The sequence below is a fragment of the Ursus americanus genome, chromosome 36 (genome assembly GCF_024610735.1).
Source record: "Ursus americanus isolate L20-20 chromosome 36, mUrsAme1.1.p, whole genome shotgun sequence".
Classification (NCBI taxonomy): Eukaryota; Metazoa; Chordata; class Mammalia; order Carnivora; family Ursidae; genus Ursus; species Ursus americanus.
The window spans coordinates 14,158,719-14,230,807 of NC_142162.1; the positions used below are offsets into that span (position 1 = coordinate 14,158,719).

Genomic DNA, 72,089 nt, shown 5'->3' on the forward strand with positions numbered 1-72,089 from the left:
TATTTATTTGACAGAGACAGTGAGAGAGGGAACACAGGTAGGGGGAGTGGGAGAGGGAGAAGCAGGCTCCCCGCTGAGCAGGGAGCCAGGTGCAGGGTCAATCCCAAGACCCCGGGATCATGACCTGAGCTGAAGGCAGATGCTTAACGACTGAGCCACCCAGGTGCCCCGATAATTGCTATTATTGCAGTGGTCTGGCACCCAACTCACAGTATCTCTGAGGAATGCCTGTGTGACTATCTGGCTTTGTCATTTCAGCCATTCTGGTGAGCGGTGGTGGTATCAGATTGTGGTTTTAATTTGCATTTGATGACTAACGATGTTAAGTAGCGTTTCCTATGTTTATTAGCCGTTTGGATGTCCTGGAATTTCTCTTTTGATTATTACCTTTATTTTGTTCAGTGAAATAAGGAGCAAGATGATTTTGTCCGATGAGGATGGAAGGGATATTGGAAATGTTTGGGAAGAGGAGAAGGTATGAGTGTATCACATTGGAAACTGGACCAGAAGCGAGACCAAGGGGTGGGGGGATGACGCCAGGCAGCGTTAAGGATCCAATGACATTACGGAGAGTGAGTCTAAGAAGAAATCGGCCATATAGAGCAGGATTTACCCAGGTTTGTGGTTTACCCAAGCAAGTACGAGAGGGGGGCAAAGGAGTTGATGTTACATGCAAGGGAGTGGTCATAACGCTGGGCCGTGAAATTTAATCTGAGTCAGGTGGGAGGGGAGGGGATGGTGCTGGAATGATATAAAGGGTGTAGTGGAGTGCCGTGTTCTTTATGCGTTGGGACTGCTTTGGAGTGAGGGAGTAGTTCTATTTCAAGGAGTGTCTTAAAGGTTTACAGAAACAGTGACATTTGAACTCTCTTAAATCTTTAATTATAGATTTCTCCTTCCACTTTTTTGGGGTAATTTTGGCAATTTATTGAACAAGCTCTAGGTCTTTTCCCTCCACAGTTCCGTATCTTTGGGATTCTGCTGATAGGATCCCATCAGTTTTTTATCAGTGAACATATTCCTGTCCCAAATATTTCTCGCAAACTGGTACTTAGATCTAGGCTTCAGCAGATCCAGTTATGAGATTTTTGTCAAGAACATGTCATAGATGGTATTTTGTATTTCTTGTTGCACTCCGTCTGGAGGCACATACTTTTTTTTTTTTTTTTTTGAAGGATTGATTGAACTGTGGGGTTTGGACGTTATCAGTCTGATTATGAACTCCCCATAACCTTCTCCCACCTGATTGTTTTAGCAGCCGCTGACGATCATTGCTGCTATTTCATAATGGATTGCAAAACAGAGACATCTTAACTCTACAGATCTTTCTTCAAATCTTTCTAGGAAGCAAAACTTCTCTAACGGTATTGTTCCAGTGAAGTACAGTTATTTCCCATTGTCAGCTTTTCGAACACTGAGTAATTTACCTAGTGACAAATTTGTGTACACAAAAAAGACATTGGTATCGTTTTTAAAAAAAGATTTATTTACTTATTTTGGGGGGGAGGAGAATCCTAAGCAGACTCCCCGCTGAACACGGAGCCCGATGCCGAGCTCGCGCTCACGACCCTGAGGTCATGACCTGAGCTGAAATCGAGAGTTGGCTGTTTAACTGACGGAGCCACCCAGGCGCCCCAGTGGGTATTGGTATCATTTTGAACTTGCGGTTTAAAAACGTAATCTCTGTGCTGTGACTCACTACAATTATTCTGATGCGCAAAATGCTCCACCGTTGGCTGGTGTATCATTTTCCTCTGGGTACTGTACCAAACGGTCACAAATCTGGTGGCTTAAAACAACAGAAATTTTATTGTTTCGCTGTCTTGGAGGCCGGGAATCCAAAATCAGTTTCACTGGGCTAAAATCAAGGCCTCTGCAAGGCTATGCTCCCTTTGAAGGCTGTAGGGGACAACCTGTTCCTTGCCTCTTCTGGCTTCTGGTAGCTGCCGGCTGTCCTCGGCTCGTAGCCACATCATACCAATCTCGACCTCCGTGGTCATATGGCTCTCTCTTCCGTGTGGCAAATCTTCTTTTGCATCCCCCTTATAAAGACCTATAGCATTGCATTTAGGACATACCCTGACGATCCCATATTCTCCCCATCTCAAAATCCTTAATCACATTTGCAAAATCTTTGCTATATAAGGAAACACATATTCCAAGGATTAGGACCTGGTATCACTGGGGGCCATAAACAGCCTCCTAACACTAGTGAGAGCCCTTTAAAATTGGGCTTTTAAATCCCCAAAGCTCTGTGTCTTTTTGATAGGACTCCAGTGATTTTTGATAACTGCCTTACTTCCTGATAAAGCCTTCCCAGGTTCTTTATATATTTCTCATTGCTTACCTTTAATCAGCCATTCTCCAAGGAGGTGTGCTTTGTTTGTTTGTTGTTTTTTTTTAAGTGTGAATGCTATTTATAAACCACAATTTGGGCATTAGGAATGCTCTTTGCTAGTGAGTTGTCCACTGAATCAAAGGGTCCAGGAATCAGGGGATGGGGGAAAGTGAGAATGACTTTTCTTGATACTACATCTAATAACCCGCTCACAGAATTTTGGCTTCTGTACCTACAACTTCAGGATCTGCTGGCTGGGTTCCCAAGGAAATATGTCCACTGGGAAATGAACAGTACTCTCAATGAACTGGAAATTGAGATTCCCATTTGGGCATTTAAGGTTCTTGTGCCACTGAACCAACGGGGAAAGGGGCTTGTTGTATTGACTGCGGCGCTTGATCTCAATTACCAAGGGAAATACGGCTGTTGCTAAACAACGGAGGGGGCTTTCCAGAGAGCCTCCGAAGTGCTTCCACGTTCGGTTGTTAAAAGTTAATGGAAGGCTACAGACTCACCAAAGACAGAATCCATAAGGACTTAAGATACTTCAGGAATCAAGCGTAGGGCCTTCCCACCAGGTAAAGAACCCCAGCCAGCGACGATTCTGACTGAGGGCAACAGGAAAATGATACAGGGTGTGAAAAAAAGATCAGAGATAAACATTTGATTTATAAAAATGAGGACTAAGCCAGCTGTTTCTTACGTATTTTTACGTGTTACCCACCTTCCCCCTCTCGTCTATCAAACGTAAATGTTTTGATGGTAACTGGCCTACAGTTGAGTCTTAAGATTTCAGCATATTGGGGCGGGGTGGTTGGACTTACCTAGAATTATCGTCACCCGGATGTTCATAGTGACTGGTGGGACTTTTCATCTTTTGGGGGAGAGATTAAGTCTATTTTGTACAAGAAAGTCTGTGTGTGTGTAGATCTCAAAAGAGGCATAAGGAAGGGCATCGCGGATGCTGAGTAGCTGAAGGAGGCTGCTGGATACTGTCTGTTCCTTCAGCTCCATATCAACTCTTCTGTCTTTTCCTCTTCAGTGGACTTCCCCGGACTCCCCGCAGCTGGATTTCTTCTGTTTAGTCTAACTGTTGAGAGGCAGTACTGGGATGTTGGTGAGAAACCATTTTTCTTATACCTTCCAGTAGTGTCTCCAGCAATGGCGGTGACAGCTGTGGGAGCCGGGGTACAGTGCCAGCAAGGCGGCAGCTGTGGCACATGAGGGGAGGCCTCCGGCTGCTGGTCAGGCTCCCCAGCAGGAGCCGTGGTGGTGGTGACTGTGGGTCTTACTCTTTCCCTCTTTGCTCCTTCCAGCAGTAGGAGTGGTGTGCTGCTTCCTTCGTACTCTTTACACACACTTACCTTTCCTCTTTTGCTCCTCCAGCCCTCTGAAGACCTTTGTAACAAACTCCCTGTGTTATGTTCCTTCTGATTGAAATACTGAATGTGGTTTCTATTCCATGGATTGGACACGGACTGATACAGTTCCTCCAAGACAGGTACTATTGGGGCCCCCAGACGAGCTGGAGACAGTTCTTCAGGGGTCCTACAGATTGTCAAGGCAAGTAGATAATTCAATGCTAAATAGGGTGGTACAGGAATTAAGGGAAAGTTGAAAAGCCTGGGAAAAGAAAGGTGAGGAAAGGCTGCTGCTGCTGCTTTTTTTTTTTTTTTAAAGATTTTATTTGACAGAGAGACAGCGAGAGAGGGAACACAAGCAGGGGGAGTGGGAGAGGAAGCAGGCTCCCAGCGGAGCAGGGAGCCCGATGTGGGGCTCGATCCCAGGACCCCAGGATCATGACCTGAGTGGAAGGCAGACGCTTAACAACTGAGCCACCCAGGCGCCCCTGAGGGAAGGCTTCTTAGAAGTGGTGGGGCTCCGGGAGAACAGACAGAGCTGGGAGAGGCAGAGAGAAGACACATAGCAGGTTTTCCCCTAAGCGTTATTTTTTTAAAGGCTAAAAAAAAAAAAATGTGGCAAAATATACATAACATGAATTTTTTTAAAGACTCATTTATTTGAGAGACAGTGCGTGTCCAAGTACAAGCGGGAGTAGGGCCAGAGGGAGAGGGATAAGCAGACTCCCCGCCAAGCAGGGAGCCCAATGTGGGGCTTGATCCCAGCACCCTGGGATCATGACCTGAGCTGAAGACAGATGCCTAACCGAATGAGCCACCCCGGCGCCCCGACTTATTTTAGAGGAAGAAAGAGAGAAAGAGCACACGCACATATGCATGTGCAGTGGGGAGAGGGAAAGACAGTCTTAAGCAGACTCCACACTGAGCACAGAGCCTGACGCAGGGCTCGATCTCACAACCCTGAGTTCATGACCTGAGCCCAAACCAACCGTCAGATGCTTGATGGACTGTGCCTCCCAGGCACCCCTACATCACATGAAATTTACCATCTTAACCATTTTAAAGTGTACAGTTCATTGTGGTTCGCACTGTTTTGCAACCAATCTCCCAGAACATGTTTCATTTTGCAAAACAAAACTCTGCACCCATCAAACAACTCATCCTTCCAGCCTCAACCCCTGGTAACCACCATTCTGTCTAAATTTGGCTGTTCTAGGTACCTCATGTAGGTGGGACCACACAATATTCGTGCTTCTATTTCACTTAGCATAACGTCCTCAAGGTTCATCCATGCTGTGGCGTGTGTGAGAATTGGTTTTGAAGGCTGGGTGATAGTGCACCGCGTGGATACAGAACAGGTTTATCCCTTCACTGGTAGGCGCTGGGGTTGCTTCCACCCTTTGACTCTTACAAATAACGCTGTCATGAACGTTGGTCTACAAATATTTCTTCAGTCTCTGCTTTTAATTCACTTGGGTATATATCCAGGAGTAGAAATGCTGGATCATATGGTAATTCTTTTTGAAAATTTTTGAGGAACTGCTATACTGTTTTCCATCGTAGCTGTACCATTTTTACAGTCACAAGTGCACAAGGGCTGCAATTTCTCTACATCCTTCCCAACACTTGTATTTTTTGTTTTGTTTTGTTTTGATAGTAGCTGTCCTAATGGGTGTAAAGTGGTCTTCAACACTTATAAGATTTTGTTTCTCGCTACATGGTGTTTAATAAGTCTGTGGAATTTGTTATCCCTGTTTCTGGGGTACTGTGTCTTTTATTCCTATTCAAAAAAAATGTCACTGGTTTTCAGCAATTAGATTAACATGTGCATGGTTATCTCATTTGGAGTTTATCAAGCTTCTTCAGTTTATGGTTTTCACCAAATTTGAAAAAATTTGTTATTTCTTCATTTTTCTCCCTTTATGACAAAAAGAAAATTCTGGATAGATTTTACTGCTAGGTCTTCAATTTCACTGACCTTTTATCCTGTAGTGTCTAATCTATTAATTCATCTAATATTTTATTGCATATTTATTTCTATTCCATTTAATTAAAACATTTTTCATTTTTTCTTATGTTTTTAATACTTGTACAAAATCAGCTGTTTTAATATTCTTGTTTGCTGGCTCTATCATCCCTGCTGTTTCCGGGTCTTTTCCTAGACTACTGTTTCTTCTAGTTATCAGTCACGTTTTTCTGCTTCTTGACATGTCTAGTAATTCTTTAGTTAGATGCAGGACATGATGACTGATACAGTATTGAGGATCTAGGTTTTGTTTACTTAAGTGCCGGGCTCTGCTTTAGCAGTTGCTTGTAGATAACTTTGATGCCTTTGAATCTTGTATTTAAAGCATCTTTGCTAGGGTGGGTCTAAGCTAAAGTAGCCTTCACTCCAGGGATATTTTATGGCGACTACTAAGGCATGACCCCTCTGGGGTCTCTAATACCCCGGGTGATTACTGAGGATTCTGCACTCTGGCTCCTGGTCCTACGTGAGCTCTGGGAATTGCTGTATACAACTACCCCCACCCCCAGTCACTTCTTGTTTGATCTGGTAGGGTGCCATTCTATTTACAGAGTGTACCCAGTGAAAACTCTAGGGGACCACTGTATCGATTCCTTTCTGGAACCATGCTAACTTCCAACTACCTGTGTCCCTAAACCCCAATCTCTACTATCCATCACCACACAGCTACACATTTATGTTCTTGTGATGAGAACTTTTATGAATTTTCTTTTAGCAACTTTCAAATATGCAAATACCGTGGTGTTAACTATGGTCACCATCTTGTACATTACATCCCTAGGATTTACTTGTAATTGGACATTTGTACCTTTTGACCATCTTTGAACATTTTGACCACCCACCCCTACTTCCTGCCTCTGGCAACCACTGATCTAGTCTCCGTATCTATGAATTTGTTTTTTAGATTCCAATTACAAAAGTGAAATCATACAGAATTTTTTTTTCATTTAGTAGAACTCTCAAGATCCACCTACCCATCTTGCCACAAGCGGCAGGATTTCCTTCTTTATGACTGAATATTCCATTGTGTATATACGTATATGTACGTAGATTTATCACATTTTCTTTATTCATCTGTTGACAGACACTTAGGTTATTCTATGTCTTGAATATTTAAATAATGCTGCAGTGAACACGGGGCAAATGCCCAGAAGTGGAATTACAGGGTAATACGGGAGTTCTATTTTTAATGTTTTGAGGAATTTCCATATGGTGTTCAATAATGGTTGTGCCAATTTACCTTATGAGTTCTTCACGTCCTCACTAACACTTACTTTTTGATAAAAGCCACTCCAGCAGGTACGGGTGTGAGAGCTCATTGTGGTTGTGATTTGCATCTCCCTGGTGTCAGTGATACTGAACACGTTCTGATGCACCTGTTAACCATCTGTAGGTCTTCCTTAATGTCTATTCTAAATCCCCATTTTAAAAATTGGACTGCTTTTTATTAAGTTGTATGAGTTCTTACATATTTTGAGTATTAACACCTTATCGGATATATGATTTGCAAATACTTTCTCCCAGTCAGTAGGTTGCCTTGTCATTTAGTTGGTTTCCTTTGCCGTTTTTCGGTTTGTGCAAGGCTACTTGTTTGTTTTTGCTTTTTGTTGCCTTTGCTTTTGTTTTTTAATTTTTAAAAAAGATCTTATTTATGTATTTACCAGAGAGAAAAAGAGCAGGGGAGGAGCAGAGAGATAGAGAGAATCTTAAGCAAACTCTGCGCTGAGCACAGACCACGACATGGGACTTGATCTCATGACCTGAGCCAAAACCAAAAGATGGATGCTTAACCACCTGAGCCACCCAGGTACGTGCTCCTGTTGCCTTTGCTTTTCGAGTTAGATCCTAGATAACCACAGCCAAAACTGATGTCCAGGAGTTTACCACCTGTTTTCTTCTATGAGTTTCATGGTTTCAGGTCTTAAATTCAAGTCTTTAATTCATTTTTTAAAAAAAAGATTTTTAGTAATCTCTACCCCCAACGTGGGGCTTGAACTCAGTCCTGAGATCAAGAGTTGCATGCTCTACTAAGCCAGCTGGGCGCCCCGGGCTCATTTCTGTGTGCGGTAGAAGACAGTGGTGAGGCTGAGTTTCATTCTTTTGCATGTGGCTCTTCAGTTTTCTCAACATCATGTTTTAAAGAGACTATCCTTTCTCCATGCATATATTCTTGGTTCTTTGGTTATAAATTAAGTATATTTGCATGGGTTTATCTCTGGGCTCTCTGTTCTACTGATCCATGTGTGTGTTTTTATTTCAATACCATACTGTTTTGATTACTACAGCCTTGTTAATATAGTTTGAAATTAGGGAACATAATGCCTCTAGCTTTGTTCTTAAGATTGCTTTGGCTATTTGGGATGTTTTGTGGTACTTCATCTTGGAAAACAGAATGAATAAAATGACAGGGAAAAAAGCATAGAGCATGTGTGTCCACTCCCTTAACTTAGGCAAAAGCTTGGTACTTGTCCTTGTATTTCCAGAAGTGGAAAGAAAATAATCTGCAATCTCTGCCCAGTGGCAAAAGAACCAATTTTGAAGCCAGTTTCTCCTGGAATAGAACTTCAAGAGGTTCAAAGAATCAGAAAATAAGAGTTGGGACACTCAAGACAATACTGTTGAGTCTTTCTGCATAATGCTCTTGAGCTAATTGCATTAAATCCTTTGCTGCGTGTTGCCACATTCCTGTACCTATTGTAAAGTGAAATGCCTCATCCCAAACCCCATGCAAATCCTATTACTACTGCAGCATGTAAAAAAAAAAAAAAAAATAGCTGGGCGAATTTTCACCGAATTAGAGACGGCATTTTTAGAATGGACTGACAAAGGCTTTGAAATCTACCGGAAGGTCCTGGAAGGCTCCATAAAGAGACGGCAATTGTTGTCTAGAGCAGCTGGAAGTTGAGTTATGAGATTGCTATGTGGGTTCCATATGCCATGGTAGTAAGATAATGTGGAGAAAACAAGGGTAAAAAACAAGCCCTAAATATAATGTTTTAGGCCAAATGCTACACATTACAAGCATTCAGTTTAGGGGAAAAAATCCTTTTATTTAAGAAATTTTCTAACATATAGTCAAATAGATGAGTATAACGAACCCCATTTACCTATTACTGAATTTTAACAACTATCGATGCATGGTTAATTTTATTAATATCGCCCCCCCCCGCCATACCCATCACTTCCCTCATTTGTTTTTGAAGTAAGTGCCAGGTATCATATAATTTCATTCAAAAATATTTAGCAGCAAGCATGGATTTTGATTGACTAGGTTCTCACTTGGACAATTCCGTGTAATATGCTCCTACATGAGTAGCAGCAAGGACTTTAAAAAATATTTTTAAAATTTAAATTCAATTAATTAACATAGTGCATTATTAGTTTCAGAGGTAGAGTTCGGTGACTCATCAATCTTAAATAATACCCAGTGCTCATTACATCCTGTGCCCTCCTTAATGTCCATCACCCAGTTAACCCCCCATAGCCCCTCCAGCAACCCTCAGTTTGTTTCCTATGATTAAGAGTCTCTTACGGTTTGTCTCCTCCTCTGACTGCATTTTTTAAATTTATTTGAGACAGAGCCCACGAGAGGGGGTAGGGTCAGAGGGAGAAGCAGACTCCCCGCTGAGCAGGGAGCCCAACATGGGGCTCAATTCCAGGGCCCCGGGATCATGACCTGAGCTGAAGGCAGATGCTTAACTGACTGAGCCACCCAGGCACCCCTGATTTCATCTTTATTTTTTCTTCCCTTCACCTATGATCCTCTGTTTTGTTTCTTAAATTCCATATGAGTGAGATCATATAATTGTCTTTCTCTGATTGACTTATTTTGCTTGGCATAATACTCTCTAGTTCCATCCATGTCATTGCAAATGGCAAGACTGCAAATGGCTGCATGGTATTCCACCATATATACATACCATACCTTCTTCATCAGCAAGGACGATGCTGTGAAGGACAGCTTGTATTTTCATGTACCCCGTTTTACCGCTTGGGGTTTTACACTCAGCTCTCATGACTGGCTGTTTGGGCTTGGAGAAGCGGACCCCTTCTGACTCTTCCTAGTGCACTGAATGAGGTTGGATCCATTGGTTGAACTTTGAGGTTCCATCAGCTTTGAAGTCTCTGATCTGTGAACCTCATCATGGCCAGCAGGTCCAGACAGATGTCCGTATATATGTTAACACCCTGAACTCCCAGCTCCGTTGCCTTTTTTTAGTGCAATTTCCCTGATCTGGAGGTCTCACATTCCCACAATCATTTCTCTAGGCCAAATTTTAACTCCTGTGTGGATACTCTCCTATCTTTCCTGCATTATTTCAGCTTTGTTTCATGTGTCTCCCCTACCCAAAGGCCATTAAAGGCTAAGAATTTCCCTGCCCAGCTTTCAAGACCTCTGGTAATCTCTCATTCTCACGTCAACTCTTTCACTTTCCCTTACCCTGTGCGCTATTTTATTGAGTCCGCATTTCATAACTAGGCTACAAATAATGGCTTCTCCAGTTGAGAAATTATATATATATATTTATATATTCATTCATAATACATGTAAATAAACTTCCAAAACTTTAGTACTAGTAGGAATCTAATTGTGACCCACTCAAAACTGAAGGCAACCTACCTTCACATTGTAATCGATGTCTACCAAGAGAGAAACTATTCACTTTTCTTTTTCAAACTTAGCTGAAGACAGATCAGAATAAATAAGCCAAACGATGACCAATCCACTGAACTCCAAGAGGGTACTCTGCCTACTGTTTAGCTGTTAAAGGAGCATTTTCTGCAGTGGACGGACTCTACATCATCACAAAGCCCAGCTTTTACTCTTTGTCAACAGTAGAAAAACTAATGGGTTTTTTCTTCCCCAACGTTAACAGGCAAGTAAACTTATCATTGGAGCCTGTGGCCAGTTGGGAAAGCACCAAGTGGAGTGAGTTCTTGCTGTGACCCTTTTGTAATTCCAGTCCAGTGTGAGTACCGCTATGGGACCATCAGAACACCTACCGCGATCAAAGTGCCAGCTGTTGAGGTGTGTGCGAGTAATGAGGACTGACGGGAGCACACGTGAGCAAACGTGAGCGAGGACCACCGCACCCCCGCCCGGGCAAAAGCTGGTATGTGTGGTGACTAACCTAAGCAGAAGAACAGACTTCAACTGATGGAACGAAGTTCCAATGAAGCTAACTGGATCGAGCACCGAGTGAGTAGTGCAACAGACCGTGTTCCTCCAATCTCCTGTCGTGTCTCTTCACGTATTTAAAGGACTCCTTTGTAAGAGTAGATCAGTATTAGTTACACGCAGAGACAAAACTGGGTTTAAGTTTTGAGGGCTGGGTAGGATGTTGACTTTTAGAAGGAAAGCCATGAGAAAGGGGGGAATCAACATAACCAAACTTGACTGGAGCAGATTACGTGCTGGGTGGTAGGGAAGGCTAGGAAGAGAACCTGGAACTGATTACTAGGATGGGCTGCAAAGATAAAAGTTAAGTGTCAATGTGAGAGTCAAGGATTACACTAACATGCTGAGGAAATACTACAGAAACAGAGCACCGAGTTAGTAGGTCAGGCCAGCCAACAGTACCTTACAACAAACTCCTCACCCAGGGAGTTGTAACAAAATCTACTGATACCCTTTATATGATTTTAAATTCCCAAACAAATCAACTCCAGCCCTATTCTTCCTTCTGTAAGATCTCAGTGACTATTACTAGCAAAAAAAAAAAAAAAAAAGTTTAAATCATGACTTAACCAAAAATTTCTACAACTACTATTTACTATCAACATACTTGTCCCCTAACCATTACGTTGAACCTCCAAAGTAAAAAGGCTTTGCTTTTGATTAATTGCAATTAAGAAAAACCCTAATTATATATCCTTCGATAATAGAGGTTGAGTTTGTTTCTTAATCTGCAAAAAGGGAACAAAGGTCTTCTGAGGTTGTGAGAGATTCCAGGAGAATCTCTGTAACACATATAGCACTTGGTCTCCCTCATAATAACGTCAGTTACGCTTGCTATTATCTTGCAAACAGTCTGTGCTGCTAAACAGATCAGACTTGACTGAGCACTGATTGCTTAAAAATGACACTTGTTATGTGACGTGCTTCTACAAATGAAAAAAGAGGGACTGTGTAATACAAAGACCTATTTAACATTATAATAGGTTTATTTATAAAAAGCTATTTTGCTGAAAATTATTGCCAACTCTATTACCTCTTGGCAGTATTATCTTTCAGAGAGAGAGGTAATTTTTCATCCGAGGGTAGCTTTGGCAAACTAACCGAGGTGACCACAGGCGGGGCTGTGAGGAGCCTACCCTCACCAAATGATCAACAGTGTCAGATCCTCATTAAAAATAGCTGGTCTTGCTTCCTGTATCGCCAGCTGCTGAATTTCGGTTACCTACTACCCGGGGCCGATACTCTCCCTCTGATATTTTAGAAAACCCACATTTTTCATTATATATACCTAGAGTGACAAACAAGGAAAACTTTTTTCCTTCAAGTACACAAAGATATGGCATATATTCGATAGGACTTTTTATTGGAAGTCTAGTAATTAAGATGTGGATCTGTTAAAATATATGAAAAATGACCAATATAGCCAGCTGAAGAAATTACTTACATGTCATGGAGAGACTGTTGCTAGGTTTTTTAGTTTTGTTGTGGTTATGGAAGCTGTGTAAAGATTGTCTAACTTTTCCTAATTGTACTTAGGCTTTTCACACCAATGATTGGTTTTACATTTTTAAAAAAGGCATATTCCAATCCAGAATTTGGTTTTGCCCTACTGATGAAACTAACTTCCCTTTACAGAAAAGAATGCATTTCCTAATTTCCTTTGTAAGGAAGATGGTGCTCACTCAAAATGCTTATCTAATATCTTCATATTGCTAGCTTAATAGCTCTACTACTTATTACTCACATTGAATTTTAAAATGAGTTTATTCAAGAATGTTCTTAGGAAGGCAACAATATTTGTTATTAAAAAAAACTTCTGTTTCTTCATGCTGAAAAGGTAATGTAAGAGGCTATAGTTATAAGCTTCTTTCTATTGGAATTCTGATAGTATATATAGCACAGTGTAGTCATTTCTGCGATGCTAGAATAAATAAAAAAAAAAGTCTCTTCTATGCTTCTCTTCAAAAAAGCGATGAATAGTAACAGAAGATGACATAAAAAAGCCATTTTTTTCCATTCATTCTGTAGTATTGGAGCCAGTATCTAGGAAACAGAGGAGAGAAAGAGTAAATTCAAGAAGCAACTTAAAATTTAAATATTTTGAGAATATCTTTGAAAAATAGAACAGGAACTAATGGTGGTGTTGGTGTGAGGGGTGGGGAAGAAGAGAAGGTAAGGCTGAGGGAAGCTGATCAAGGAACTGCCCTGAGAACTTAAATAACTTTCCTTTTAAGGCATAGGTAAGAAGACAATTCTTAGCTCTCCATATTTATGCTACTGAAAAACCAAATTATATTATTTGGTTCATTACATAAGTTATACTGATTGGGTTCCTAGAGCTGCTACATGACCATTTTTTCCCCTCAGGTCCTCTACTGTCCCCCAAATTTTAAACCACAAAGGACCATAACATATATAATCAGAAGAAAATTGTATTTTAATTCCTGGTGAGAAACAGACCAAAATTCCAGCCACTATCACACTCTTCCTATCTCAGAAAGCTGACTTTTAGAAAAAATGGGCTTATTTCATAGTAGCGCTCCCTTTATCTGATCACTAAGGAATGGTAGTTTCTATATTTTAATTTTGGAAAGAAAACATTCTAAGATTGTATTCTTTTCTGCTGACAGACTACACGGAACACAACTGAAGTTTTTCTTGAATACTCAACAGTTTTTTCTTCGAGATCAGTGAATACCTTGTGCTGGAAGCAGGGCAAACTCAGAAACTGTGGCAATAGGTAAGGCTGATAAGCTACTTTTCATCTACTGAATTTTGGAAAAAACAGCTAACCTTGCATCTGTAGGCAAGAGTAGCTGTGCTGTCCAACATGGCGGCCACTGAGCCACTGGCCAGCTACATGTGGTTATTTTATAACTGATAAAATTAAATCAAAAATAAAACAGTTGCCTTACCACATTTCGAATGCTTAAGAGCCATATGTGGCTATTGGAAAGTACAGATAGAGAACATTTCCATACGTACAAGGTTTATTTCACTGAATAGTACTGGTCTACGTCATTAACTTATTTGGACAGAGATATGGAAGTTATAAATTAATGCCCAAATTCCAGTGTCTAGTAAAAACTTTATCTCAGGGTTATGAGGATGCTATTAGTCTAAACTAGAAGAAAAATATGAAACAAGTATACATTATCTGATATAAAGAAATGTTATCTTGTAATCCAGAACTACAAAATTACATAGGTCTTTTCCGTCATGACAGCAAGGAAACAAAGTATTTGATAAGTATCTTAAAAAGTCATCCTTGCTTAAAGTTCTTAGAGTGATGACTCCTAGCTAACCTTCTGAAAAGTAAAGTCATTGAAGTGTTGCTAGTTTCAGAGACTTTCTGATATCTGGAAGAGACGATTTCTTTAAGAAAAAAGGGGGGGGGCCCAAAGTATAATAAGACTAGAAAGTTATACAATAAAATCCTAAGTAATGTAATCTCCAGACGGTGTTACAAATTACGCTTTTCTTCTGTGTGCTCTTCTGTCTTCTCTACATTTTTTCATTGATCAGCTTATTTCTTTTGAAACCCAAAATACATAAGATAACCTAAGAAATTTAGGGTATTTTTCTACATTTTCTTTTGCTTTTCAAAACACCCTCCTTCTTAGAGAGTTTCAGGAACAGCTGTTTAGACACAAATGGTTCAGATCATAAAGTAAAAATATACTTAAAATATAATTAGCAAAAAGGAAATAATCATGGAAGAGAAAGATGTATAGTTTTTGAAACATTTGACTTAAACAAGGTCCTAGATTGGGAATGGATATTTACCATTGTACCTGACAAGGTTCTTAAAATCTTTTAAATGATTAAAAATATAAAATATATAGGCATCCAGCAACACAGAAACTAGGATAAATTTCAAAATTAAACACTCCAAATTGCAACTGACATGGGGGAGAAATCCCGCAGCTTGCTTATTTTTAACCCACACAAATTCAATCTGTGGAAGCAGTCTGTGTCTTATGAAATGTTCACACCTAAAGTCATTAAGACGACTGTCTGAGAATTGAGATCTAGAATTCAGAATTCAGCTGAGATGGAAGCCAGATCTCCAGGCATTTCCCCCCATAATTTCAGACAAAGATTTTTTAAAGACTCACAAAAACAAGATTTCAAGTAGCTTTGCTTTCACAGTAATTAGGTAAACACTTACTTTTACCATCACAGGCTACAATTTTCACTTTATCCACTTTGATAAGTTCTGTCACCTCTCTGAATTCAACGTCATTCAATACAAAAGTCCACACGTTATCGCAGAATCTGTATGTATTTAGAGAGCCCTTTAAAACAAAACAATTAGACATACCATGAAGTCATTTTTTTCCCAAAAGCAATCTGAGAACTCAGCTACCAACTACCTAATTCTCAAGGTAAACATTAAATAGTCCTACTGTTTTAAGATTTTCCTTAATTTTCATCCTATCACTTAAAAAAACCCCATCCTAGATGAATTTATTAAGAGTTAAATACTATAGTTAGCAGCCTATTATCAGCACTGTTTGAGTCTGCAAATTACTTACCTGAAAGGTGAAGAAAAGTTGAAAGGAAATTTGAATTTGTATTTCTACTGCCCTCTTGTGGCAATATGATAAAAGTTCACCTTTCTCGCAGTAGAAAATCCACACAACTTTTGATTCCACCCAAATTTAACTATTAATAGACTGTTGACCAGAAGCCTTACTGAAAACAAAGGCAATTAATACATTCAGGGTACATTCTATGCATTATATTGTGTATTTTTACAACAAAGCTACAGAAAAGAAAATGTTAAGAAAATCCTAAGGAGAAAATACCTTTACAGTACTGTATTTATTGAGAAAATCTGTGTGTAAATGGATCCATGTGGTTAAAACCCATGTTGTTCAAAGGTCAAATGCATTTGATTGTATGTGCTAACCCTCCGGACGTGTACAGAAGCAGGGAGCACCCAGAAACGTTCAATTTTAACCCTGCGCTTCACTCAGATGAATTACTGTATTAGCCACAGAAACGACAACGTCCTGTGCAACTGATAAAAAGTTATTTTCTCTTTTTAGGAGCAGGAATATGTGCTTGAACATTAAAAGGAAATTTTGGAAGAATGGAGTGAAAGTGCAAGGATAGACACCAACTGAATACAATCAAAACTTGAGACACAGATACACATGGAATCTTCACAAATGAAATTTAGTAAGAGATTTATACGCCCCAAACCTTCAATTCAGAAAAACACTCCGCAGTGTTACCCGAATAGTAAAAACTAGCCGAACTAAATGTTCTATCAAGTGAGAATGATTCGGGAAACTATGACGGTTATGAATGACTTAACAAAATTTTAAAAATGAGTAATTATTATTGGACTATGCTAGGCTCTGAGGATACAAATATGATTCCTTGTCATCAAGAAGCTTCGGGTAGCAGGCGAGAGCATTAAAACAAAATACACAGTATAGCAGTATTATGAACGAGTAATAAGCTAGGGGCACCCAAGGGTATGGAACACATTGGCCACAGAAGGCTTCTCTCACAAAGTGAAGTTTGAGTTTTGAAAAATGAGTAAAAGTCAAGGGAGATAAATGGGACAATAAGTTCCAGAAAACTAAATGTGTCAAGAGGTCCCAAAGGGAAGGAGGTCCTGGAGAACCTTTCGCTGTATCCTAAATGTATTAGGTCAATGAAGGATTTTTGAGCAAAGCAGTAACATCAGATTTGCATTTCTGATAACATGAATTGATTTGGGGGGGGGGCGGCGCTGACTGGAGGCAGAAGAGCTGATGCCTGAGAGAGGTGAGAGTGGCTTTACTATAGGAGCACAGAGGTCAACAGAAGTGGAGAGAAGGGCGCCTGGGTGACGCAGCTGGTTGAGACTGACGCTGATCTCAGGGTCATGAGAGTCCCTTGTCGGGCTCTGTGCTTGTCCCTCTCACTCTGCTCCTCTCCTACCCTCTCATAAAATCCTAAAAAAAAAAAAAGATTCCCTGATAGGACTTGACAACCCGCTGGCTATGGTGGGGGGACAAAATTTGTTACCTCTCAAGAGTCTGGCTCCAATAACAGTGACAAATCCAAAACTTTTCAGTTTAAGATCTAAATCACCATGTGCAATAAGCAGCTGGGGTGTGGAAGAAAGCCTAGGAGCACGAGCCGACTGACTTTAGAGCCAGAGGGTTGGAGTCATTCATTCAAGGAGAACAGGTGGAGCCCTAGCTAAACCTAAGGAATACCAACAACTGAACTACAAAGGGTCTGAGAAAGAGAGGGGTGAAGAATGGCAGCCAGGATAGCATGGTTTCAAGGGAAGTATGGGCTTCAACAAAGACGGTTGATCAACGGTATCACAAATGATGCGTCAGGTTTAGCAATAACACAGGAAGAGAAGTCCCAGTGGAGTGGTAAGATTAATGCATGGAAAACCACATAAGACCTACTGCTAGGTTAACAAAGAATTATATATATAAAAAAATTAGATCTCCTTAGCTACAGTCTGAGCCTGTAGAAGGCTACACAGCCAAATGCCAATTTTCATGTTTAATTTCTAGCATCCCTGATCTTGTGTGTAATGTTACCGTCACACCCAATGAGTGATAGCTATGCCACTAATCTGAAGTGTGAACATTCACTTGCAAATATATAAGTGAAATTGTTAGTTATATAAATACAGCAATTTCACAATAAGTGAAGCATATATATTAAATGCTTTCTAATATTTAGATTAAAATAGACAACAATTAAGAGAGCTCATTGGCTAGATAACTTCTGAGCCAACAAAAGCTTAATAAAATGTGAACACAAGAAGAAATTAGATGATAAAAAAAAATTCTAAAAAGATTATATTAAGATTTTGAGAGTGAGCACATGAGAACGAGCAAGGGGAGGGGGAGAGGCAGAGAAAGACAAGCAGGAAGCCCGACACGGGGCTCAATCTCAGGACCCTGGGATCATGACCTGAGCTGAAGGCAGACGCTTAACCAACTGAGTCACCCCCTCTCTTTAGAATCCCGAATAAATGTAAAATCTTTCTTATGTTTATTTAAATATCTACTTCCCTGTCTTTATGAGAACGTCATAATCTAGTATCTCAAGTATAGGGATTCAAGAATCAAAAATTTTATTTAAAAAATGTATTGGAAGGAACTTCTTAAATATTAAAAAATAATTATATTTGGCTTTGGTCAAGTAACTGATCTGAACAGTAACTGACCTGGCAAACTGTATCTTGAATGCACCTCTAATAAATACATGTGTTTTTTTTTCCCCATTAATCTACAACTGGGCAACAGTCTTTCATTAAAATATCTTAATACATGTTTATTAAAGAAATGGAACAGGTAGGGAATTCAGAAGGGTGATTTTTCTTGACCATTAAATCTTTTAATGCTTACCTAATTACTATCTGAAGTTTAGTATTTCAACATTGTTACTCTCGCCTGCCAGCGTACATTCTCTCAAAAGCATACGTTGACTCTTTAAAGGACTAGTTCAGTATGAATGTTCTCCCTAAAAATTAGTTCAAGGTTCTTGGCAAATATATATTTTGACTTCTTTTGCTAATAAATTTTAACGTAAATTGTTAAAATCTTAATTCTCATACTCAAGTAGATTTTTTCCCCCTGTAACATTCTACTTAAATGATCTAGTTATATGAAATTCATATGAGGATTAAAACAAAAAAAAGCATGTTACCTAAACAATATAGATTTAAACGTGATCTAGCAAAATGCCTTTGAAAATTAGAAATTACCAATGTGTGATCTCTTCTGCCTTTATGTCTCACCAAGCAAAATAGGTTATTTGTAAACATTCTGGACTTAAAATTGATCAAGTGAAGTCTGCTGTAATGGGAGGGGTAGGTAATGAAAGCCTGAGCTTAGAACAGTAAGAAAAGAAAAAACAAGAACAGTAAAGTCAGATGGGCTCAAAAACTAATTATTTCTAGCTATTGGAAAATAGACAAACTTACAAAACACTATGCAAGAGAAATGCAAATGTCCAATTATGTTTAACTTTAGCTACAGAGATCCAAACTGGAAACCAACAATACAACCAGAAAACTATTAGGTATCAACATGGATCAATTTCAAATTAAAGCATCTTGGCAGATTTGTACACATGGTTATACAAAACAGCAACTAATTTTGCAGAATCGTTATTGTTAAAAATTCGAGAACATACTGATAAAATTTTATAAAGATACATTTTACTCCAGATCACTTTTAGGCATGTGAAACTGGTAAGAGACTTATTATATAACATACATGGAGACTTTATCCCTTCACTAAATTTGTTGTCTGCCAACCCAGTATCCACAACCTTGCATGGCATGTAATAGGCACTGAAGTGTTTGTTTGTTGAATAAATTTTAAAGAGCAAATTAACCTCTGTGTTTTTCATATACTGTAACCTTTTAATTTCTACTTTATGGTATCCCTTAAAAAACATAGGCGTAAGTATTATATAACAGTGTACAATGATATTTGATTATATTTATCTATCAATATCGATGTGGTAAAATTACTTCTATTCACCGTGATACTTTCAATGGGCCTTTAGTTTGAATTTACCCTCAAGTTGAGAAAGACAATTTTGTTCAGTTCAGGATTATTGTTCAAATGAGATGAAGCTATCAGACCATTATCTATTACCAGTTCAGGTCTTCATAAGAGTAGGTGGGAGGCAACATGAATGTACTTCCATGGAATGGGTGAAGATCAGAGTTCGAAAAACATAAGTGAGCTTTACGGACTAGTCTGTCACTTACCTTCAATCCTGCAGGTAATGGTTCGGGCGTTTGAAATCTCAGTAACTCTTCAGGGAAGGCAGCCAAACGTACATAGGCTGATTTGTGAAACAATGGGATAAAAATCTAAAAACAACTCTATCTCACATTAAGTGGATAAATTTAGTAAAGTATAATTATTTAACAAATTCCAAACTTTGATTAAACCATCGGGTCCTTTTATGATTCATAAATATGTAGGGGTCCTAAAAAGCACTGTTGTAACAACCACTGGTGCAAGCTTCTAGATTTAGGAAAATATCCTTACCCTGAAATTGACTCTGTTCCTGACCCTCTGCGCCAATGCTGAATTTATAGCTTTATCAAACTGAAGTAGAACTTGAAGGGCAAGTTGGGGGGTGATCTGTTGAGACTGAGAAAAAGTAAAGGGTTTAGATTAAACCTAATTTAGAATTCAAACTCATTCCCCTCTTAGGGAAGGACACTAAAGACAAAATACGTATGAATTATCATCTAAAATTTAAAACTGAGGTTAACCAGAGCCTCTTAAACTAGACTCCCTTGTTCTTCTTTGCCATACTGACAAGGAGTAAAGCCTGACAATGTTTTCTTGCACTGTCCTCACACAAACATAATTTTGAAAAGAAAACATGCCGTGATGTTACACTGCCAGGACAAAACTCCATCACTCCTTTAGTGTCCGGCAAGAGGCATATGATAGATTGAAAGAATGAAGTTTCTTTCAAAACCTAATTTCATCAAAGCTCATAAAATACATGAAAACAAATGGTGTGCTTAGATGAGTTTATTTTAAAAGGTTATTTCTCCTCAAACTGAAACACAAATTCAAATTTAAATCTCAAAAGACTTTATCATCAAATTGTGCAAAATTATCTTAAAGCTACACAGACTATGCCTTATAAATAAGAGAAAACCAATAATCTCAATTTTTATACTTAACAAAAATCTTGAAAATTTAGGCATGTTAGACTACGTCATAATCTTCATCATATTTTATGCCCTGTACTCAGGATGGGATAAATACTGACTCGCTGGGTCAAAGAGTCGAGCAAAACTTACTGCAGACTAATCTAAATAGAAGTTGGTTTGTAGTCTCCCACCTGTATGAGCTCATCAAGGCTCTCCTGGAGACTGTTTCCCAAAGTGGTATTTCTGTATAACTGATATGCCATGGCTTAGGAGGAAGAAATTGTTTTTCTTATTCAGGCTTGCATTGATGTCCTAAAAATTTAATATGAAAGTATTAAGCATTATAAACCACATATGTAATACAGTCTACTTCATACATTCTAATATATGCTATCACAACTCTTAATAATTGCAAACTGCTATATAATTAAGACAAAGGTTAAAAATGACTTTTCTAATTTTTTGACATAGGCATTTATACTCCTTTCTACAAATATACTTATTAAAACATACATCTTTACCATTTCTTTTAAAAGTCTGCCTTTTGACCTAATCTAGAATGAATTTACCGTGTTAATCTCTCTTTACTGTCAGTCAGTGATCCAGACAATCTTTGGCTCACACTTGCAGGCCCTCCATTTTTTTCCCTTAACGTTTGGTATTTAGAGAGTGCCTACCAACAAGATAGCACTGTGATAGGCAGGAGGGAGAAGGAGATGAATAAGGATATGCTCCCAGACTCTCAAAAACTTTTACTCTACAGATGGTAACAGATACACCAAACAGTATTTAACTCAGCAGGGAATAAGCACCGTGACAGACACACACGGTGTGTGATGGAGGCTACCTGTGGACTGAGTGAACTCGTTCACAAAAGCTTCCTGATTCTTCAAGCTAGACTTGAGCCAAGCAAAGGCAGAAGATGATCTTAGGCTGAAAGAACAGAATGAGTAAAGCCACAGGAGTATGAAATCATACAGTGTGTAGAGAGAACTATAAATTGTTCCACAGTATTAAGGTGGAAGTATGAAGAGGAAGTAGTAGGAGATGGAGCTGAAAAAGATGGCATGGATGTATTTGTTCCAACAGGAGGGATGCCAGGGTGAATGTACTGGAAGATGAGAAGGAGATGAGGGCTTGAATAGGGTGACAGTAGTTTCGACAAATACTGAGCTACAAGTCATATACAAGATCCCTGACCTCATGGCACTTTCAGCTTAGAGATGGACAGGAGACATACTCAGGAGTTAGCAGGCAAAACTCAGCAAAAATAACGACTAGTTATCAGTCTTTACATTATATACCTGCGAACACTTGATACAAGAGATCATTTCTGCTTTCTTGAAACCTTTTCTTTGGCTTTTGGGGCCCCACACTCTGTTCTCTCTTCCCAACTCACTGGATACAAGTACTGTATGCGTTTTCTTTGGCTGATCCCTCCGCAGGTACCTGACTTCTATTTGAGTGCCCTAAGGCTTCTTAGGTCTTCTCTAGATGCTTTACTCCCTTAGTTGGTATTAGGCTATCTGCTGATGACTCCCCAATGTACATCCCCAGTCCTTTGCCCCTTGTTGCCCTATATAAAATTGCCTCCTTGCCACTGAATGGAAATATCAAGTAGGTAGCTCAAATGAAACGTCAAAAACCGACTTCCTGATACTGTCCCTCCAAACCTTTTCTGCCCTCACCTTGCCCGCCTTAGTAAACAGTCAATCTAGTCTAGGCTAAGATAGCCCCCAAATTCTGCATTCGGCATTAGCTGCTTTCTCACCCTGCATCTAATCAGTCTTTTGAGCTCTAAGCATAGCCACAAGCTGACAAATTTTACCACCTCCAGCACTCCCACCCAGTCCCCATCTACCAGCAGGATTACTGCGAGAGCCCTGTAGGAGGTCTCCCTGCTTCCACAACTGCCCGTAACACCCCTGCCCCTAGCGCAGCCGCACTGAGCCTTTTACAACATAAATCAAACCACATGACTCATGTATTCAAAACCTCCAATAGAAGCATCCCGTTTCAGAATAAAAAAGTCCTCCGAATGGTTTGCAAGGCCAAGATAATCAGGGTCCTCCACTATCTCGATGAACTTACCTTCTGCCACTTATTCCTTCATTCTCTCTGCTGCGGTCATACTGGTCCCTTGCTGGTTTTCAATATGGCAAGATAGTCTTGCTTTAGTGTCTTCGCACTGTCTGTCCTTTTTGCTTCAAATGTTCTTCCCAGATCCCTTCATGGTTCACTCCCTGATTTAATTCAGATCTCTGCTCAAATGTCACCTCATCAGAAAGAACTTCTGTGACCAACCTATAAAAAGGAACTACCCCCCTTTCCCCTTATACTACTTTAATTCATACCGTTAACTGAAGCTGACATACACACGCTGATTGTTTCCGTCCGCTAAAATAGATGTCCCATAGGATGGGGACTTCCGTTACAGTGACAAATTTACCATCTGTAACAATGCCTGGCCCACAGTACGCATTCAGTACGTATTTGTTAGTGACTAAGTAACTGGGCGGTATATCTAAATGCCATCATCAAATATTAGAAACTTGTCTAAGTGTGATACAAAGACTTCTACTTTACTGAGGAAAATGAAGCAATGCAAACTTCCAGACTCTCAAAACGGCATCAAACCACCTAACAAAATCCACAACCACATACTCTGCCTCCCCGCCGGTCACTATAGCCAAACTATCCATGCAGTTATCCACACAAATACAGTCTTTCTATCTCTGCATCAAGCCTATTCTCTAGTACACTCAAGAATATTGTTCCAACAACTGAATTAGTCCTTCTCTCCCTCACCATCAAATTTCCCATCTCTATGGATTATTACCATCAGCAAACAAATAGGTGGCTACTTCTCCCACCCCCCCCCAAAAAAAGTCTCAACTCCCTTTCCTCACTAGCTACACTGTATTTCTCTGTTCCGCTGTGCAGCAAGGCTCCTAAAAGTCATCCATACTCACTGTCTTCTCATTCCTTTTCTCCCATTTTCTCTTATACTCACTCTTCACTCCTCATAGGCTCACTTCTTATACTCACTCCTCATAGGCTTTTGCCTCCAACACTCAAACAGATGGCGAAGGTCACCAACGGCACTGGCAAAGCTAATCCAAAATTCTCAGTCCTCACCAGACGTAATCATTTGACACAGCTAATTAATTACTCCCTCCTCTTTGATAAAGGATCTTAGCTTAGCTCCTGGGCTGTTCTCTTAGACTCACTGGTGCACCCTTTCCCATACCCTGCCCTTGAACTCACTCCTGGATCCAACTGCCTACCCAACATCTTTACTTCCTGTCTTTCCCATTTCAGTCGCTGTAACTCCAAAACGCAAAAACCTTTGAGATTATCCCCCACTCCCCTCATGCCACCTTCACATCCAATCCCTGGCAGATCCTGTAAACTCTATCTTCAACATGCATTCAGAAGCCATCCATTTCTCACCATCTCCATCGTTATCCCCCTGGTCTGTGCTATGATCATCTGGCACTGGATTACTGAAACAGCTTCCTCATTGGTTTCCCTGCTTCCACACTGTCCCCGTACTTGAATCCCAGCCCAGCAGCCCATATCTCTTTTCCGCTCCAAACCTCCATGGCTTCCATTGCACTCAGTCCTTACAAGAATCTGGCTATGATCTCTCCAACCATATCACCCATCTCTCCCTTGCTGTCACCCTTCTACAGACGCGCTGCCTTCCATGTTCTTCTTAGAACATGACAGACATGTACCTCCCTAGGTAAGCCTTTGTAAAGACCACTCGTTCTACCTGGAATACCCTTCCTCCAGATATCCACTTGGTTCTTTTAATTCCTTCAAGTATAATATGCACTTAATGAGGCTTAAACTGATGGCCAGACTTAAAATACCGACTTCCACCTCTACCCTGGAACTTCCCAATCCCCCTTTTCCTGCTATGTATTTTCTGCATCCTCCAACAGGGACTTCTATTTTGTTCACTGACTGAAGCAAGTGTCTAGAACAAACAATAACTGACTCATAACGCAAAACAAATAAGCCAAATAAATATCTGTTCGGTAAATTAGTGAGGGCAAAAACCGAAGTATGTAGGTGGGTGGGTGGGGGAGGGTTAAAAAGGGCAAGCAAAGGTCCCAATGGAGATAACACACCTGACAAAGTAGGAGTACCAAATCTTGTGTCATACTCATTTGACAACAGTTTAAGAGTTATCTAGACAACAGCTGTAAGTTAACAATGACCTATCAGAGAAATTAAGAAAACAATTGCATCAAAAAGAATAAAAGACCTAAAAAAAATTAACCAAGGTGCAAGGCCTATACACTGAAAACTGTAAAGTACTGAAGAAAGAAATTGAGGACAACAAAAATAAATGGAAAGACATTCCATGCTCATGGGTTGGAAGAATACTGTTAAAATCCCCACACTACCCAAAGCAATCTACATGTTCAATGCAATCCATATCAAAATTCCAATGCCATTTTTCACAGAACTACAACAAACTGAATACTAAAATGTATGTGGAACAGCAATCCTGACAAAGAAGAACAAAGCTGGAGGCAACATGCGTCCTGACTTCAAAGTACATTACAGTCATAGTAATTAAAACATTATGGTATTGGCATAAAGACAGACGAATCAATGGAACAGAATAGAGAGCCCAGAAATAAACCCATATTTATATGGTCACTTAACCTATCACGGAGGAGGCAACAATATACAATGGGGAAAAGAGTATTTTCAATAAATGGTGCTGAACAATTTTCTTACACCATACACAAAAATAAACAGAAAATGGATTCAGGACCTAAATGTGAGACCTGAAATCCTAAAACTCCTGGAAGAAAACATAGGCAGTAATCTCTTGGATGTTACCAACTTATTTATGCATAGGTCTCCTCAGGCATAGGGAACAAAAGCAAAAATTAAACTCCTGGGACTACATACACCAAAATAAAAAGCTTTCACACAGCAAAGGAAACCATCAATAAAACCAAAGGCAACCTTGTAAGTGGGAGAGGATATCTGCAAAGAATATATCTGATAAGGGGTTAATATCAAAATTTTATGAAGAACTTCTATAACTCAACACCAACAAATCAAATAATCTGGCTAAAAAATAGGCAGAAGAGCTGAACAGACCTCTTTCCAAAGAAGACATACAAGTAAGTGGCCAACACACATGAAAAGAGACTCAACATCACTAATCGTCAGGGAAATGCAAATCAAAACCATGAGATCTCACTTCACATCTATTAGAATGGCTAGTATCAAAAACACAAGAAATGTCAAGTGTTGATGAGCATGTGGAGAAAAGGGAACCCTCTTGCACTGTTGGCAGGAATGTAAATTGGGGCAGCCACTGTGGAAAACAGTATGGAGGTGCCTCGAAAAACATAAAATAGAAATACCATATAATCCAGTAATTCCACTAGTGTGTATTTACCCAAAAAACTGAAAACACTGATTTGAAAAAATATGCGCACCCCTGTTTACTGCAGCATTATTCACAACAGCCAAGATATGGAAGCAGCCCAGGGTCCATCCGTAGACAAATGGATAAAGACAGTGTGGCATAGATACACAATGGACTATCAGTCATAAAAAAGGATGGCATCATGCCATTTGAGACAACATGGATGGAGCTAGAGTGTATTACACTAAGTGAAATAAGTCAGACTGAGAGAGATAAATACTGTATGAATCTACTCATAAGTGGAACCAAAAAATTAAAAAAAAACAAACACAACCAAACAAATGGATAAACAAAAACAAATCAGGTCGATAAGCACAGAGACTGATGGTTGCCAGAGGGAAGAGGGGTGAGGAGGTGGATAAAATGGGTGAAGGGGAGAGGGAGATCCAGGCTTTTCAGTCACAGGAATAAAAGGCACAGCATAAGGAGTACAGTCAATGATATGGTAAGAGCAATGTAACAGGACAGATGCTAGCTACACTTGCAGTGAACGCAGTGTAATATGTATCAACTTGTCAAATCACTAAGTTGTACACCTGAAACTAATGTAACATTGTGTGTCAACTCTACACAACCCCCCCACCAAAACTGTGGTGTATATATATACAAAGAAATATTACTCAGCCATGAAAAAGAAATCTTGCCATTTGTGACAACATTGATGAACCCAGAGGGTATTATGAGAAGTGAAATAAGTCAGATAAAGACAAATACTGTATGATTTCACCTCTAGGTGGATTCTAAAACAAAACAAAACAAAACAAAACAAAACAAAACAGACTCTTAAATACCGAGAACTAGTGGTTGCCAGAAGGGAGGCAGGTGGCAGGAATGGGCAAAATAGATAAAGGGGATTAAGTAGTACAAACTTCCAGTTATAAAATAAGTCATGAGATGAAAAGTACAGCATAGAGAATACAGTCAACAATAGTGTAATAACATCGTATGGTGCCAGTAACTATACTTATCATGGTGACTGAGTAATGTACAAAACTGTCAAACTGATATGCTGTATGCCTGAAACTGACACTGTATGTTACTTATATACTTAAAAAAAAATATTATAGGCATAAGTTGTTATATGTAAGCCTATGGTAATCACAGAGCAAAAACCTACAGTAAAAACACAAAAGAAAAAGGATACCACTAAATTTTAGAAAGTCATCAAACCACAAAGGAAGAAAGAAAAGGAGAAGTACAAAACCAGCCAATAAACAATTAACAAATGGCAGTAAGTACATACCTATCAATGATTACTTTGACTGTAAATGCATTACATTCTCCAATCAAAAGACACAGAGTGGCTGAATGGATAAAAAAACAAAACAAACTAACAAAAAACAAGGCCCAGCTATATGGTGCCTACAAGAAATTCACTTTAGATGTAAGAACATATACAGAAAGTGCAGAGATGGACAAAGATATTCCATGCAAACAGAAACCAAAAGAAAGCTAATATAGCTAAACTTACATCACAAAAAATAGACTTTAAAACAAAGACTGTAATAAGAGACAAGATGGGTGTCACATAATGATAAAGGGGTCCATCCAACACAGAACATTTGGAAATACCTGTGCACTCAGCATAGAACACCTAAACATATAAAGAAAATATTAACAGACCTAAAGGGATAAATAGACAGCAATACAATAATAGTAGGAGATTTCAATATTCCATTTATATAAATGCATAGATCAGCCAGACAGAAAATTAGTAAGGAAACATCAGTCTTAGAGCAACACGTTAGACCAGATTAACTTAACATATATACACAGAACCTTCCATCCAAAAGCAATATACATTCTTCTCAAGTGCATATGCAACATTCTCCAAGATAGATCATAGATTAAGCCACAAAACAAGCCAATGAATTTAGGCGGACTGAAATCATATCAAACATCTTATACGACCACAAGGGTATGGAACTAGAAATTAAATACACAAAGAAACCTAGAAAATTCACAATGTGTGAAGATTATACAACATGTTACTGAATGACCAATGGGTCAAAGGAGAAATCAAAGAGAAATTTAAAAATGCCTTGGGACAAATGGAAAATGGACATATATCCGTTTGTTGGATACGTCAAAACCAGTTGTAAGAGGGAAGTTCATATTGATAAATGTCTACCATGAGAAATAAGAAAAGTCTCACAAACGACCTAACTTTACACCTCAAGGAACTAGACACACACACACACACACACACACACGCACAATTCAAATGAAGCCCAAAATTAGCAGAAGGAAGAACATAAAGATAGAGATGAAATAGAATTATTAATAAAACAAAAGAGCTGGCTCTTTGGAAAGATAAAATTGACAAGTCTTTAGTAAAACTCACCTGGAAAAACATTCAAATAAATAAAATCAGAAATGAAAAAGATGTTACAACTGACATCACAAAAACAGGAACTTAAGAGACTGCTGTGAACATTATATGCCAACAAACTGGACAACCTAGAAGAAATTAATTCCTTAAAACACAGAACTGAATAATGGTGAAATAGAAAATCTGAATACACCAATTACTCACAAGGAGATTTAATCAGTAAACAAAAACTTCTCAACAAACAGAAGTCCAGGATCAGATGGCTTCACTGAAAAATTCTACCTAACATTCAAAGAATTAGTACCAGTCCTTCTCAAACTCTTTCAAAAAATAAAAGAGGAGGGTCATGGGACTGAGCCCTGCACTGGGCTCTCCACTAACCAGGGGTCTGCTTGAAGATTCTCTCCCTCTGTCCCTCCCCCAACTCGGGCGCTTAGGCACATGCACTCTGTCTCAAATAAATAAATCTTAAAAAAAAAAACAAAAAAAAAAAAAAGAAGAGGAATAAACTCTTCCAAACTCATTTTAAGAGTCCAGTATTACCCTGAAACCAAAACCAGACAAGGATGCCTCAAGAAAAAAAAAAAAATTGCAGGCCAACATCCCTGATGAATATACATGCAAAAATCCTCAATAAATATTAACAAAGTGAATTCAACAATACATTAAAAGGATCATACACCAGGATCGAGGGGGATTTATTCGAGGGATGTGAGAATGGTTCAACAGCCTCAAATCTGCCAATGTGAAACACCATATTAACAAAATGAAGGGTAAAAATCATATGATCATCTCGACACACACAGAAAAAGCATTTGACAAAATTCAACATCCATATATGATAACTGTCAACAAAGTGAACGTAGAGGGAACATACCTCAACATAATAAAGGCCAAATAGTACAAGCCCATAGCTAACATCACAGTCAACAGTGATAAGCCGAAAGCCCTTCCTCTGCGATCACCAACAAGACAAGACTCTTGCCCTCTTATATTCAACAAAGTACTGTAAGTCCTTCCAGAGCAATTAGGCAAGAAATAGAAATAAAAGCCATCCAAACTGGAAAGGAAAAAGTAAAATAACAAACCACGAGAGAAATAAAACAATCACGTTTGCAACTGCATCAAAAGGAACAAGATACGTAGAAATAAATTTAACCCAGGAGGTGAAAGACCTGTATATTGAAAATCTTACAAAACATTAATAAGAGAAACTGAAGAAGACAAAATAAATGGAAAGATTCATGCTCATGGATTAGAAGAATATTATTAAAATATGTCCTTACTACCCAAAGCAATTTACAGATTCAATGCAATCCCATCAAAATTCCAATAGCATTTTTCAAAGACACAGAACAATCCTAAAATTTGTATGGAACCACCAAACCTCCAATAGCCAAAGCAATCTTGAGAAAGAACAAAGCTGGAGGAAACATGCTCCCTGATCCCACAATATTACAAAGCTATAGTAATCAAAGAGTATGGTACTGGCATAAAACAGACACACACATCAATAGAACGTAATAGCCCATAATGAACCCGGGCATAGATGCTCAATGAATTTACAACAAAGAAGCCAAGGCCATCTAATGGGGGAAAGGACAGTATCTTCAATAAATGGTGCTGAGAAAACTGCACAAACACACGCAGAAGAATGGAACTGGGCCACTAACTCACACACCACACACAATGACCAACTCAAAACGGATTGAAGACTTGAATGTAAGACCCGAAACTATAAAACTCCTAGAAGAATACACAGCTACAGCAAGTTCCTTGACACTGGTGCTATGATTTTTTGAATTTGACCCCAGAAGCAAAACCAAAAAAAGCAAAATACAAAAGTGGAACTACCTCATACTAAAAATCTTCCGCACAGCAATGGAAACCAACAAAACAAAAAGGCAACCTACTGAATGGAAGAAAATATTTGCAAATCATATAAGAAATTGATATCCAAAATATACAATTCATACAACTCAACAGCAAAAGAACAAATAACTCAATTTAAAAATTGGAAGGAGATCTGAACAGACACTTTTCCAGAGAAGACATAGAGATGGCCAACAGACACATGAAAAGATGCTCAACATCACTCATCACCAGGGAAATGTAAAATCAAAACCACAATGAGCTATCACCTCACATCTGTTAGAATGGCTATTATTAAAAAGGCAAGAAGTAACAAGCGTGGGTGAGGATGTGGAGAAAAGGAACCCTCGTGCCCTACAGTGGGAATGTAAATTGGTAAAGCCACTGTGGAAAACAGTGTGGAGGTTCTTAAAAATTAAAAACAGAACTACCATATGATACAGCAATTCCACTACTGACTATTTAGCCCCCCAAAATGAAAACACTCACTCGAAAAGATATGTTCATTGCAACATTATTTACAATAGCCAAGCTCTAGGAGCAACCTAAGTGCCCACCAATAAAGAAATTGTGGTGATATTACAATGGAATATTATTCAGCCATAAAAAGAATGAAATTTTGCCATTTATAACAGGAATAGACATCATGGGCATTATCATTAAATGAAGTTAAGTGAGATAGAGAAAGGCAAATACCATAGGATGTCGGATACACGTGGAATCGAAAACCAAAAAGGGGGGAAAAAACAAGCATGTAGATTCAGAGAACAGATTGGTAGCTGCAGGGGTAGGGGCATGATATGGTAGAGGGAGTTGATGAACAACAGACACAGAAGGTTTGAAACCTTCAAAATACTGACTTTTATATATATACTAAATACACAATTTAAGAGTTAAATATTAGGACAAGTGAACTGAAATGTCGGGCAATATAGCCAAATAAAGTAGAGGTTCAAAGTGATAATAAACATAGTTGTACATAAAAAAACAAAGGCAACCTACGGAACGGGAGAAACTATTTGCTCATCATGTATCTAATAAGAAGCTAATACCCAAAATATATAAAGAATTCATACAACTCAACAGCAAACAAGCTGATTAAAAAACGGGCAGAAGATCCAAACGGACATTTTCCCAAAGAACACATACAGATCAACAACAGACATATGAAAAGTAGTTTAACGCCACGAAATCATGAGGGAAATGCAAATAAAAACCACAATGAGCTATCACCTCACACCTGTTATAATGGCCATTACTATCAAGACGACAGGAGATAAGCGCCGGCAAGAAGGTAGAGAAAATAGGACCCTTGTGCACTCTTGGCGGGAATGCAAACTGCTGCACACTGTGGAAAACAGTATGGAGGTTCCTCAAAAAATTAAAAATAGAACTACCAAATGATCCAGCAATTCCGCTTCTCCTATTTATCTGAAGAAAACGAAAACACTAACCTGAAACTAATGTGTCAATTATACCACAGTAAATACTAATTTAAAAAAACGGCTCTAAGTTATTTAAACATTTGTTAAAGTTACTTGCTTTAATGATCTTAGATTCTTAAAAATCCCTTACGAAATGTGCAAATAACTCGGTAGTCCTAGTCCTGTTTAAATTCATTACCCTGCGGGAGCTGGCTTGAAGTTTAAGGCGGACTTCAAACAAGCGAAGCAGCACAGGCACGAGACACTTAGGGAATACGCTCCCCTGATATTCGGCAAAAACAAACAAAACAACACAACACAACCCTGGATGCGTAAAGACATTCACCTGGTTAAAAACACCGCGCTGGGCTGAAGACCTCCCCTAGGGCCGTGGCTGGCGCCCCGAGGACCACAAACCTCCCGCCAGAGGACGCAACCGCCTCCCGCCGCCTCCCGCACTTTTCATTCGCGGGTACCGGCCGCGGGGCCATCCCGGTAGCGAAGGCGGTAACGGGCCCACCCTGGGCCCCCGCCCTCCGCGCAGCCCTCGGAGACCCAACCGACCGCAACCCCACCTCGGGGGGACTGCAGGGAGCGCGAGCCCGGCTCACCAAGTACCTGTGGGGAAGGCGCTTCCCGCCGCGGAGCGGACAGAAGCGGAGCAGCCAGCAGCCCAGCAGGAAGCACCTACTTCCCGACCACCTCTTCGGCCGCTGAGGGAGCCGCAGAGCTGAGCCGACGACCCGGAAGTGCTCGCCGAACCTGGAAGTGACAGCACGCGGGTGGGCCGGGAGGCCCCGCCCAGCCCGTGCTCCCGCACGCCGCTCGAGACTCGCCGGGAGAGGGCTGGGTGTGGAGGGACGAGGGGCGTGGAGCCAGCCGCTTTCAAGCCCTACACCCGTGGACTGGCTTCCTTTCCGAGTAATGCAGCAGGTTTACTAAATCATTCATAAGGGAATTATAATTTTGAGAGACTAATCTTACCCACTGTTAGATACACAATTAGGAATGTGTCAGGGCAGTCACATTTTATGCTTGAAATGTATTCTGGGTAATACTGTTGAAGACCCCGCAATACTAAATTGAAGACAAATTCTGAAGATTAGAGCATTTCTTTACCATTCGAAACAGGGCTGCAACTCAGCCCAGCAAGCTCTTGTGGTTCCTGAAGAATTTTAATGTGGGAGAATATGTATTTAAAATTTGTACCTAATGGAAGACAAACACTTCACTATTATTGAGTTTATATAAATCCAAATGGTATCCTAATTGTGGATTAAAGGCAGCAATATGTGTACAGCTGTTTGCCATTAAGTAGCCGAACAGTGATTAAGGAGTAAATACCTAAGTGTTACTAAGTGGAATCTCTGAGCAGGTCTATAAGCTAAACAGAGTCTCATTGATGCCATGTTTTCAGCCACTTATTGAATTGATTTTATTGTTGGATTCCCCACTCCTAAAATGATTCTAAACTATGAAATACAAAATATGATAATTAAGGTAATGTTTAAAATTAAAGCAGGATGAACACTTCACTCCCTTGAAGAATAGGAAGTAGAACCCAGACTACAGAAACAAAAGGCCTAAAACTATCTGAAAGGCTTATGAGATAATTCAGTGTCAAAATTTAATAGCATAATGGAAGACAAAAAATGTCATAAAAATGAGTCAAAAACAAACTTTCCAATTAATTTATTTAAAGTCATTAACGTTGCAAAAATATGATGTGCAACAAATCAGGACACAAGTTACTGTATTCCTAACAAGTCAAAGGAAAAATATTACACCTCCTTAGTAAATCACGGCCAAACCTATTATTTCTTACAGGGATCACATCAACATCTTGCACACACAGTCATCAGAACTAAATTTCACACACTGTAAAATGACAGCACCAAGGCTACGCAACATCAACTGAATGGTAGTGAAATGATCACAGCACACTGTGTCTAAATGGCAGCCCGTGAACTTACATTAAGAAAAATATTTCAATTTTTGAAATCTGTATCAAAGTGTGTAGGTGTCTAACTCACTCTGAATTGTGTTCTATGTGAATAGTGTCCTATGGACTGTGCAAGTCAGTGGTCCTGAACACACCTCCAACATTTGCTAGCTAGGTTTATGTAAATAAATGGTTTAAGGGGCAGAACTTTTAAAAGTGCAGTGGAATAGCTAATTAGTATTATTTTCCAAGTTCCTCCTTAGCCACACTGATTGTGAAAACACAAAGATTCCAAAATGTAAATGTTTTAACCTCTTGTACAATGTCTTACAAGATAGAATCAGACAGCTATACGAAGCAAGCAGCTCAATGCAATTCTTTATCAATCTGAAAGCTTAATTAAACCCTGGATTTTCATCAGGTGTTTAAGTGCTTTATGTGAACTTTTCATAGTATTCTTAAAAGTAATTCTCCAAACATAAGAAATTAAGTAGATCTATCATAAACAGTTGCAACAAAGTAACAGCTACGTTCAAATTTTAGTGTCAGTCGTTATGTTCAACACAATACTTATTTTCAAGTACCATTTGGAACTTGAAAAGAAAGTTACTTTACTGGGACTCACCACTGATCTGATTCTAATTTCATTTGGAATCTTGGGACTAGGGAAGAGGTGAGTGAAAGTATCCCTAGGTAATTCTTCTGTACTATTAGAACACTGAGCAGAAAATCTCCCACTTCCCTAACCAGCTGACCTTCTCAGGTGAGGCTAAATTCTTCATGCTTTCTCCCAGCGACTCAAATCACACAATTCCTGTTCCCTGTGACAAGGATAAACTCTAACAGAATATTTGGTCTAATAATAAGCACATTAACTCCTCTATTCCTTCCTTTTGAGGTTTGTGATCCATTTCTCAAATGTCTAAATATTCAAAAAAATAAGAAAACATGATGGAACGGATTAGCAAATTTCTATTTTCAGCCTATCTTCTCCCTTCTGATTGAGCAATGTTAGCAATTTTCCACATATAACACGGGAAAAAGGACGAAGCTACTGTCACCTTATATCCATACCTTTACTGATCTCAACAAGAAATTGGCCTATTCTAACCAATAATATCCTAATGCTAATTTACCTCTCAATTGAAGAAATCTAAAAAAGCCACTTCTGCACTAAATCAAACACTTCCAAATTCCCTGAGCACTCACATAAAAACAAGCAAATAGTAACACTATAGTCATCGACAAGAAATCTCTATCAAAAACAGAACCTTTACCTTAAATTCTGAAGTTTTAGTTGAAGAAATTCTAGCTACTGATATCTACTTACCGATCAGCAAATTTCAGTATTCAGTGCAGTCACTAAATAGTGCTGTCCACTTTGGAAGACTACATTGTTTACCATGTTTCATAAAATATGAAAAATAACCTAGTCCTAAACTTGAATCTGAGCAGTGTAATTGCTGACCCTCTCTGTACAAACTTGCTTGTGTATGAAGAGACAAAACAGAGGAAAATACAAATTCTCATTATAGGTATTATCAGCTTTTGCCCTCTTCACTCCAGTATTAATTCACATATTGTGTGTGAAGCCTGTAGGTTTTCCCGTTGGATACAAGAAAGCCTCTTACATGGTGCAAAGAGCTGCCATACACAGTACTTCCCTTGACACATTCAGTGACATCCGAGATAAAAGCTCCTCTTTGCCCTTTAGAGTTCTTTCTCTTACTTCCTTGTTTGGTTATCTTCCTTTCAAACTACCCCACCAGGCTCTCCTTAGGATCCTATCTTCCCCATGCCCCACTTGAGTTAAAGGCTATTAAGCATTTTCCTTGGTGCTACTTAGGAATCTGTCCAAGCAGAACACAACCAAATTCCTTTATATGAGAAACTTTTGATTAAAAAGAGACACTCGGATCCCACGTATAACAAAATACAGTGACAAAAATCAAATTAAACAAGTTAAGTTAGATCCATGACCCCAGCAGAAAGGTAAAATACTACATTTTACGTACTTTCATTTCAACCAGCCCTGGAAAATTAAAATTGAGTGATATGGGGGGAATGTCACATAGTGACAAATTACAAATAACAAACTTGCTAAGTGCTTTTCCTCTAACCTACTAGTTACGATCTCATGCCTTCTAGTTATGAAACATTTATTACGGGGCATGTCCCTGTACCAGATTCCATTAAGGTGTAGGTCAGAGCAGGTGTCTTTTAATCCAACGATTCACAGCACATCCCTTTCATAATATCCCGAGTATTAACACTGTTCCCTCTGAATTTTCACGTTCTAATAGATTAAGGGTTACTTGTACTTTAAAAAAATATTAACGAAAATGTGCCACTTCTGCAACAAGTTGTATCTACAGTTAGGAACCATGCTTGCAAAAGCGAAAGTGAATAAGCACAATAAACTGTTGAACCTGAAGAACCGTGTGCTTCACGTGGAGGAAAGCCACCTATTTAAAAAGCTCGGCAAATTGTCAACAGAATGAAGACTTACGGATGAAAGGCTATGAAAGTGCTCTACGTAGACTCTAATCATAATCACATGCAGTGACCCTTCACTCAGAATTCTCGTATGCTAAATTCAGAAGGATGCCTCAGTTGTTACTGTCAGTTTGTTTCCGACACAGACTGTCTCTGAGCTTTGAGCAAGCGATAATGGTTTGGGCTTTATGTGCCAGGATGACATTAGTTTAGGATCTGCCCACGCCTGCTGGATCCAAGTTAAGTCAGAAGGCTGCTGAGGAACAGCTCGTCCTGGGAATCCTCCAGCAACTCCCATAATTGGACTTAGGTTAGCATGCCAAGTTTATAACTGAGGAGGACAAAAAGTAAAGGAAAATTTTCTTTTGTAACAGAAACTTTATATAAAAAATGGCAATGGTAAAAGCCACACGTGTGTTCAGTCTGGGACAGAATAAGTCCTAAAAGCTTAGCTCTCATCTGCTTCAATTTTGCTATTCGGGGACATTCATTTGTAAATTACCTTATAGGAAGGGCTGGGGTGTGGTAGTACCCTCAAACTTGGAGGATCCTAATTTTTCCACATGTGTATAAGTCACACAAGCATATGACACAGTTATCAGACCAATCTGTTGTTTTAGGATGATTCTGTGGGTAACTAAGTTCTGTCTGGGCACCTCAGGACAATGTATGTCAATGTAGAGTCAAGGTATTTACCAAATTAAACACAAAGCTGATATGCTTATATCAAATGTCGTCCAAAACAGCATAATGTAATGATGCTCTAAGACTTAAAAAATAACTTAATTTACAGTACTGTCAACATGATTCAACAGAAAATGTGAATATACACAAATCTGATTAGGTCACACACCTACCTACTATCAAGTTTAAGAAGTATTTTGGTAAAGTGCCCACATTGAGAGCAGTTAAAAAAGCAGCCCCTATTTTCTACAGAAAAACAGTGACAGTGAGTCACTCCTCACGGTCTCTGACTACTACACGGCACTCACAAATTCTGGAGAGTGATACCCTGGCCACACAGCTTATTTCACATTAGTGAACAGACCAAAAATTTTTATGAAGTTCTGACTTTTGGCCAGAAGATAAAATGTCCCATATATACATATATACAAACCCCACTTCTTGGCCTCTTAAATTCTCTAGTTCTAAAAATGGCTTTTTGACTTGTCTTTAAAAGTTTAAAAAGGAAAGTGTGCAATACACTTGTATTTGCGCTTCTGAATTAAGAAACGGTATTAAATGAGAAAAAAAAGCAGCTTAGGATAGTATTAATCTACTCAGACTACATACATGACCTTTGGGTATTCATGAGAACCAGTTTAACTGTCCCTCACCTTAGGGGCAACTCTGTTTTCTAAGTTACCCAGGAAATGTATCTAACCATTTACAAAAACAAAAATTCAAACATGCACTTTACAAATCATGGCCTTATTTACCTGCACATTCTTCCACAAGACAGGTATACATTAAAAAATATTGCTCAGAAACATAAAAATATATATTATCTCTTTCCTTTACCATTTAGGCATATAAATAGTTGACTGAAGATGATGCATCATTCAACAAACAAACGCTAAACTGCTTTATATAAAGTGTGGTTCTCTGCTATTTAGCAATATAACATATAAAAGGATTACAATATAATTAGCTAATAAAGAGCTAAATTCAAGAGATTTGCAAACCAATACAGCAGTGAACAGTCCCTTATACAAAAGTCCATTAAGGAAGAGTCAAGTCAATTTTGTAACAGGTTACATAAAAATCAGGGCCAATAATGCATTATAAATGCAAAAAAGAGCACTGCTTCATCAGCACGTTCTTGTCTTGTTTGGACTAGATGCCAAACTTACTGTTCACTTTTCGGTTCATCTTGTTTTCCATTAAGCTCTTGATCAACTCTGTTTAATGAAAAACAATATAGATAATAAGACACTAGCAACTAAACAATCTTCTTTCTAAAAATTGTGACTACTTTTAGCATAGAATATTATTCTGTTAAAAACAAAGCTTTGCAAAGAAGCAGACATAGTAAAAAGGTTACCAAACATTTCCCCAACCAGGAAAGATAATTTTTAAAGACAAGAGGACACTGGCAAGAAATGTGACTGCTGTTTCTTTAAAGATTATAAAATACTTTACATACAAATGCCCACAAGCTTTATTAAAAGTTCACATTTTAACAGGCATATTCAAGTCTTGAACTGTAGCAGGGCTGGGACCTAAGCGATGGGGAGCGGCAGGAAAAACTCCCTCAAAAATGATTTTGTTAACCGGAATGCTGAAGTGCCACTAATGCCACCAACTGATGAATGCTTTTAAATTCAGTGGTACATATGCATATTGCAGAAACTGTTCGCCAAAATTTATTGGTATACGGAGAATATAAATGCCTTTCACTTATTTTGATAGAAGCCATCAAATTTAATAATTGGAAATATCTAGATTGGGTTAAAAATAGAACTGGATTAGTGGTGGGTTGTGGAGAGATCGTATCAAAATTTTGGCAAGTGGGCATTAGAAGAATTATGTAATTACAACACAATTATAAACAACACTTTAAAGATAATGTACAACAGTCTATTACTATTATATTCGTACCCGTTTGCATTACTGATGGAGAGGAGTTTAAAACAATTTGGTGTAATGTATGATACTTTTCACACTTGTTTCCGTTACTATGACCAGCACCACCCATGACTAGGATCACCTCAACATTAGTGAATGAGACCCAAAAGTCTTGGTCTGTGGTAGAGCCAGATTAATAAGATTTAGAAACATTTTTTAGCCTGGTATCAAAACTATGAGAGGTATATAGTCTCGATAAGGCATGCAATATACATCCAGTCTTTTCAACATCTGAACTATGTCGAAAATTATTTTTAAACTACATCCCAACATTTTAACAACTGCAATCTCTCTGGCCACACTTGCACTGAGTTGTTTGAAAGAAACATCTACAACATTTAAAACTACTTTGCTTGCACACTCAGCTTTGAATCCTCCTTATTCCCAGTACTCATTATTAGAGATTTCACCTTAAGTAAGCTCCTCCACACAGAGCCTCGGTTACATTTCTAAAAATATGCTCCTTTATTTTTAAAACTTAAACGTCACCACTTTCAAGCTGACAAGGATTATTTTTTAAGACTAACAAACTTTGTGCAAAAACTAAGAAGTGTCTGAAAGATATATGTAATGATTCTACCACAAACAAAACAAAAGTAAAAAAAGAAGGAAAAAATCAAGATAAAATAGTATTGGTAGGTTATCAAACAATATATTTAAATAAAAAGTATAGTTCCACTATTTTTCTGATGCCTGAATTCCAGGTAATTAAAAACTCAGAACTTTGTAAAAAGGAACAATACAGATTTTATCAACAAAAGCAATTCATTTTGAAATCCATGAAGCAGCTGGCTTCATTATACAATTATATTTTTAATTTCAGTTATCTATCTGGCAAGTGTACACCAGTGTCTAGAAAGGAAAAAGAGTAGCAATATCTCAAATTACCATCCACATTTCTATGTTAAAATGTTTGTTAAACTGTTAAGAGTCAAATAAAAATGTAAAGCTATGATCCCATCACATGGTCAACTGAATTCTGGCTCATCAACAAAGCCAAAATGTGTTCAAAGAATCTCTCCACTTAAGAGAGACTGTATTAAAGCTGCTTTGCTAATTTGCCATTAAAAAAAAAAAATCCATTAACAAGTCAGCTCCAAATACTACACTGTTCTAAACTGCTCCACAAAATGGTAACTATTTTATACCTTGCCCTTCCTCTTCTATGCCAAGATATTAATAGCTAATAGTTTGTTATGCTCAAAGCGGAAGTATTCAAAATTAAAGATGGAAAGCAGAGTGTTTAACTATTTAATGGTATACTGAATTTTAGGTATTTTATCATATGTAGAATTTGACTGGTTAGCAGGCCGTTTAAGCGTATAGGGAAATCAATGTTGGTTAGCCAAAGAATATGTGCATTGCAAATATACTCATAAACCCCAGGGAAATAAATTGTTACCTTAAAAAAGTACGTATATATTTATCAAAAGCACTAGTTAGACATTTAAACAACATGGTGAAACAGAGAAAACCTTATAGGTAATTGGTTTTCCAAATAGTATTCGTAGCAATTTCTTTGGTTTTGCTATCAGTATGGATAACATGAAGGAGTGAGGAGGGGCTATGGCCTTTAATTACTAATTGGCATTACACGTGGTGTTAGAACAGGGTGACTCCAAGCCATATTCAGCATCAGGAACTTCGGATTCACTCTATATTTGGATTCTGGGGTATGTTTATATTTACAAATGCTATTATCTTTGTCTACAAGCTAACCAACCAATAAGGAAGTTAGTCTGTGCAATGCAAATGGACTAGTCTAGATGCAACCCAGTCAAGGTGTGCATATACCTTTTTTGTTTCTTTTTTAACTTTTCTTCTTCATACCTTGGTAGGGAAGAGTTATTTCAGTAAATACACATGTTATGAAGATGAACAAAACTTGAAAAAAGGCACTGACAATAAACTCATATAAGTCTGCTGGCAAAACCAAAAATATTTAACACACTATGTAGAAAGTCAAAACTGACCTAAGAAATCTGGCTTTGACACATTCAACAGACTAAACCACAGATCGGTAGACCAAAAAACTTCTTCCACATTTTACCAGTGTGATACTCAAGGATTTATGTTAACAGCCTTCTACCAAATCCTTTTAAAAAATTAGATGGAGGTGATTCTGGTAAACAGAATATATTCCAGCCACTAGAGTGAACCGAGGTTAGGCTGATATAAATAATATTGTATTTCTCCAGTAATAGTAATTTTTGGAATAGTAATTATTCAATGCCAGGATGAACGGACTCAAATTTGGACAGCAGCACATTCAAGTTTCGAGAATGCTCTTTAGTACTGACTGATCAGGAAATCACCTCTTAAGATTGTAAATAGTCTTTAAAAATAAACAGTTTTTAAAAATAAAAATGAATCGTAACCAGAAATAATCCTTCTTGCTTCTTCAGCTGATGGCTTGAAGAAAACGGTGACTTATGGGGAAGGTGCTGGAAAATGGCTTCTTTCCCTTTCCCTTAGTTACAAAAACAAGAGCAGTTACAAAATATTTCTCATATAGGAAGTGAAAAAGAATGACTATTGAAAAATATTTACCTCTTGCACATCAATATATAAAGATCCAATACAATTAAAGAAATAAAACAAAACATACTGTTTTATGCATTCTGGTATGCCAACATATTCCATGGGGACAAGCTCCGCTAGTTCTGCCAAATTAAAGACGTATCTAATTTTTTGGCTGAATTTTGAGCTATGGAAGAAAATAAAGATAATTACCTCAATATTCTGACCAACAGAACTGACAAGAAATTCACATAAGGAGTTTGTGTTTTTGTTTCTGTTTTTTTTTTTTTTTTTAAAGTCAATGACTCTTAGAAAATTACCTAATAAAGGGTCTTGTGACAGCTAGAAGTGTTCTGATAAACCATGAGGGATGTACAATGATTAGTGATTTTAGGTTTTTCCGTAACCTGGAGTTAAAAAAAAAAAAAGAAAAGGAAAAGAAAAAATTTAAAGCTCTATAAATTCTAATGCTAGAAGAAAAGGCATCAATAAGAATGTGCAACTTTACACACACACACACACACACAAACCCTCATCCAAAAGTTCATTCAGATATGATATTCCTAAGACAAGAAAACACACTCTTGAATTCTGATGGTCTCGCCTACTGCTACGAGATGAACTTTACTTCATTTGGCTAAATTTATGTTCACAGTATAGCCTGTTGTTAAATGTCTCCTAGATACATTCACGTGTCTTTAGAATTCTGTCACCAGAGGTAGAAATCGATACTAAATACGAAATTTCATTTTTCAGGACAAGAGGGGAACTGGTATTCATTTCTTCAACACCATGAAAGGCGCAGTGCCAGCAGAAAGCTGGGGGTCAAGATCACCACAGGAACAGGAAATGTAAATCAGATCTAACACATTCTTATGGAGTCTAAAATTCTGAATAAAAATTAAAGGCATTACCCTGGATGACTTAAAACGACCAAATAAAACCTGCTATTTTATCATACATATTCCACACTTAAGTGATCATTAAGGATTTTTTTTTTAATCGTAACAACTAGCCCACGCCATGTTTACGTATTTAGAGAAACCTATTAATGAGTCTAAATTCATTAAACTGGTTCAAATTAGCTATAGTCATATCAACCCAATTGGAGATTCAAAGTTCCTTCCATTAGCATGGATGACTAACTCCCAGGAGAACAGGCTCCCTAGAGCTCACTCCAAAGTAAGATTATAGTTAAGCATCTTAAAACCCATAAAATACTCTAAGCACTATAAGTCAGGCAAAATTCAGAATGTATTAAAATAGGAAATGTACTAAATTCTCCATCCTTTCCCAAAACATAAATTATAGGAAAATGCTCAATGTGGTATAAATAAGGAGAAATAAAGAACTATTTTATAGGTTTGTTTTAAGGAATTATTCTTTATATATAAAACAGATCGAAACTAATTTCCTTCATGATATTCTAAAATACTGAACTGAGAAAATTAGAAACGTGTTATGAAATTAACAAATATAATTTATGGTGTCCTTAAGTGACTACAGGAAATAAAATTGAATAAAATTATAAAAATTATTCAGACTAGCTTTCAATGTGTATTTACAATACCTTCTATCAATTTGCTGATAGCATTTCCTGAGCCATCCCAGACTGGGCATTTTTCTTCGAGTTGTAGCACCATTTAAATAAACTATCATGTAGTTTTCTGCCACTAACAGCTCCAAAGTGCCAATAACATACCTGTAAAAACAAATTAAGTTTAAGCCTTAAATACTGCTTTGCAGAACCAAATAAAATTATCCAAATTATACAATGCCCATCCCTTCCCTTCAATGACAGCAAAACCAATTAAAATTTCAAGACTGCATTAGCTGGTATTGTGATTATGTATCAAAAACAGTTATCTTTTAGAAATATACACTTAAAAGTTTATAGATGAATGGACATGATTTCCGGGACTTGCTTCAAGGTTATACAATGGGAAGAGCATACATTTTGGGAATGAAGTATAAACTGATTAATTGTGGAAGCGGGTGGCTCATACACAAAGATTCAATACACTTCTCTATACCTTTATACAAGTCTGAAATTTTCCACAATAAGTTTTCTTAAAACACCACTAACTTAACAAATAGAATGACTCTGTGGAAAAAGAACTGAGTCAGTTCAGTTACGTTTGGCTTTTTGGGAGTAAATGCAGTTTAGCCATATGATTTTGAGATAAAAGTAATTTCTTTACACTTAATGTAAAATAAAGAAGTTGGAACAGATAATCTAAACTATCCCTTCCAGTTTTAAACGGACAAGTTTCCTGTTGAGTTGGAAAATGAATAGTTTCGCAATGCCAAAGAATAAGGACTTAAAGAACTGGAATGGGGATAATTATAATCTTCTCCCAGGTAAAATTCACTTCCTTAAATTGGAGATCTAATTCACCCAGAATTCTGTCCAGAATTTTTTGTGAAGATATACCTACTTAAAGAGATTGTCCATCAGGTATCTATAGTTAGGTTGACCACTTTCGGGCATAAAACAGACAGCGAACACAACAATGGCATTTAATCCATCCCCGTAATATCCTGAAACAGAAATCAAAGATAAATTCACCAGCATGATCTTCCTTTTTCGGAGGAAGTCTGTACAGCTGATAGAGTTTAGTGGTTCACGTCCCACAAATTTTTTGAACAAAAAACATGGTTTCTTTTTTAACCATATATATATAGCCTTATAGATCTTTAAATCCCCTCTTCTCAAAATGAGAATAAAATCTGAAGAGGGAACAGTGGGCAAAAAAGCCAGAAACCCATTTAAAGTGGCATAATCAGAAAGCCAGGCTTATTTTAGTAAATGGACAAATGAAGTGATATAATCCAAGCAGGCATAATAGGAAAACATCTGCAATAAAACAATCTTATGCAGGTTATGGTTAAAGTGGGTGCTTTTGAAAAAATACTTTTACACTCAACAATGCCGAGCATTTTGTAGATTTTAGAGTATTAAAAACTACAATTACATCTCTGACAATTTTAACTGAAGAAAAAGTGTTAAAATGTGTACGTTTCTTATAATCTCTAGATATTAAGCTATATCCAGTAACACTGTTTTAACTTTCATTTCTCTTGTTTACAAACACGCACTGAAAAGGTTTAAACATGCAAGAACATTAGCGTCTTCAATACCTTTCTCAGTCTCTTGGTCACAAAACACATTGTGATAATTCAATAGGATAAAATGGTCCTAATTATTTCCCCCTAATCCAAATAAAGCGCTCTTTCTGAAAGATACTAGGTTTAAACCATGAGGCAGGTCTCACAACTTGTTTCCTATGAACCGGCTAAATTAATGCAAGTCTGTGGGCTTCCTGATCCAGATTATCCTGTTTTCTTCATCTGAATAGGATTAAATTAGGCGGAATAATGTAACTGCAAATATTCAAGTCATTTGCTTTCAGATGAATGAAGACTATAGAAATACGGAGGGGAATGCATTTGGCAGAAAGTCAATTAAGTAGAGAGGACTCTACATAAAAAAACCCCAATCAGTTTAACCTATGTGGTCCCCTTTCCTGCATTAGGATTTCAGGTAATAAGAAACGTTCAGAGAGCGACTTGCATTTTGACTACCATTAACATTCTGACGCCATTTTCAGAGTCGAGGTAAACTCCCAGACAGGGACAGAAGTTACAGTCGCACTCCCATAGCTTTTCCCGTTTGACCTGTGATTTCCTAAGACATGAAGCCTTGTGTTTTTGGATATTCCACAAATATGCAAAGTTGGTGCTCCATAAGAATGTGGAATGAACTAGTTCTGTACTTTACGGTAAAACTAAATGATTTACTCGCAGTTTAAAGGTAAATTAAGAGTCATAGTTTAAAATGCCAGGTTTTACTTATATCTACAAAAAGACTAGTACGAGAACGTTCACAGCAATTTTAATCATCATGGCCCAAACTGGAGACAACTCACATGTACATCAAAAGAAAAATGAATAAGCCAATTGCGGTTTATCCATGCAATGAAATACTACTTAGCAATGAACGAACAGGCACGAACAACACACATGAAACAACATGGACGTCAAAAACATGCTGAGAAAAAGAAGCTGACAAAAGAGGGTGTACTATATGATCCCAGTTACATGAAATTCTAGAACAGGCAAAAGCACTCGAAGGGGTGGACACTAGAATAGTGGTTACTGGGGAGGGGGGGTCATCATTGGGAAGGAGTTTGAGAGAATTTTGGGGGCAATGAAAACGTTCCACTTGTCTAGGTGTACGTGATATGGCTGTATCTATATATACGGTTATACGGGCATTTGTCAAAGCTCATTCAATCTTACATTTCAGAGTAGAGCACTTCTAAGTAAAAAAGTTCAGAAAGAAAAACAAAAAATGTACGATATCACTTATATGCAGAATCTAAAAATGCCAAACTTAGAAACAGAGACTGAAATGGTATTTACCAGGGACTAATGGAAAAGAAGAGATGGCAGTCAAAGGGTACAAACTTCCAGTTATACGATGAATAAGTTCTAGGGATCTAACATATAGCACAGTGACTAGAGTTAGTAATACCGTATCATGTACTCGAAAGCTGCTAAGGGAATAGATCCTAAATATTTTCACCACAAAAAAGAAATGGCCATCATTATGCCACATGTATTGTATCAGATCAACGTTTTACACCCTAAACTTACACAATGTCAATTATATCTCATGAAACTGGGAAAAAAATTGCAAAGCTACAAAAAAGGATTATAGCACTCCACTATATATAAATTCTAAATGGATAAAAAGGGGAGAAAGTCCCAGTTTTGGGGGGAGTGTCTAGAGATAGGGTGGAAAATAGTTTTCACTGTATACTCTTGTACCTTTTGAATATACTTCGTGCATGTATTAACGATTTTTAAATTTGGTTTTATCCTTTAACTTCAAATCTGTTTCTAAAATGACATGATGTGTGTTTTTTATATATATATATATTTTTTTACTTAAGATAGAGTTTCTTTAAGCATTTACATTTCTGATATTGCACTAAAAAATATGAACAATCTTTGATAGCTCTTACCTCCATGGCTGATAACTTTTTTATAGGGTTCAATTGCCTTCATATCGACTCTGTGGTCCTGTTCTCCAATTCTGAACATACGCCAGCGTCGTCCATCTTCTTTTTCCTCTGCTGCTGTGTATTCAGTAATTGAGCCTTTCCTAATAATTTCAGTAGTTTTGGGTTTTGGAAGGTCATCTGTCAAAATAAAAAGGTTTTGAATCACAAATTGTTATTTATACAATAAAAGTCAAATTACATGTTAACCACTTTACTATCTAATTAGATTGTTCAGAGAATTTTTCATTATACCTTCTGTGGAATTTTAAGTATTTCTTTTGTAACAGAGGAAAAGGCTTGCTATAGATGTGAGGCCATTTTATGTTTTTGGAAATTATGGTTAACTTTTTTTGTATTGGCTAATTCAGAAAGCACCTAATCACAGTGCGATGTATGTTCATATGTCCAAAAATGATAATTCATAAGCCATCAAAATCTTAGTACACTGGCCCTACAATGCCGTTCAGATTCTATTTACAACATTGTTCTTGGTAGTTGCCGCTAGGATTATTTAAAGTAACTGAGAGCAAATTGGTTTTTTGTTATTGAACACATAAATGATTCCCCAAACACTGTAATACCAGATAGAAAGTGGTTAACCAGTCGATGATTATTTCTCATTTGATCAGTTTTATTGAGCAGAAATTTACTGATAATATTCTGACGTGTACATGCAAAAGTCTATTTTAAATTGACATTAGCCAAAGCAGAAGCACCAATGATTAGGTGTAATTTATATTTCAAGATTTCATTTTAGCGGATTTTAAATGAAGTAATGATTTTCAAAATTTTAGTATCATAGTCCTTACCAAAAGATGGGGGGGAGGGGAACCTACGGCATGTTAGTTGTTTGTTTCCAAGATAAAGCTGTTAACGGAAAATATCCTTCCAGGAAATGACTACAGCAGCAGTAAAGAAAGAAGAGACAAAACACATAGGCAGAAAACTATTTCAGTATCTTTTTAAAATATTGCTTATTAGTGGACTGCTATTGAACCAGTAAAACAGGGAAGAAAAAAGAACAAAGATACAGCGTATCAAGGATCTTACTCTTTACTGCAGATAGTGCTAAACACTGCTTTGAAGTAAAAATCATTTTAAAGATGGAATATACACACAACTATATAAAGATACCGGACACAGAAATTATCTAATTAAAGAAAACATGCAAAGCAAAACACAGGCCAATTCCTTTGAATTCTAAATAACTAATAATAAGGAATATGACGTTTGGGGACTAAGAGTGCACATTAATTCAAGCTGGTTGTTTACAAATTGTGGCACTATCAGGAAAACCTAGTTAAAAAAGTCACCCTCAAAAACCTCCCTTCAAAGCTCCCTCTCTGCAAACCCTTAACTACTTTTAGCATATTCCCTATGTTACCTGTCTCTTCAAAGCCTTTTTTCTTAGCTGATTGACTAAATAAAAGAACATGCTATACTTAAGCAATATTTTGGAAGCAACATGAAAAAACATAACTTTACAATACTGGGCAATTAAGAAAGAAAATAAAGCCACCTGTGTAATCTACTAAAAACAGTTTTGAAAGTCATGAGAATATTCAGTATTAGCAGAATTTCCTATCTTAGTAACAAATATAGTAGGAACTTTAAAAAGAATAACTTCATATTTTAACAAAATCCCTTAATCCTTGATTTTAGGTTCAAGATCAAGTTTTAAGTTTTTCAATTATCCTAATATGAGACTGCTATTCAGAAAACAGATATGTATATAGAGACAAACATTCATTAATAAAGGTCAGATAAAAACAATGAAGCATTTACCTTCCCACTCAAATTCATTACTGTTTTCTGATGGCGTGTCTAAGCCATCTAAGTCAATCTCCCCACTTTCATCCAAATCATCTGACAGCACAGAGCCATCGCTAGGATCCAGGGTCAGGCTAATGTCTGGAGCCATGAGTTTCTTTCTTACTTTATTTCCATTGACTTCTAGAGAGCATGGAATGGTTAAAAAAAAAAAAAAAAAAAAAAAAGTGAAAAATAGAAGGAATGTTTACATGCTCAAGCTGAATAAGAGAAAACATTTAAAAAATATATTTATTTTTTAGGGCCCCTGGATGGCTCAGTCGGTTAAGCATCTGCCTTCAGCTCACGTCATGATCCCAGGGTCCTGGGATCTAGCCCCGCATCAGGCTCCCTGCTCAGTGGGGAGTCTGCTTCTCCTTCTCCCTCTGCCCCTCCCCCCTGCTCAGATGCTCTCTCTCTCTTTCACCTTCTCTGCCTCTCTCTCAAGTAAATAAATAAAATCTTCAAAAATATATTTATTTTTTAGAGGAGTGAGAGTGTGAGCATGTGAGTGGGGGAGGGGCAGAGGGAATGGGAGAATCTTAGGCAGGCTCCCAGCCCAGCGCAGAGCCCGAAGCGGGGCTCGATCTAATGACCTTGAGATCATGACCTGGGCCGAAATCAAGAGTAGGACGCTTAACTGAAAGAGCATCCCAGGAGTCCCAAATAAGAGAAAAATTCTAACCATTTCATTCTTGAGAAAAACATCATTAATCAAACACAATCCCAAAGCATTAATTTACAAACCTCGGATTTTGATCGTTATTGCTTCTACATCATGGCAAGACGACACATCCCACCAGGCATATGTCTTTTTAAGTAGTAGAGGTAAACATTAGAGTTAGCTCTTACTACTAAAAATGATCTCCTCTCAACCTTTTAGTGTAGAAATTTCCAAAACCCAAGGGTACGGTTTTGCAACGTTAAATTTCCAAAGCATTCAAAAAATGCTTTCTTAAACATTCAACTTATCCTCTGGCTCCAAATAATAGAACAAAAAGTGAGTATACTTTTTTTCCTTGACAAACAATGTGTTAAAAAATAGCACCAAGTCTACCATTTCATTGAAACCAAAGTGCCAAGTTCTTACCAGGCTGGCTCTCTGGTCCAGTCACAGCTAATATATCCGCTTCCACACCATCATCCTCCGGTAGAGGTCTAGAAGACGGAGCCAGAAGTTTTAATTCACAAATTAAAAAATTGTTTTTGAAGTTCAAAGAGCTATTAAAAATATCTTACAGAACCAATTATGTGGAAAACTGAATAAAGCGGTTTCTTAAGCCTCAGTAATTCACAAATGCCTTTTAAAGACAAAATTTTCAGACTGTCAGAGATGATTTACATATTTATGTAACACATAAAAGTAGATATAAATTCCTTATGTAACTGGTCTAAAATACAACTACAAAACAAACCTAAAAATTATAAACCTAAAAAATGTAAAACTCAAATGCACGTTGAACGTGAAATACGATAGAATGTGTGGTGATGGTAATGTGTCACTCTCCTTCGAGTATGGTAATGACGGCTACAAGTCTTTTGAGCTTGAGCTCAGCATTTCTGTATTATCACTATTATCACCATGTGCTATACAGTGACTCAGTACACCCACCGGCTGTCCATACTCTCACCGTTAAGGAACCTTCCTATGCACTGGGAAGGTCTTCAGACCAAGACGGTATGGAAGCACCATGAAATATAAGGTCTGCTTTGCCCTTTTTCTCTTAACCCAGCTGGTACCAATACAACTGCAAATACAAATGCAAAGGCGTCAAAGTAGCCGCCAGATGATCTAAAAAACCCTTATATGGTAACTTTTTTCTTAAAACAGAAGCACAAAACTGAACAATTCTTATAGACATCTAAAGACTCCCTTCCCCCAGGAACCCCTCAGACTCCAGTTTAAGAAATACCATATTTAAGCATTTTTTATGACAGCAAACATTTTGAAATTTAAATGTTGAAAACAAAAATAAAAGATTATGGAAGATCACATATATATTTAGTGGAAGATAAGATACCAGAGAATTCATCTAACTGTTGGAAAGGAACTTTTATTTTCTAGTATCAAATGAACACCTTTTGACCCGGGGTTTCTTTAAGAAGCTCAATATTCATTAATAAGTGACATCTCGATAAAGACATTCTGAAGTTTTGTTTTAAATTTGTTTTCATTTGCAAGTATTGCTCACATTGGAAAATCTTCATCTTGCCATTCTTCTTTAAGTTCCACACCTTCCATCCTCAGCTTAGATTCAATATCAACTACAAACTCCTGGTAATCCAGAGAGCCAATGTCCTGTGAAAAAACAAAAATTTATTAACAACATATTTTCCATGTTACTTTTTATCTGCTAAAAAGGTGCAATAATCTTATACTCTAGTTCATACTTACACCCTAGTTATGAAATCAATTCATAGGGCTGCAACTACCATTAAAAAAATAAAAAGAATTAGAATGAAAATCAGAGTATATATATTCTAGTAAAGTACTATTTGTAGTAAGGGTATTGGGCAGTGAAAGTATTTGTTTTCAGTTACATTTATGCATGTGTGGCCCAGGTTGTGATTTAAATTTTATTAAGTTTTGTGAATTATGTAAAAACAATCTGGGGGGAGGCACAAGGAATAAAAATATATTCTCTACTCTAGATCCATAAGTAAATTTTCTGTCCTCTGGATAGAGGTTGATTCTAGAAATTGAACACTAGTAAATTACATTCATGATTCAGTAAAGCCAAGTGGTACGTGTGCTGTATCTTTTCAAAATTGACATATAATTAACATTAAGAAATACTTTATTTATTTGACAGAGAGAGAGCACAAGCAGTGGAAAAGGCAGAGGGAGAGGGAGAAGCAGCCTCCCTGGGGCTGGATCCCAGGACCCTGGGGTCATGACCTGAGCAGATGCTTAACCAACTGAGCCACCCACGTGCCCCTATAATTAACATTTTTAAATTCAAGTATAATTAATGTGTCTGTACTTCCATCTCTGTAGCTTCAATGCCATCATTCCAGAGCCATTTAAAGAAGGCTACTCAGTACCTACCCAGTACACAGATGCTACCTTTAGATTCGCTTCGTATCGACACTAAACTTGCCTCGTGTAGTTCAGCCTAAGTTTTCAGACACTGAACTGAGTATTTCTATTCATGCAATTACTTTGTTAACCTAGGCTACTCAGTTTTAGTCTGTTCAGTTTAGTCTGTCTAAGAAAGGGTGTACAACCTCACTTTACAAAGTGAAGAATGCAGAGATTGGTTTGGCTGATGGAATAAGAACTGGCGGTTTAAGTATATTATTTAAGAAGTCATAAAAATCAACTGGTTAATGAGTATGACAAAAACTGTGACAACTTTAGGGCACAAGAGGTATAAATGAGCTAATATTTAGTTCAATTGCATTAGAGCAAGTCAATAGATGACTAAAGTTATTTTTTTAAAAAAGCAGTAAAACATGTATTTCTTTTTTTTTTTTTTAATGATTTTTTATTATATTATGTTAGTCACCATACAGTACATCCCCGGTTTCCGATGTAAGGCTGGATGATTCATTAGTTGTGTATAACACCCAGTGCACCATGCAATACGTGCCCTCCTTACTACCCGTCACCAGTCTATCCCATTCCCCCACCCCCCTCCCCTTGAGGCCCTCAGTTTAAAACACGTATTTCTTAAGAGATAGAAGTATCACTACAAGTATTAAAAACAAAGCAAAAAGTGGTAAGCACCAGTGGAAGAAGAAAGAGGGTAGGATGGGGAGAATGACTGATGCTTTTCACAGTAAATCCTAAACTATCTGACTTGTAAAAACCATGTATATATAACTTTAAAAAATACTTATCAATAAAACAAATGGTGCCAGCTATTCACTTCAATTAGTCTTGTAAAAAAAGGACACGATGCCTCCACACACTGGAGTATTACTCAGCTGGAAAGAAGAATGAACTTTTGCCATTTGCAACAACATGGATGGAACTTGGGGATATAATGTTAAGTGAAAAAAGTCAGAGAAAGACAAATACCGTATGATTTCAAGCATATGTGGGATTTAAGAAACAAAACAAATGAATAAGAAGAGATAAAAAACAGACTCAAATATATAGAACTGATGGGGGGCGCCTGGGTGGCTCAGTCGTTAAGCGTCTGCCTTCGGCTCAGGGCGTGATCCCGGCATTCTGGGATCGAGTCCCGCATCAGGCTCCTCTGCTGGGAGCCTGCTTCTTCCTCTCCCACTCCCCCTGCTTGTGATCCCTCTCTCACTGCTGTCTCTCTCTCTCTCTCTCTCTGTCAAATAAATAAATAAAATCTTTAAAAAAATATACATATATATATATAGAACTGCTGGGGAGGTGGGTGGGAAATGAGTGAAAGAGGTGAAGAGGATTAAAAGTACACTTATCATCATGAGCACTGAGTAACATACAGAATTACTGAATCATACTGTACACCTGAAACTAACAGAACACTGTTAATTACAGTGGAATAACAAAACAAAAATTTAAAAAATTAAAAAATAAATAAAACAAAGATGTGGTCATGGTTTATGATTGCTTTATCTGTCATGACAACACTCAAAATATGTACAAACCTGTACAGAAAAGCACTATGTTCCAGAACAAAATTACACTGGCGATTTTCTACAGTGTTAGATGTCATACGGTAAACTAAATTTATATCTCTGCCGAGACTGGGAGGCTCTCTTCTCAGTTTGAATTCTTTCTTATGCTCAAGGAAAGGTTTCACACATTCTCAAAAGGTTTCAATTTTCGAGGACAGAAAAAATGGCAAATGCTCTTTTCCTCACCAACATATTTGCTTGGAAAACTCAGTATTCATGTATGTAAGTCATTTTTAGTTCTCTGGGAAAACACTGAGCCAGGCAATGTTGAGAAATAAATGGAAAACACACCTGAACTACAGTAAACTTGACTTATTTACCATATGCTCCGTTTCTGATACATAGACTACACCTTAACGCAGGTCTTCACTGATCATAGATTGTTCTGATAGCAACCCTTCCTCTCGGTAGAAAAGAAAGTAAACAAAACAAGGTACACCTATCTGATCAATCTCTTCTATTTAGAACACAGAACTAGCATAAAAGACCCCAAATTATGGCCAACAAGCCCAAATACTTATTACCTTAGAAATTAACGCTCAAGTGAGACTGAAACACTCTATTACTAAAGCTTTAAGACTGTCTCTTGCATATTTTTAATTCACTGTACTTCTCAATTTTTTTCTGAAGTCTTTTATAATCACTCTACTAAATTCAATAATCGGAAAAAGTTTCCGTTATTTTGTCTGACCTTTTTGCAGGTGTTGGAAAAATATCAGGATGTTCTTGTCTTTTTCAAATATCCCACATATTCAGAAAAATATTTAATATCTTAAAAATAAAAGCAGAGACTGACAGTTACTATCACTATATTCCCAACAGCTCGCACAGTGCTCGCACATAAGCCTGTAAATGCTACTTCCGTGAATACTGCAAGGTAGGACACTGGAGAGCAAGCCTTTGTTTTGCTCTGCCCCATAGGCTTATTTTTCTTATTCAACTACATTATTCGACAGGCTTCCTGTTGTTTTACCCTCAAAAAATGTAATGAAAATATTTAGGGCAACCCATACACGTGCAATTATCAATTTCTGTCGGTAAAATCATTCCTTATTTATAAGAGAAAATATGTAACTTGAAAAATTCTGTAAGATGAACCATGCCCTTCAGTTCCGCTACCACTTGAACAAGTCTATCATTTGAAAATAACTCCTCTAAACCCAGACAGCCCAAGTCCTTCAGGTCTCTCAGCTGATTCATTCAATTTTTACTTCAAAATCATATTGAGGCATGTGATTTTAATACACACAGCACATGGACATGGATATTTAGTTTGGGGATATTTATTAAAGCTAGTGAAACAGAACTTAGGAGGAGAGATACAGACAGATTCACTCTTGACCATTTCATCACAGACTGTAGAGAGAAAAGTACACTAGACAAAAAGTTCAAACAATTGAGAGAGTATTGTTCTTGGAAGCACTTAATCATCAGCAGCTGTAAGAACAGGAAACAAACAAGAAAGGAGCAATATAAGCACAACCACTTTGAAGGAAATCAGGACACTGCTGACTCACAAGTTAACTGTGGCTGTTTCCCATTTTTTGTTCATAAATTTGGTAAATTAGAACAGGGAAATAACACTTTAAGACGCCATTTGTTAAAACAACCTAACGCAACAGGAATAACTTGATTTCTCAACATACTTGTGGTACTGGGGGCACATGATAACTTATGCCAATTCACAAGGAGAAGGCATATAAATTCAGAACACTTGCTAACCCTCAGTGAGGTTAAAAATGAAGGAGAATGGATTACCTCCTGACACAACTTCTGAAGGGAGATGCAGTGGTAAATTCAACCAAGAAGGGGATTTTCCTACGCAACTCAGCAATATAAGCAAAAATTAAGTATTAAAATCATACTTACAACTGTCTGAATTATAAATTATAATCTACACGCAACTTTACTATTATGTAGTCTAATAGTGCTGCTGGAATAGGTGGTAGTAACTACCAACTATGCTGAAATCACTTATTATTGGCAGAAGGAAATGTCCAGGCAAGTCTTTCACTTCCCCATTTAAACAAAAGGGATTCATTCTAAATATTTATGTTCACTTTTCCCTGTGAGGCTGGCAACACTGGTAGTGCTATAGGAAAATACTTTAGGCTAGCCTATATGTTTACAGAGATCATCAAAACACTTCCAGAAAAATCTTACACACTTGTCACTGCTTCCTTGAGAGCAGGGTCATGTAGCTTTATTAAGAATGAAATGACACAATGAAATATCACCTTACCCCTGTTAGAATGGCCACGCTTGAATAGACAAGAAAAGAGGAAGTGTTGGCAAGGGCGTGGAGAAAAAGGAGCCCCTGTGCACTCTTGACAAGAATGTAAATTGGTAAAGCCATTATGGAAAACAATATGAAGGTTCCTCAAAATATTAAAAATAGAAATACCATTTGATCCAGCAATTCCACTTCTGGGTATTTATCTGAAGAAAACAAAATCACTGTCTCAAAAAGATTTACGCAGCCCCATATTCACTGCAGCATTTACAACAGCCAAGATATGGAAGTAACTGGTTTCCATTGATAAATGAATGGATAAAGAAACTGTGGTATATATACACAACGGAATATTATCCAGCCATAAAAAGAATGAAATCTTGCAGGTTGGGACAGCATGGATAGATCTTGAGGGCATTATGCTATGTGAAGTAAATCTGACAGAGAAAGACAAATATTATATCATCTCACTTATATGTGGAATCTTAATACACACACACACACACACACACACACACCAAGTTCAAAGATGCAGAGAACAGACTGGTGGTTGCCAGAGGGGAGAGGCATTGGAGGAATGGGCGAAGGGGTCAAAAGGCACAAACTTCCAGTTATAAAATAAATCCTAAGGATGTAACGTACAGCATGGCGATTGTAGTTAATACTGTATTACATATCTGAAATGTGCTAAGAAAATAAAGTTTTCATCACAAGAAAAAAGCTTTAACAATGTGTGGCAATGAATGTTAAATACACTCATTGTGGTGATCATTTCCCAATATATAAAAATATCGAATCATTATTGTATGTACACCTGAAACCAATATAATGTTAATATGCCAACTGTACCTCAATTTTAAAAAAGAACAAAATGGGATACTCTATCAGAAACATTAACACAAAATTTAAGAAAAATTACAACGGTGCTGACTTTTCTCAAAATTGTGAAAAGAAAGCAAAGGATAATTATGCCACCTCCAAACACTACTTTTATGATCAGTATGCAGAACATACTGGAGATGCTCTAAGACCTTTAAAAAGATTAAAGTCTAATATTGATCTCTGACACTTTATTGTAGTTATGAATATTTGTTGTAATGTAAAATTATAATTGTGGAATATTACTATCGTCGTATTACTAGTATTCTGCTTTATAAGCCACGTAAGCTTAACAAGACAACTTTCCATCCACTGCCAGCCAAGGTTAATTTTTCAGAACCGGCTATATAGGCTTCCTTTTTTTTAGAGGCCTTCCTCCATCGCTGCTCCTACCAGCATTGCTCCAGACGCAATGAAGAGAACCACTTTCCTTTTCACGTTCACTAACCACTTGTGCATTCATCATCCCCATATGTTCCAATCAACAACTTTTGTGAGGTATAAAACATTAGTGTTATTATCCCCATTTTATCTTATATATGAGGCAAATGACACCACATCTTAGTTCCCAGATGAAATGCAGACTTTCGAATACAGCACACTGTCTCCTGTTCACCGGCAACTTTATCCGGAGTAAGGCTGTAATGCCAGATTTGGTTACATTTAATTTCAAAGGTCTTCTAATACTTAAAGACTACAAGGGCACTGACTTATAATGATCTAGTTCAAGTTCAGTGTTTGCAGAAGTGGATCTGTCACACTTCCTGTATAAGCCCAACAATGTTAGGCTGCAATAGAGGAGATTATGAAGAATAAGCATAGTTTAGAAGAAATGTAAAATGACAAGAACTAAGCAAAAGATGTGCGAGTTCATCAAGGAGACAGTATACAAGGTAACTTAATAGGGTAACTCCAGTTATCAACGTTATCCATTTACAAGTTGCAGAAATTCTTATAAAATTTTAGAAAAAGAATATGTTTCACTGAAGAAGTTCAGAAACTAGGCATTAAAAGAAATAGAGACCCTAATAAAAAAAGGTGAGGATGAAAAAAAGCAACTCTAAAATGCAATCACACACTTCATTCAACAAACTCTAAGGAAGGCCCTGTGTCTACCAGGATGAACAGGGCAAAAGCTGTGCTTTCAAAAGGCTCCCGCAACAGGCAGACAAGGGAAGTTTCAAAGCAACGTAATAGGTGTGAATAAATTTAACAGGGCTGGATCTAACAGATCTCCAGCTGCATCAGATCCACCCAAGAAACCCAAACCATTAAGCAAAGGGTAGTGTCTGAATCCACGCAGGAACTCGGCTTTTGAAGGTAGGAAGGTCTACTAAAGCCCTCATTACAAATGCCGTTTCCGTATCTATTCCTAGGGTACAGGGCACATCAGACGTCCGAGTCTTTGTTCTGCACGCTGGTCTTAAATACCAGAGTGGCCGGGTCACCGCACCCAGACCAGGGTGTGTGCAGCGGGGCCGGGAGGGGGGCAAGTTCCATCCTGAGCACAACAGCCCCAACGGAAAGGGGTGGCCGGGCGGCGGGCACGGACAGCAAAGGCAAACAGGAGCCGAGCCAAGGGCGGGGGCCTAGGCTGGGCGGGGATCCGGGAAGCGCCTCCCGGGCAGGTTCCCTGGCGCCCCCTACATCGGATAACCCTCTGGGCTTCCTCTCTCGGGCTGTCCGGGGGGCACTCACCCCTTGGACGTTCGCCCCAGGCCTGCTCTCAGCCCAGACCCGCCGTGCCCAGCCTTCCCGGGCCGCACTCACCCCGGAGGAAGCCTTGGCTCCCTCGTCTTCTTCGCCCCTCCAGGCCGGCGACGTGGGGCTGACGGCCAGGGCGCAGAAGGCAGCGCCGAGAGGAGCCCGCTCCCCTCGGACGGCAGTGGAGACCCGGGCCCAGTCCCCCGGCTACAGCGGCAGCGGCAGCAGCTGACCCGGATGCAGAGCTGCCCCGGCGGAAGTGACCGTATCCCGGCCTTCTTCTGGCGCGGCGGCCGGCAGAGACGGAGGCGTGGCGTCTTCTCGGAGCCGCCTAGACCCTGCTCCGCCCCCTCGGCCGTCGCGGACTCACGTCTGCGCATGCGCCTGACGGCAGCCCTGCGCTCTACCCGGGCTGGTGGCGCTTTCTCTGCCTGTGCGGGTACTCGGCCCTTGAATCGCAAAGAGATACTTTTACATTCTTTATGTTGGCTTTAGTGACCATTACAATAATTTTATAGCATAAAATGGGTGAAAATAGGGGAGGGAAAAGTATCCGAAGCCTCATTTTGGGAAACTAAACCTCAGAAGAATCCTTCGAGTTTGGTAAAATTCTCGAGGGTGAATACGATAGTGCTGCCCAGACTATACGTAGGAAGCGATCAGATTAGTTTTTTGAATTAACAGTTAGTTGTGGACCATGCTCTGGTAAGATAAGATAAAAGTATTAGAAACATTTTATCATTAGAGTCAACAGCCATAAAATACCTGTAAAATCACCATAAAGTTTTCCAAACGCTTAGTTTCTGTTCCTGCCTGGCCGTGGACGTAACAGAAGGGGCCGCCTCCGTGGATCATACGTGGGGTAGCAACGCTGCTCCACAGCTTCAAGGAACTAAGATTAGTTTGGAGAATATTATAGTCCCTCTCGGAATTCTTATCCACTAATCCCGACAAAGGCAGCAGCCAACTATTTGGGCAGTGCATTTGGGAATGGGGGGGGGGGGGTGTTTGAGGGGAACTGAAAAGCTCAAAAATTTAAATCACTGACCCGAAATGCAGCTCCCTGGTTTACCCTGTTTTGGCAACATTGACTACTGTTGGCAGGGGGTTAAACTCTTCTGTGTCTCATCTATAAAAACGGAAAAATAATATCTACTTCGTAGGGTTTTTGTGAGATAAAGTGCTATTTGTTAGAACCGTGGTTGACATACTATAATCAAACGTTTGATATTTATTTCCTCCTATTCTGGAAGTTTTGTTAAATAGCTGGCAGAGAAACCAAAACGGGTCAACTGATAAGCAGAGCTTTAGCTAAACAACTTCTTGGATCATGCTTATGTTAGCGATTTCATCTTCAGTTACAGATTTTTTCAGTTTCATATTTTGCTTGTTTCAGTCCTGCAATGAGGAGCATTCCTCACAAGGTGGCAGCAAATCATTTGAAATCATATACAATTACTTTTTTTTTTTTTTTTTTTTGCGATCTTTAGTTTCTTTTTCGTTTCAGTAACTTTATTGTTTAATAAGTTTGGTGAGTGTTTGCTTTGGTTTTGAATAATCTATTTTATGATTTATCTTTTTATCCCCATCTCATGAATTATCCATATTTATTATTGAAACATTTGAAACTACAGATAAGGCAAAAAAGATAGTCACTACTAATACATTTATGTATATCCTTTCAGATTTTTGTATACATATAACAATATAAATAGTGCATATGCTTTTATAAAAATGAAATAATGTACCTGATAGTTTATAATCTTTTTTTTTTTTTTCATTTAAAAATATGTCCTGGGGGTGCCTGGGTGGCTCAGTTACACCTTCGACTCTTGATTCCCAACTCAGGTCTTGATCTCAGGGTCATGAATTCAAGTCCTGCCTTGGGCTCCATGCTGGGTGTGGAGCCTACTTAAAATTAAAAATTAAAAAATTAAAAAAATATATACCCTGAACTCCTTTTCAGGTCAGTAAAAATATATCCTGAACTACTCAACACCATCATTTTTTAAAGGATAATTTATGTATTAACAATTCCTTAGTGAACATTTAGGTTGCTCCATTTTTTTAATAGTTAAAAACCACACTTCATAGCATGTCCAAAAAGTCAGAAACATAAAACTGATTTTTCGAACAACACAGGAGTTGTATTTCAAATAATATGCTCAATATATTTTCTTTCAGCTTTTAGGTGACATACCTCTAAGCAATGGATCAATCGTTAACCTGAAAAAAGTATAATAAAAAAATAAAATTAAAAAAGTATAATAAGAAAAGTTTTCCCTGTGTTTACAGATTTTTTTGGACAATCTTTAGTATATTTTTATAATCACTTGTTTTTTTCTACGTGTCTCCTTGAATACGCATATATTTAGAGTCTTAAAAATTGGGAAATAATTCAGAAGGAAAAAGTGTGGCTTTAGAACATATCATTTATAAAGTAATACATTTGCTCAAAACCACCATCAATATCTTCCTTGTGGTTTTGGGCTTTGGTGTTATGTTTAAATAGGCCCTCCTCACCCTAAAATTAGAAAAGTAGTTATAGTTTCATCTTTTTAAAAAATAGGAACATTAAATCCAATTGGAATTTTGTATATCTGCTTATGATACGTGGTAGGGAATCTGATTTTGCCAAACTGCCAAACTAGTTTGCCTAACGTCATTTATGGAATAATCCAGTAAGTCCTAAACTTGACTAGGACTCAATCAAAGGGGAAAGTTTGCCTTCAGAGATTCATCTTAGGTTACCCACGTCATGCAAGTATCCATTCACAAACGTTTCGACAAACATTGGTATTTCTTCACAAACTGTCATTGAACAAACTTGCATTGAATATATTGTGAGTCAACGCTGAGGGTACAGATAGAAAGGACGCAGTGTCTGCCTTCAAGGAACTCACAGACTAGTCCGGGAGAAGGGCAAAGGAACATGGCAAAACAATTTAGTGGATTGAGGTGACACTGGTACTTCCTATGTGCAGCTAAATAGAAGGGAGCTAAACAGAGGCAGGGGACCGGTGGGAGGTGGGGCCAGTCAAGGAAGACTTGCTGAAGGAGGTGATTCAAGTTTAGTAACACAAGGAGGGTCTTCCAACCAGAGGGACTGGCATATGCAAATGCACAGAAGTTCCTAGGAACTGCCCCTCATTCTTCGAGACTGGAGCTCCAGCAGGGGGAAGATAAAAGGGTGTGAATGGCCAGTATCAAAAGTAAGTCACCAAAGGCCACACAAAAGGGGGAGGTTTTGTTTTGTTTTGTTTTTTAATGCTAAGGATTTATTCAGAGCCAATATAATGAGTAACATGGAAAAGCAATTATTCCTTTATAACTGTGCTTCAAAAGAAGAGACTGAAACATGTCCCTCACAATAACCGCGTTATTAGAATAAGTTCTGAGACTTTGAAAGAGGCAACCCTCATTTGAATATACACTTTGGTATGTGTGTTAAAATCATCACGTTACTTTGCCATCCTTCACACATCAGAACAAAAGCACTTAGCCAAAATAGACTTGGAGAGTGCTGAGTCTGTTTCTTCTCACCTCCACTGCACCCTTGGATTAGGGAAGTAGGGTGAGAGATGATGAAGAAGACATTTCAGACAACACTAAGAAAATGTTGGTGTAAATTCAAACTTTAGAAGGCAGAATGTACATTAAACAAAACTCTTGAATAATGCTGCAACTCCCCACTGTATGGTTTTATAGACAGATTGTTATTCTTGCTGATGAGCATATAAATTCAGTGATGTTTGGCAGCTCGCTCATAATTTTTGAAAAAAATGAGAAGTATCCTTTTTACACGGGCTGAAGATGTCTTTGCTGGTTGAGCTTGAGGGTAAAACGGGATACAATTATATATTCATTTAATTATTCATAACTTGAGTCTGAAATGCATGTATATATATTTTTCACTTATTCACTTTATAAAATTCGAAACTAAACCCAGGAGCAGTTTTATCTTTGGCATGGTGACAAGTTTCTTTTCAACAATGAACCAGTAAAAGAAATTATTCCAGAGAGAATTTGTGCTTCCCTATTTCAGAAAATCAAATTGGATTGCACACATATATTACACATCACTGTTGCAAGATGCTTCCACGTTTCACAGAGCACATAGACGGAAGCAGCAGCACACATTTTTAAGAAATATTTCCACACGCAGAATTAGATTATGGCCATTCAAGAGGAAAACTAGGCTAATTTGCCAGGGAATTTTAGTCCACGCGACTTTAACTATTCATCTCATTCATGGAAATAGGTGATGGGTTGAAGTCATATGAGAGCAAGAGCTCAGATCGGGAGTGAGCCATGTTTGCTGAAGATGAGAGAGGATGTGCATTTCATTCAACATAATTTAGAAAAGTCTAGAACTACCTTAGATTACTCATTAAAACCAATAATATGAACAAATCTTCGAGTCCATATTCAAGTCCTCTGTGAAGCTATTTCTGCAATGTCATAAAAGAAATAACAAATATGAGTTTAAAAGTATCTGAGGGTATACATTTTATAATACAAAAGAACAAAATTTGGCCATATCATAGCAACAATAAATTGGAGATCATGGCTGACATTTGGGAAGAAGACGGACAGAGATTCATCTACCCCGAATAAGGGTCATTACGAAAAACCACTCCCCTTCTTAATTAGTGCTCTTGCGAAATACTGAGACATAGGATCCCATGCTTGGTTTATTACTAAAATAGATTAATTTTGAAGAGGGAAGTAGATTTCACTCTTCTTTCTCTCAGTATGACGTCTATATTTAGAAACATACCAATAAGTGATAGCCCCCAATTAGAAAAGAGCAGTTTGATTGATGATGATGATGACTTTTACTAGTGATAATGCTTTTTAAATTCTTCCTGAGCTGGGTAAATAAAAGTGAGAATTTACTAACTAAGGTGAACTGTTCTGTAGTCATTTACAGCACCTGCGTCCAGATTAATACAAAATTAGATATCACGCTGTCGTTCACCGAAGCAGTTATCATTTATTCTGCATCTTTAGAGTCAAAGTACAGTTTTATTTGTTTCAAGAAAACAGGTGTATTTCAGGGACACTTGGGTGGCTCAGTTGGTTAAGTGGTTAAGCGTGTGCCTTCGGCTCAGGTCACGATCCCAGGGTCCTGGGATCGAGTCTCACATCTGGCTCCTTGCTCAATGGGGGGCCTGCTTCTCCCTCTGCCTGCCGCCCCCCCCATACCCTGGGCAAATAAATAAATAAATCTTAAAAAAAAAAAAGGTGTACTTAAAAATACACAACCAGTTGTTGGGCCACTTGGGAATTACATTCTATTTAACAAAGCCAAGTGCTAACAAGGCTCTATGTATGCACTTTTATTTAATACAAATATAAAAATTAAAAGGTGATGTCATCTAATTCCCTATTGCAATAGGCTAAATGTTCTACACATGTATTTCCAAAAATACTTTACTTCCTAAAAGTAACTACCTCAAGTAAGAGAATATAGATCATTATTTATATTTTAAAATGGCACAGGTAAAAATGCGGGTAAAACGTACCAACTCAATTCTTTTTAATGAATGTCAGTACAACTGAGGAGAAAATATTAATATTGTAACCTTATTTTTCATTTACATGGTTCCCTTATGATACTTAAAGACAAACACTTTTTTTCCTTATATAATTGCTAAAGCACCAAATTCTACTTTCTGAGAAAAAGAAAGATACTTTCGAGTTTCGGGTATTTATGGAATGGGGAGACATGAAATGACAGGAGTTTACCACAAGCTGTCATTTTTAGAAGATCCTTCATCTCTAAAATTCTCATTTTTTTTTTGAATGGAGGACTAACTCTTCAGTGGGTCACCCGTTAATATGAGGGACTTCCCATATACAGAAAGGTGAGATGCTATCCCATCTGAGAAGCATTATTCACAAAGTTTGGGTCTACTATGCCTCGTGTGTAGTTTGGAATATGACACGGTGTGGGGCGAATTTGAATCAATAAGATGACGAACGCCTGAAATTACATTATTAGTCTTTCCTTAATTAGCTCATGACGCTGATGCACGCTAAAATGCGATTATTTTTCACTGAGGGTTTAACACACAAATTTTATGCGGAGATGGAAGGCCGGGGGTTGGGCCGGGGTTAGGAGAGCCGCTCTAGTCCTTAGTGGGCTGCAGTCTCTGTGACCTTGGGCAGGTTCCCTCTCTGCCTCAGATCTTCAATTTCCTTGTCAGTAATTCGTCTGGTACCAAAGACTCATTTGACTCCGCTTTTAACATTTTGCCGAAAGCTGGGCTTATCATTTCCTTACATTTTAGAAATTCCCTCAAATGTCATGTGGATGTCGAAGTGCAAACACCTGAAAATGACCCGCCTTTCATATTATTGTCTTGCCTTAAAAAAATGGCATAAAAACTCCAATCCAAACGCGTACATCCGATGCATGCCGGGTGAGTGGAAAGATACTTGAAAGAACCGGAATATTTACCAGGGATGTGGGTATTTACAGTGTGCAGGTTTGTACAACACAACAGACAGCGCCCTAGACGCAGAGTCAGCAAATTTCCTTTACAATTCCAACCGACCGGTGAAGATCCCCCCACGCCCTGCACGCAGTATGTTTTCTCCAGGACTGGGAAGAGGCAAGGGCACATGGAGAAAGAGATGGCAGTCTCGGGGAATCTCAGGCATTGCCTCGAAGTGATCATTTTTGTTTAAGGACCATTCTGAAAATGAGCAGCTCCTTCAGTTTAGTTTATGAGTATATTTCATAATATATTATTTCATAATATTATTTCATAATAGTTTTTGCCTCAGTTTTTATCTGACATGGAGGGACAGAGGACTCCTGAAGTGAAAGCACCTGAAACTTGTTCTTCTTTTTCACCGTAATAATTCTTTTTGTGTTTTGACTGTTAAAAAAGACATTCACTAGCAAGCCAATTTCTTGGCACAGCTATGTATTTTAAAAAGTAGTAGTAGAAATGGATCTATTTTTAGGTTCTTATAGCTAAGAGTATGTCCTCTAAAGGTGTCCCAGGGGCCTTGGAAGTAAGGGATCTTTTTGTTAAATTAATAAATCTATCAAAAAAATAATCTTCTCCTTTCAATTTATTTCGGAACAAAAAGTCACAGGTTGTGGTCTTCACTGCCCATCGTCCCCCACATCCTCATAAATTGATTTGGTGTTTAATTTTTGATCTAGGAAAGAATAATTCATTTTTATCTTCATTTAATTTTAATAGTCAAGGAGTAGTCTATAGAGATTGAATAAATTTAATCCTTCTGCAATTAGTGTCAAATTAATTCATTCTGGATGTGGATAACTAAAGAAATACAGACCCTCCCACACACCGACAGAAACCTTTATCAGGTTTAATGTTTCATGTAAATGATCCTACTTGAAAGGAAGCTTGTCTTGTTTCTCTCTCCTCCCTTTCTGTCCTTGTTAATTGTTTGTTTTTAAACCTAAACTTTCTCTTGGCTTCTCTGAGGGCCGTAGCCTTCACTGAATCAACCGCATGACCCTACAAAGATAACATTCTGCCACTGATTTGGCTCCTTTGGGTGGAGAAATTAAATATTTCCCTCAATGCATTTTATAACAACATAGCTTCTGTGGGATGCTCCAGAGATGATATGGTCGGACCTCAGAGAACGATCTGGATACGTTTTATGCGCAGCAAGCGGATGGCATTATTGTAAGTAACCACTGGTTTCACACAACATGATCCGTGTGGATCATCCCAGATTTGTCACCCAGAGAGGCCTTTTCTTTTTTTTTTTTTTTAAAGATTTTATTTATTTATCCGACAGAGATAGAGACAGCGAGTGAGAGAGAGAACACAAGCAGGGGGAGTGGGAGAGGAAGAAGCAGGCTCATAGCGGAGGAGCCTGATGTGGGGCTTGATCCCAGAACGCCGGGATCACGCCCTGAGCCGAAGGCAGACGCTTAACCGCTGTGCCACCCAGGCGCCCCCAGAGAGGCCTTTTCTGAGCAGGAATGTTGTCCCTTCTATGGGGAAGCCCAGGTACAAGAAGCTACCGACCAGGTCAGCACCCAAAACATCTAAAATGCCCTTCCTTCTTTCTTGCCTTTAAAATCAACATTTGAGGGGCGCCTGGCTGGCTCAGTCGTGAAGCGTCTGCCTTCGGCTCAGGGCGTGATCCCGGAGTCTGGGATCGAGTCCCACATCAGGCTCCTCCGCTAGGAGCCTGCTTCTTCCTCTCCCATGCCCCCTGCTTGTGTTCCCTCTCTCGCTGGCTGTCTCTCTCTGTCAAATAAATAAATAAAAAATCTTTAAAAAAAATAAAAAAATAAAATCAACATTTGAGGTGATATGATTGACATCTATATAGGTTTTATAATTAACCATCTTAACACATGAAGAAGAGAACAATCCGATATACTTCTCTTAATTTCTAGTACAGCTATAAAAATGTACAGGCTATTACTAAACATGACTCATCAAGATTTTTTTAAAAAGATAATTTAGTTATGTCTTGTCAAGTCACTATTTAATGTTACTTTCTATATTTGCTGTGATAAGCATTAAAATCTGTATATTGGTTGATAAATCATTGTTTAGGAGTGTCTAAAGGGTTCAGTAAATTGTATGAAATTGCCATAGTGTAATAAATGGTTATTTGATAATGAATGAAATTGTTTGAAAATACTGTTAAAATGTCAAGTGTAAACATATAGGTCATCACTCAAAAGGAAGGCAAACATGGAAACCACAGTGACATCATAAATATACTGCAATAAACACATTTATTTATATCGGGCAAGTTGTAGGTACTTTGTATAAATGTGCACAAATTGATATATGAAGTTAATTTCAATCTGTAAAAGTAATTGCATTGGTTTAACTTATTTAACTCTCCTTACAATAATATTTATTGCAGAAAAAGAAGGTAAAGAAATAAATGATGATAAATAGATAAAATACATAGGAAATGGGAATTGTTTTACAATTTAATTACACTGTCACATAAAATTATCACACAAATACACCAACCCGACAGCAGAAATACATTAAAACTCTATTATCCAATGCAGAGAACAGTTTTGTGTTGGTCTTCATTTCATTTGCACATTTAAAATAATTTTTATTTCTCCCTACCAGCACAAAACACAAAAAAATGTCAAAGCAAAAAGAATAAGTCAGGAACACAAATTTTCTAAAAGAAATGTTCTGTTTTATATGATACTGTGAAGATGGGCGTAAAATCTAAGGGCAGAAACCAAGCATTCCCAGTCCTCTAGGATAGATATATTGAAGAAACAAATGCAGGAGCTCAATAGAAAAGGAAATTAATTGATTTGTTTTTAAAGATTTTATTTTTTCATTTTTAAAAGTAATCTCTATGTCCACTGTGAGGCTTGAACTCATGACCCCAAGATCAAGAGTCACGTGCCCCACCAACTGAGCCAATGAGGCGCCCCTGAAGTTAGTTGATTGGTGAGACTTGTGCAGAAGTCATAAGATGTGCACATAACTTTAGGAGCTGTACATCTTTAATGGCAGAACATTTCATTCTGGGCTAAATAAATATATGTGGCAAAGATTCATCGGTTTTAAAAAACCAACTCAAACATTTATTCCCTCGTATTTACTAGGCATGTGCTAGATGCCGGGGGCGTTAGTTGGGTTCTATCCCAGAAAAGCTGATCATCTCATAGGGAAGATGAGACATGTACATATGAAATAAGGCATGTATGTCAGGCTTGGTTACTTATTTGTCGATCTGTATATCAGGTTATTTTGCTCTAAGTTTATGAACCATGGCAACATAGTGTCACAAAACTTTCCAGTAAAATTCTTAAAACTTGGAATCAAGTCTTTGATTTCTAATCCTAAAAATACTGCAACACATTTAATATCTACTCTTGTGACTTATTTAGGTTATTAGGGCAATAATAATTTTATTTATTCTATGGAAATACAAAATTTATAATGAAGAGTATACAATTTAGTTTGGAAAAAGTGAACGTGATAATGAAACTAGTCAAAGAGAAAAAAGTTATGGAAGGGATGGATGAGAAATGAAAAGAATTATGAGAGTGAAAGCTTGAAGGTTTAATGCAATTAATAATAGAAAGTGATTCAAAGCATATCATGCAATTTCTTTATGAGGGTCAAATATTTAACCATGGATAATAAACTAACTTTTGAGATGATATTTAGTTTTATGAAACAAAGCCATATTTCTCTTTCTCTCTCACTTTTCTCAATATCCATTCAAAGAGAAGGCAAATGTGTGGGTCTGTCAGTCTGCGGGTTAAATAAGGCGCTGTAAACACATTCCTTGGATCATAGCAAATTGGATTTATTCTTCTAATTTGTTGTAAAATGCCAAATGGGGCAGCATAAATGATGAACGAAAAACCAGAAGAAAGTTTTCATGGACTAATTGACCAGACAAGGCTTATCTGAAATTAATTATGCTGTTCTTGAAATTAAAAAAAAGTCTCTGATAAATTTCTAATCACTGGTATTTGAAGCATCTCTAGTGATACCAGACCTAGTACTGTAGGTCTTACAGAGTCATTTTACAGTTTTGTCTGCCGATAGGCATACGTATATATTTTCATTTTACATATATTTATGTATAGGCTCTGTTACATGCACATTTCCAATGGGTATATTTTTTTCTCAAGTCAAACAAGCAGAGGGAATGATGGACATACAACTGCACCAGCATTCAAATTGTTTGGAACTTTTAAATTGATAAAGTAAGAATAGCCATTTTTAGTAAGTTGTTTCCATTTTTACTGCTGTTAAAAGATTATTTTTAATAAGTCAAATTTAATGATGAGAAAAATGTAAGCATAACTCTTATCAGAAAGAGCCGTATCTGATTTTTCTTAACGGCGTGATGTATGGTAATTAAAGGATATTCTAAATCTTAAGGGTTTCTAGGCTCATTTTGACTTCAACTGGTGAATCATTTATAGAAGAAAAGAAGTAGACATTGAAATAGGTAAAATACAATAAAAGTAATTCAAACATGACAATGGAAAATGGAAATGTTTAAAAAGGAAATTTAAAGTATCAGGTATTGATGAGAGTAGAATCATAAAATGTTATTCCTAGAATGGTTTTCATCTTCCTATAAATTAAATAAATTGACTCACTTCTGAATGTTAGAGTCTTCAAAATGATATGTATATACTGAAAATATGATCTTTTTTATTGGCTATTGCTACAGAAAGGGTCATAAGTAATGCCAGCCATTAGTAGAATTTAGAAGACATTATTTATTATACTTCAGAATGGCCGGTTATATACAATCGTCATTTAAGAAAATATTGAACATGGGTTGTAGTTAATTTTTCACATATTGGAAATATTGTTAATTTTAAATTCAAATTCCTTATTCTCAAAGGGAACAGTGTATAATCATTTTAAAAAATTTATACCCCTGTCTTAAATTTAAAGACAAAACTCAAGACAACCAACATTGCAGAACAGAAATGCATGCATCTCTGTGAACATAGAAGGGGCCCTCATGCTAAAACAGAACTCTTTTGCTTTTATTGTTTTTTTAAAGATTTTATTTTTACATAGTCTCTATACCCAACGTGGGGCTCAAACTCACAACCCCAAGATCAAGAGTCACATGCTCTACTGACTCAGCCAGCCAGGCTCCCCTGCTTTCATTTCTAATAGCCTCGTAGCTTCAGTGCTTTTGCTAATACTAGTACTATTGTGTCTTCCTGCCCCACCGTGACACCAATTTCTCATGTGACATGCTTTCCTACACCATGTCACTTGCGTACCCGGAAGGGTTTTGTGTGCTTGCGTATGAAATGTTAAGAAGAGAATAGGGTAAATCTCCTTTCCCCTAAGATTAAAGATGAGCTTTAGAATAGTCCACTCTCTCTGTGTATACAGAAATTATATTCAATTCAGCACAAATAAAAATGGGAATTTACCAGTTGTGTCTATGTTTACATCAGTAGCAGTATGAGCATGGTAATGCTGCACGGACCTTCCTAAGACTTGACCTGTCATAGACAGGTCTATAGGTAGCGTATAGGTAGCGACCTCTCTAAGATATGCAAAGTAGGGTAACGTTGCCCAGGGTCCTGTATTTCGAGTGCTTCTACACTCTTACCGGGTTTACGCAGCTGTTGCTACATGGCACCAGGGAGAGTAGAGGAGGGAGGAATGCTACCAGTTGTGCTAAAAACAGTTTGGAAGCCCTGATACACATTTGCATAAATATGCTCTCTGGGTTTGGCAGGCCCTCCTTGCCTTCAGACCTCTTTATCATCTTGAACATGGGCTGCAGAAGTATTTTCTTCTCTTCTTTTCCTCTCTAGTACAACATTGTTGTTGCTTTAGTCAGATTTTTGTGTACAAATCAATTATTTTACTTAATTTAACACATATATATTTCTTGCTGAATTTGGGGGGTAAGAGTTCAGAGAAAGAGGATATTACATACTGTGCTTTGCCACTGACCTTCAAAAGCCCTAAAGATCTGGACAGGGGCCTGTTTCAGGAGACAGATAATAAAGCTATTATAGAGTGCTTGTTGGTGTATTGTAATTTTTGTTTGCTTTCTCTTTTCTTAAGTCAGACTTATCAAGGTATAAATTACATATATTATAATTTATCCCATTTAGATGTATAGATCCATACATTTTGAAAAATGTATATAGACTTGAAAACACCACCACAGGGGCACCTGGGTGGTGCAGCTGCTTGAGTGTTTGACTATTGGTTTCTGGTCATGATCTCAGGGTCGTGGGATTGAGCCCCACATTGGGCTCCATACTCAGCGGGAAGTTTGCTTGGGATTCTCTCTCTCTCTCTGCTCTACCCCCTGCCCCTAAAATAAATAAATCTTAAAGAAAAGAAAAGAAAAGAAAAGAAAAGAAAAGAAAAGAAAAGAAAAGAAAAGAAAAGAAAAGAAAAGAAAATACCACCACAAACAAGACACAGAATATTTGTATTATTCTGAGAAGTTCCCTTTTACCTGCCCTTACCCTAGCCCCTGGCAATCACTGACCTACTCCTTAACCCTATAGTTTTGCCATTTGAGAATGTCATATAAATGGAATTAGATAGCGTGTTGTCTTTTGAGTTTGACTTCTTTCTTTTAGCATAATGCTTCTTGAGATTTACCCATGTTGTTGCATGTATCAGTAATTGGTTCTGTTTTATTGCTGAGTAGTATTCCATTGTATGGATATACCATCATTTATCCATTAATTGATGGGTACTTGAGTTGTTTCCATTTTTTGATGATTTTGAATAAAGCTGCTATAAACATTTAAGTACAGGGCTTTGTGTGTATATATGTCTTTATTTTGGGGGAGGGTTAAATACCCACGAGTGGTTCCTGGGTTGTATGGTAATTCCATTTTTAATTAATTTTAGGAGAAACTGCCAGATTGTTTTCCAAAGTAGCTACACCATCTTTCATTCCCCCTGCAACACATGTCAGTTACAGTTGCTCTTCTTCCTTCTTGGTATTGTCAGTTTGTTCTGATTTGAGCCAGTCTAACAGCCATGTAGTGAAATACCTTGTAATTTAATTAAATCCTTTCATATTTATAACATTTGATCCTATGGGTCAATTCAGCGAAGTTTAAATGGTTCTGTCCACAAGGAGTCTGTCTTCTGGTTGAGAAGCTAATACATACACACACACACACACGCACACACACACATCAAGCAGGACAGTTCAATAGTAATCCAATATAGTCTCAAGAAAGATATCAGAAGGAGGTTCATGATTGATCTCCAATGGATTGTTCTGTTAATCACTGCTATAGCAGTTTACCATCCCTGAATGTTTTTGTGGATACCAGGTTTAATGGACTCTTCCTTCACAATCTGTTACTAGTTTATTCTTCCTGATTTTGACTGTTAACATTTTGGTTCAGGCCTTTATCATCTCATCCTAGATTACTATAGCAATTTCTAACTGGTTTTGAGTCCTCTGGATTCTTTCTACTCCAATCAGACCTCGTTACAGCCATTAAACTAATCTACTTTAAACAGTATTCTGTTGCTACGTAATAAATTACCACAAACTTAGCAGCTTAAAACAATACTCTTATTAGTTCATAGTTCTGTAGGTCAGAAGTCTAGACACAGTGTGATTGGGTTCTCTGCTTAGGGGCTCACAAAACTAAAACCAAGGTGTTGGGTGAGCTGCTTTCCCATCCGGGGCCCTCTTCCGAGCTTATGTGGCAGAGGTCACTTCCTTGTGGTTGTAGGACTCAGTTTCCCGTTTCTTACTGGCTGTCAACCAGGAGATGTTCGCAGTTCTTCGAGGCCACTCTCATTCCTTGACAGGTGGCCTTTTTATCTTCAAATGCAACAATGGAAGGTCTCCCTGTCATCAATCCTTCTCATGCCTCAAATCTTTCTTTCTAAGCAGAGCCCAATACCATTTAAGGGCTTATCAGATTAGGTCATGTCCACCCAGGATAATCTATTTTTCTTAGAATGAACTCTTTCATAAAACATAACCTAATTATGATTGCAATATCCCATCAACACTCAAGTGTAGGATTTAGACAAGGTA

The 72,089-nt window shown here is 37.9% G+C and overlaps 2 protein-coding genes across 4 annotated transcripts; both read right to left on the minus strand.

The window, feature by feature from the left end:
- Window positions 1-12,649: 12,649 nt before the first annotated feature.
- On the minus strand, window positions 12,650-32,432 carry GTF2A2 (general transcription factor IIA subunit 2). 2 transcript variants are annotated; one of them, XM_045778811.2, is made up of 6 exons: window positions 32,279-32,406; window positions 22,660-22,811; window positions 20,760-20,880; window positions 19,946-20,050; window positions 15,076-15,202; window positions 12,650-12,947 (listed from the first exon to the last, which is right to left on the minus strand). In XM_045778811.2, exons 3-6 carry the CDS (start codon window positions 20,829-20,831, stop codon window positions 12,922-12,924), a joined length of 330 nt encoding a protein of 109 aa, XP_045634767.1. In that variant the 5' UTR covers window positions 20,832-20,880; window positions 22,660-22,811; window positions 32,279-32,406; the 3' UTR covers window positions 12,650-12,921. The 2 variants fall into 2 exon arrangements, with proteins under 2 accessions (XP_045634767.1, XP_045633926.1); XM_045777970.2 differs by lacking the exon at window positions 22,660-22,811 and having other exon boundaries at window positions 32,279-32,432.
- Window positions 32,433-33,337: 905 nt separating this feature from the next.
- On the minus strand, window positions 33,338-57,836 carry BNIP2 (BCL2 interacting protein 2). 2 transcript variants are annotated; one of them, XM_045775980.2, is made up of 11 exons: window positions 57,627-57,835; window positions 50,317-50,423; window positions 49,215-49,282; window positions 48,101-48,268; window positions 46,277-46,453; window positions 43,685-43,787; window positions 42,817-42,948; window positions 41,567-41,653; window positions 41,335-41,433; window positions 40,521-40,556; window positions 33,338-37,999 (listed from the first exon to the last, which is right to left on the minus strand). In XM_045775980.2, the coding sequence occupies exons 2-11, from the start codon at window positions 50,364-50,366 to the stop codon at window positions 37,948-37,950; spliced, it is 972 nt and encodes a 323-aa protein (XP_045631936.1). In that variant the 5' UTR covers window positions 50,367-50,423; window positions 57,627-57,835; the 3' UTR covers window positions 33,338-37,947. The 2 variants fall into 2 exon arrangements, with proteins under 2 accessions (XP_045631936.1, XP_045632709.1); XM_045776753.2 differs by lacking the exon at window positions 40,521-40,556 and having other exon boundaries at window positions 57,627-57,836.
- Window positions 57,837-72,089: the final 14,253 nt, after the last annotated feature.

Coding starts and splice junctions, on each gene's coding strand:
- BNIP2 (XM_045775980.2), bottom strand. CDS start 50,366: ATGGAAGGTGTGGAACTTAAAGAAGAATGGCAAGATGAAGATTTTCCA. Junction 41,654..42,816: donor TATCAGCAAATTGATAGAAG/GTATTGTAAATA, acceptor TTTTAACTCCAG/GTTACGGAAAAACCTAAAAT. Junction 38,000..40,520: donor TTAAAAAAGAAACAAAAAAG/GTATATGCACAC, acceptor TTCATTAAACAG/AGTTGATCAAGAGCTTAATG.
- GTF2A2 (XM_045777970.2), bottom strand. CDS start 20,831: ATGGCATATCAGTTATACAGAAATACCACTTTGGGAAACAGTCTCCAG. Junction 20,051..20,759: donor GCCTTGATGAGCTCATACAG/GTGGGAGACTAC, acceptor ACTTTTTCTCAG/TCTCAACAGATCACCCCCCA. Junction 12,948..15,075: donor TGTAGCCTGTGATGGTAAAA/GTAAGTGTTTAC, acceptor TCTGTTTCCTAG/ATACTGGCTCCAATACTACA.